The sequence below is a fragment of the Castanea sativa genome, chromosome 9 (genome assembly GCF_040712315.1).
Source record: "Castanea sativa cultivar Marrone di Chiusa Pesio chromosome 9, ASM4071231v1".
Classification (NCBI taxonomy): domain Eukaryota; kingdom Viridiplantae; phylum Streptophyta; class Magnoliopsida; order Fagales; family Fagaceae; genus Castanea; species Castanea sativa.
Window position 1 is genome coordinate 8,731,469 of NC_134021.1, and position 72,089 is coordinate 8,803,557.

At 34.0% G+C, this 72,089-nt stretch overlaps 5 protein-coding genes across 8 annotated transcripts; 3 read left to right on the top strand and 2 right to left on the bottom strand.

Moving 5' to 3' along the window:
- The first annotated feature begins 18,476 nt into the window (after positions 1-18,476).
- On the top strand, positions 18,477-25,900 carry LOC142610928 (uncharacterized). Of its 2 annotated transcripts, XM_075782919.1 has the most exons (7): positions 18,477-19,512; positions 21,185-21,329; positions 21,456-21,509; positions 21,606-21,697; positions 24,398-24,633; positions 24,846-25,016; positions 25,329-25,900. In XM_075782919.1, the coding sequence occupies exons 1-7, from the start codon at positions 18,650-18,652 to the stop codon at positions 25,424-25,426; spliced, it is 1,659 nt and encodes a 552-aa protein (XP_075639034.1). In that variant the 5' UTR covers positions 18,477-18,649; the 3' UTR covers positions 25,427-25,900. The 2 variants fall into 2 exon arrangements, with proteins under 2 accessions (XP_075639034.1, XP_075639033.1); XM_075782918.1 differs by lacking the exon at positions 24,846-25,016 and having other exon boundaries at positions 18,478-19,512.
- Positions 25,901-26,954: 1,054 nt separating this feature from the next.
- Positions 26,955-29,597, bottom strand: LOC142611181 (leucine-rich repeat receptor-like protein kinase PXC1). Its single transcript, XM_075783227.1, has 2 exons — positions 28,067-29,597; positions 26,955-27,918 (listed from the first exon to the last, which is right to left on the bottom strand). The coding sequence occupies exons 1-2, from the start codon at positions 29,433-29,435 to the stop codon at positions 27,242-27,244; spliced, it is 2,046 nt and encodes a 681-aa protein (XP_075639342.1). The 5' UTR covers positions 29,436-29,597; the 3' UTR covers positions 26,955-27,241.
- Positions 29,598-40,007: 10,410 nt separating this feature from the next.
- Positions 40,008-40,376, top strand: LOC142608710 (auxin-induced protein 15A-like). The gene has a single exon (XM_075780402.1). The coding sequence runs from the start codon at positions 40,008-40,010 to the stop codon at positions 40,374-40,376; it is 369 nt and encodes a 122-aa protein (XP_075636517.1).
- A 1,208-nt stretch (positions 40,377-41,584) lies between these two features.
- LOC142609855 (putative 3-deoxy-D-manno-octulosonic acid transferase, mitochondrial) lies at positions 41,585-49,313 on the bottom strand. 2 transcript variants are annotated; one of them, XM_075781573.1, is made up of 12 exons: positions 49,048-49,313; positions 48,821-48,914; positions 48,530-48,572; positions 47,658-47,780; positions 47,265-47,384; positions 47,116-47,194; positions 46,746-46,862; positions 46,061-46,158; positions 45,526-45,616; positions 43,238-43,357; positions 43,077-43,147; positions 41,585-42,217 (listed from the first exon to the last, which is right to left on the bottom strand). In XM_075781573.1, the coding sequence occupies exons 1-12, from the start codon at positions 49,250-49,252 to the stop codon at positions 42,044-42,046; spliced, it is 1,335 nt and encodes a 444-aa protein (XP_075637688.1). In that variant the 5' UTR covers positions 49,253-49,313; the 3' UTR covers positions 41,585-42,043. The 2 variants fall into 2 exon arrangements, with proteins under 2 accessions (XP_075637688.1, XP_075637689.1); XM_075781574.1 differs by lacking the exons at positions 41,585-42,217; positions 43,077-43,147; positions 43,238-43,357 and adding an exon at positions 44,541-44,717.
- A 13,653-nt stretch (positions 49,314-62,966) lies between these two features.
- On the top strand, positions 62,967-69,365 carry LOC142611312 (cytochrome P450 76A1-like). 2 transcript variants are annotated; one of them, XM_075783420.1, is made up of 3 exons: positions 62,967-63,441; positions 64,099-64,568; positions 68,427-69,365. In XM_075783420.1, exons 1-3 carry the CDS (start codon positions 62,991-62,993, stop codon positions 69,054-69,056), a joined length of 1,551 nt encoding a protein of 516 aa, XP_075639535.1. In that variant the 5' UTR covers positions 62,967-62,990; the 3' UTR covers positions 69,057-69,365. The 2 variants fall into 2 exon arrangements, with proteins under 2 accessions (XP_075639535.1, XP_075639536.1); XM_075783421.1 differs by having other exon boundaries at positions 62,967-63,438.
- The last annotated feature ends 2,724 nt before the right edge of the window (positions 69,366-72,089 follow it).

Genomic DNA, 72,089 nt, shown 5'->3' on the forward strand with positions numbered 1-72,089 from the left:
ATAATTATTCTTTATTATCACCAAGACACTAATCAATTTTTAGTATAAACAGAAGTTACACGTCAAATTTTTTAGTAGTCAACTGTCAAAAATTTTACTAAATCAGTTGGTTAAAATCAAAAACTTGGTTCTGTGAAATTCAACCTTGGGAAAAAAAAAATTTGTCAAATCGTTGAATTTATCGCGATAATAAAGTTCTAGGTACAACACGTGGCGTGACATAGCTAACCAGACTGACCCCGCCAACCACCTGAGGATCGCGCGTGCCGAGTGTGTAATGCTAAGCAGTTTCGTGGGGAAGGGGAAACTTTTATTTGCCCACGTGACTTCATACGGATCCTCAAGTACATCGCGTGTAAACAAAGCTGAATCAAGTATTTGAATATTTAAGAAGGTAAATGAATTGTTCGAGCTCAATTAAAGAACTAGGTGTGTGTTTCTCAAAAAAAAAAAAATAAAAATAGAGAAGTAGGTTTCACGGTTAAGCTTGTTTACTACCCTACGAGTCAAGCTTTGAGTTTATTGACAAACTAGGTTACAACTTACAAGTTCAAATTTTATTCTTTAAACATCAAACAATTTCAAACTTATATACAAGTTACTTAACTAACTTATTTATATCCTCTCAACAAAAAAAAAAACTAACTTATTTATATCCTTTCAACAAAAAAAAAAAACTAACTTATCTATACTATTATTTAGGAGGATTTTCCTATTTTGACTCCTATTTTTTTATGCCAAAAATATCATCAAATTTTCATTTTTAAAAAGTTCAAATAATATCTTTAAACATGTAGATTTACTAATTTTAAAACTCTTAAGTTTTAGATCAATTTTAAAAAAATAGTCTAAACAAACGGTTTTGCTTTAAAAAAATAGTTACATACAAGTGGTTTTTTTTTCCTTTGTTCTCCTGAAAATATCTACTCACGTTCCCACTAACTTTTTACTCTTAATAATAGGTAGTTAATTCATTCTATACGTCTCTCCATCTTTATCATTTGTTTTCTTTATTCTTCAAATTCTAAAAAACAAATCCAATCTTGCATATCTATTCTCAGGCTCCCACTAATTTCAAAGGAAGGCAATCATTCAAAACTTAATTAAGAAGGTATGGACATACTATTTGGTTTTAATAAATTTCACTATATTGCTTTGAGTTTCTCTTTCTCTAATTGCTCCACACACATACAAAAAAATGTGAAGCACATGTGATGATGCTAGTTATACACACACAAATTTATGCTTGATTAAAATGACAAGTAGAATATAGTATTTGAATTACTATAATATAACATTTTGTTAATGAACTAATAAAAATTAGATTTACCAACCTTGTATTTTGAAAAAATATATCATAATTTTTACTACAAAATGCAATATTTAGATCATCAATTTTTTTTTTTTGAGAAACAATAAATTATTAATACTAATTCCATATATAGAATTTACAAAATAACCAAGTCTATGTGAGTATGTTTTCATATATATATATATAGATCTAGTATTAGCTTGTTAACAAACAAATAATAATTATGTTTGATTTCAACTTGTTCACCTATCTAGCATAAACTTGGACTTAAATTTAACTCGTATATTTAAACAAGCATTTTTCTATGCCAAAATTATTCATCGATGGTTTTTAAAGCTCTAGACATTGAGACGGTATCACATGGGCACATGCTATTGAGCATGCCTCTCACTGTCTCATATGCTTATGAGAGATATGCTTCATGGAACGGACATGAGAATTCAAGATAATTTTTCCTAGAGAAAATACAGTTAACATCCTTAAGGTTTGGTCTAATGCCAATTAGATCCAAAACTTTTTCAAACTAACCAACTTGGTCCTTTATTACTGTAAGTAAATAGAAAAAATAAGTAACAATTTAGGATCTAAATTATGTTTAGGGACTAAATTTGTCAGTTTTAAAAAAGTCTATAACATAAATGTCATTAGCTAAAGGGTGAAGCTTGTCCCATCAAAAAAAAAAAAAAAAATGGTGAAGCTTGTGTCTAGTACTTTTTGCATTGGTTACGATATAATTTGAAACTAATGCCCCATTGCATTGGTGTTAACCAAAAAGGTATTGGACACAAGCTTTAACTTGAAACTGGACACGATATAATTTTGAACACGTATTCAAATTGTATCATGCAAAAAAGAAACTGGACACAAGTTTGCCTTGGACACCTATCCGCATATTAGGGACCCATTTGATGATATTGTCCTAATAACGTTGTTTAAACAATACAACTAAACAGGCCTAACATTTTAGATCCTTAGCTAGAACTTGTGTTTAATGTATCTCTTTTTCCTAAGCTAGAGCGTGATATTTAAACTTGGACAGGAGCGTGCTGTGTGCGTATAACAATGGTCGTTACAATAAAAAATGCACGTGGTTTGAGCTTTCGAGTAGGTGGGTTTTCTTATTTTTCTCTGTTTTCTTTAAGAGTAGGTGGCTTTTCAGGTAGCGCACAAGAGTGAAGCGCTGATGGATTTTGGCGAAGTGGTAAAGGTAAAAAGGAAAAAAAAAGGAGATTGTTATTACTGCCTCCGCCCCACGAAAATCACCGCCCATTTTATTTGATATTGCGCCGCCATTTTGTGAGAGTGGTCAATTCCAATGGGCTGTCGCTTTGGGGTGTGGTCATAAGACTATAAGAGTACGAATTGTCTCATGCTGTGTATAAATTATACGCACACAGTTTTCATGCTTTGTAGGGCTGGGCCAGCCCATCCTATTTGAAAATTCTTGGCTATTTATTAGGTTTATTTGTATTTGATTATAAACAACGGTCAAGAATTTCCAATTCAACGTGTATCTTTTTATTTCAATCAAATAGGTGATTCCATATATATATATATATATATAGGATTAGGTTTAAATTAAACCTGGTGTAATTCTGAGCAATGTTAAACCACTCAATATTTCTTAATTAGATGTAAATTTTGACAAATCCACCGTTAAATTATATTATTTTCATATATTCTTCATGCTTGTAAAATTTCAAAGTGATCAAAGATTAATAGTCATGTCATCAATCAATTGTTTAAATTTCAGTTTTTATAGTTTAAAATAATGCATAAAATATGAGTTTATGGATCGAATGACAAATCACATCTGATTAATATGAAAATCGGCATGCATGTTAAGAACATATAGAACATGTAATTCAACGGTTGGATTTTTAAAATATGAATCAATAAGAAGTTATTAAATGGTGTAACGTTTCTTAGAGTTATACTAGGTATAACTTGAACTTAACTCATATACATATATATATATATTTATTAGCATTACTCCCGTGCGTTGTACGATTTTAGTTATAAACTTTTGGAATTATTTTATTGAAAAATAACAAATTAATAATCACTTGAGTCTAGATCATATAAATTGTATATAAAGTATTGTTCTTTCGATTCAAACAATCGCACAACATATTTATATGAAAAAAATTCTTGAATTTAATAATTAAAAACTTGAGGAAACTTAACCAGAGGTTTTTCATTTGCCGGAATATTTGTAGTACATCAAAAATGTGTTATATCTAAAATGTGTTATGCACTTGAAGAGTATAGACTACGTGGTATTTTGTTTTTCAAACCTTTATTTAAAGTTACGTTTTGATACACTAATGACCTCTTTTATTTAAACGGGATTTCTTTAAAAATGAGTGTAGAGTCATGAAGATTTAATATTAAAGGAGCCTTAATGGATGAAAAGGATAAAAACAATTGTTAGAAAAAATTATTAGTTCAAGCAAATAGTTGCACGATCATATTAAGATGTGAATTCCTTTTATGGTGTAGATTTAATATTACTTGCTAATAGCAATCTTGTGAAGGTATATGTTGTTGATATTTATAACATGATGTGTTACAAAAAAAAATTCATGAATACTATTCAAATGTGTTGTGGGTGATAAATATAGGTATGGATATTGATATTTGTAAAAACCAAAATAAAAATTAATTACATTGAAATTTAAAATAAAATAAAAAAGTTGCATGCTCATAATGTTAGAAAATTTATTTTGCACACATATAATATCATTAAAAACAAAAATAAAAATGAAAAATAATAACATAAAAATTTTACTTCTCAAGAAAATTAATTTAATCTAATAACGCACATATAAACATAACACAAATACAAATCGAACCCTTATTGTAGGAGAGAATACAAAATTTGATAATTCTTAAATAATATTTATAGAGATTTATATAATAGATTTCATGGATTTAAAATTGCATTAATGACTCATAAGCAAAACCTTGAGAAAAAGAACAAAAACAAAGAAGAGAAATACATACCTGTAATAGTTTGAATGGTAGGTTTGATAAAGACTTTTACTATGGATTTCACAAACATCAAATTGCCTAAGTAATAAGAAAAAAAAAACAAATAAAGGAGAGTTAGATTTCTAAACAACATAGAAATTGTAAGAGAATGAGAATTATTAATAATGGGGAAATCGAGAAAAGAAGAAGAAGAAGAAGTTGTGCCTAAGAATATATAAAAATACACTAAAAAACACACACTATATATATATATATATATATATATATATATATATATATAAAGAGAGAGAGAGAGAGAGAGAGAGAGAGAGAGAGAGAATTTTCAATTGTAAGGAACTTAGATTTCTAATTGTTCTAGAAATTATAAGAGAATAAAAATTAACTTAGGATGTATATTTATGCAAAAAAAATTGTCATATAGTCATTGAATGTAATGTAAGTAAAAAAAACTAAAAAAATAAAAAAATAAAAAAAATAAAAAAAGAAGAAGAAGAAAGAAAGTAAGTAAAAATGAATGACAATAAGGAAATAGGATAGACATTTAAAAAAAAAAAAATTATAATCAACTTAGAAGCTTAAAGTTATCAAAATAAAAAGAAGTTAATCTCAACATACCTTTATCCAAAAAAGTGATAAAGTCATAGAAGAAAAGTTGATAATAACAAATTTATATCTATAAATTTCTGCATATGTAGTATGTTGCTTTTAATTAGGGATAATTACAGACTACCCACCTGTAGTTTAGCCCGAATTTAACTTACCCACCTGTGGTTTTATTTTTGACACTTTACCCACCTCAGATTACTTCTGTTTAGTCTCCGTAACCCACCTCTGTTAAAAAAGAGGGGTAAATAAGTCTTTTTACACCTATTTTATGTCTCTCTCCTCCCAAAACAAGAAAAAAAAAGATTAAAATATGGTAGTAGTTTCCACAATTCACAAACATAAAGAACATATACAAAGACATGAAGAAAATGCACCCAAAAAATTAATACAAATCAAATCAAGCAATTCTATCAAAATAAAATAGACTCAAATCTTTGTACCTATAAAATAAATTAAAAAATTCAGATTTCAATGGCAAATAAAAAAACCCACAAAAAATCCAAGCACCACGGTGATTCCACCCTTCATTCCAACTTTTAAATTCCCATAATAATAGGCTTGAATCATCCGTGACCCAATCCAAGACTTCCACTATCATTGATATTTTAATACCGGCGGACCAACCATAAACGATGCAAATGACATGATCTATTGAATGGAAAAAGAACGAAAAATAAAAATTGTGGGGAAAGGGGATTGAGCTGGATGTAAGAAGACATCCGACAAAGCAAAAATAGAAGAACCCAAAAAAATAAATAAAAAACAAGAAAAGAAGAAACAGAGGCAACAGACCTTGAAGAGCGAAGCATCTTGCAAGCAGAGTAGGTGTCAAAGTATATAAACACTAAAGCTAAGATGCTTCAGCTAAGTGACTGCCAAGCCTTCATATTTTCTTAAACCCTGCACATGACTGTGCCATTATTTTTATTTTTATTTTTCGTTCTTTTTTTCTATAATCAATTTTTATTTTAGTTTCAGATATGCTTATCATGGATCTGGGTAAGAAGACATGATCCAGCTCAATCCCCTTTCCCCACAATTTTTATTTTAGTGGAAACTGGATGTAAGAAGACATGATCTTCGTTGATCTGTTGAATGTGTTCATGGGTGTCGCTCACTTCATTTCTAAGAAAATGATATGCTTATCATGGATCTAGGTTTGAGCAAAGGAATGGAGCCACCACTAGCAACACCGATGATCCACCACGCCCACGATGACATTGCAACCAAGCCGCATCCACCGTAACAACCCAAAATCTCAGATCGACCACCACCAAAACCCAAATTGCAACCTACACGTCACACTCCTCAAAACCCAGACCCAAATTAGTCATGCTCCTCCTCCATAAATCAAAACCCAAACCCATATAGCCACCCTTGGCTCCTCCATTGTCGTAACTATGACCCAAAGCTACCGCCTATCTAAACCAAAGAGAGAGAGAGAGAGAGAGAGAGAGAGAGAGAGAGAGAGAGAGAGAGAGAGAGACAAAATCAAATAAGAAGTAATGGAAAGAGCAGTAAGTGATTTTTGCCTTTAATGATGAAACTCAGACTAATAAATCAAGTGGGTGCCATTGTAGCATCTAAGATCTTAGGTGGGTGAGCAAGCGTGAGAGAGAAGTGTTTGATCTGATTTCTTGTTTGATTTTTTGATGAAACTTGTTAGAGTAACGAAAAAATTAGAGGTGGGTTACAGAGACTAAATGGAAGTAACCTTAGGTGGGTAAAGTGTCAAAAATGAAACCACGGGTGGGTAAGTTAAATTCGGGCTAAACCATAGGTGGGTAATATGTAATTATCCCTTTTAATTAAGAATTTTAATAAATGATTAGATGAAGAATTTGAATTGTAATCAAATTAAGATAGAATTTTGATTGTAATCAAAGTAAGATTTTTATCAATTTAGAAATTATAGGAGAAGAAAAATTATATCTATTTTTTCTTAAATTTTTTTAAAAATTTATGCAATATGGTGAAGCCACTTGGTACAACCACGTCATCTAAGCCCAACTTTTATTATTTAGTATATATATACATATATATGTATATATGTATGTATATAGGTAAAACTTAGAGAACGTTTCATTAGAATTTAAAATTATAATATAATTTTGCGCTATGTGTCTAAATGTATATGGGGACTACATCATAATTATTCACTTAAATTTGTGTCACATGTCGACTTAAGTTTTTTAATCTTTGTACCAAATGAGTTAATGAGTGCAAAATACTAAAAATTTAATATTAATTAAATCTAAAATTAAAAAAATAACCAATCAAATATACTCAATAAAAATTGCTACACAACAAAGATCACTATATGTTCTATCTTATTAAAAATTAGAAAAAATTATTATAAGTAGTATTAAATTTATGTAAGAATTTTAATATATGACTAATTACGTTTACTTTTAAAAAAATGACTAATTATTTATATTTTTATGATAAAAATTATGTTTAATTTTAAATGTATCTATAAGTACACATATGTTACATGTTTTTTTATTATAATAATTTGGCTAATTATTTATATTTTATAAAAAAAATTGTGTTTAATTTTAAAGGAATGCATGCATTTGCACCAAGTGGCTGAGTTTTCTATAATAAAAGTTGAGTTTAGAAACCATGGTTGCACCAAGTGGTTTCACCAAATTGTAGAATTTTTTTTTAGAATTAAAAAAAAATAGATATAAATTTTTTTTGTTCTTATCTTCTACTCCTATAATTTCTAAGTTGATAAAAAATATTAATTTGATTACAATCCTAATTCTTCATTTAATCCTTTTATTATTATAATTTTTAAGTTAATAAAAATTATCAATTTGACTACAATTCAAAATCTTCAACTACTCATTTAAAAAAAAAAAAATTATATTACTATACGTAGATACAATTTGAAGTGGAAAAACGTGTATTGTTTTAAAAAAAAATTTATAAAAGACTTTTAGTTTGAATACAATTTAAATTTGTTAAATTTTAAATGATAAATTTTTACATAATTATAATATTTTAAAATTTTATCCATTAATTTGAATAAAATTTAAATCTATTAAAATTTAAATGATAAAATTTTACATAAATTATATTATTGTTAAATTTTAGATTTTTCACAAATTCACTATTTCTTTTATGGATAGCCATAAATTCACTTCGCTTACACATACTCAACATTCATGGGTGAAGAGAACTATGGTTTTCATTATTTACCAACCTTTTTTCTTTGTGGAGAAAACATTAACCGACTTGATATTTTTCTTTTTTGTTATTATTATTATTATTATTATTATTATTATTTTGTGCTCAATAACTATTTAGATACGCATTATACAATAGGACCACATCTACAATTTTGTGACTAACGTGAAAATGAGTTATGTTTAGAAAAAATTGTTGCAATTTGGTAAAGCCATTTTCCATAAGTTACTACTTTTAGTGTTTAAATAAAACACTTAAATTCTTTGGATTTCCTCTTAACATAATGTGACTTTTTTTTTCTTTGGATTTCTGTTCACACGCTACTTTTTTTTTAGATTTACTTCAGTTTTACACTTCCACAAATTAGACTAACATTAGACTTTTTGTTCATATCAACTTCTTCAATGTGAAGTGTATATATGTCAAATAATTCATAATGAATACTTACCATATGGTTCTTTTTCTCTATTCTTCTATCTACAACCTTGCATGTATGTATTTGTTTACTCTATTTTTTTCTTTAAATTGAATAGGTTTTTTGTATTTTTTGTCTTTTGGTTGACCTAATTTTAAGTTTTATCCAATTTATATGATTATGGTTTGAAAATCAATCATTAGATATGCTTAGACATGATTTTTTAAATTATTGTGTTTTATGACATGGGTTCCAATGCTAATATGTTGCTTTCATCATCTCAATTTTGATTTAGAGAACAATATTCTTTTTAACTTATTACTAAGTATGTCTTTATAATTTGATGATAAATTGGCCATGGACAGTAACGAATCCAGGAGCCAAGGAACTCTACTATATGTAATGAAGCGAGATCCAAATGCTCGGGTGAGTTCCATGAAAGAATCGATAGCTACTGCCCTCAAGCCATTAAACCACCTCATTGCCACAGGTCCTAGGCTGGATGGGAAGACCTTGCACATTAAATTCTCATTTTTGGAGTGCACTGCCATCCTTTGGTTGAAATGGCTCACATGCTCCACAGGGTCCGTTCGACCATTATATATGGTGAACGTTGGCTGGGTGAATCGCCGAGGAAGCTTCCCTCCTTCCACCTTACGTGTGAATGGCGACTTGGAAATTTGGTTTAACGCTTTACTCATAGCATCATTTCCCAAGCCTCTGCAAGATGAGTTCCTACTTCTACGACCATGAGGGTTGTCCTCCTCATTGGAGAAAGACTCGTTAGGGAGAGTTTTTGACCTGGGCTTGTAACTGCTATCCCTGGTGTCTTCAGAAGAAGGGTCAGAAAAGGAGGGAGTTTGCCTTCGCCGTTTGTGGCGCAACTTCCTCTTCAAACGGTCAATCTCTAGCTGCATGACCCTAGCATTTTCCTCATGAGAGACTCTGTTTTGAGCTCGTGAATGACTCTTACTGGTGTGGGTCGTATGCACACAGCTCTCTCGATCTCTTTCCCTTTCGAGATGCAAGAAATGATCTTGACGCTAGGATCCCATAGACTTTGCATGGTGTGAACCTGAGCCTACCATAATGTTAAACTTCCTAAAACACAAAATTTTCCACAGACGGCGCCAATTATAAGGACACAATTTGCACCCAAACCCAAAAAATAATAATGGGATAGGCCCAAAAAGCCCAATACAATGAATTTATAGAGAGTGAGCTTGAAATCTAGGTTCTAGTGATTTTATATAACAAAGATAATGGACTAGATCGCAACATCATACGGATGAGATAGTTTATATGACAAAAATTGTCCTTGGACTCAACCCGAGGAAATTGGATTCTATATTTCTCTTTCTCAAAGACAGGTTACAGATATTAATTTTAATGTCTACAATGTTTCCTTTCTTATATTTTCGATCTCCCTTCCTGAATGTCTTCTCCTCCTTTTATATCATCTTTCTTCCTCTCTCTATCTTCCACGTATGGATTGAACTACTGGTTTGGATACTTGTCCCATCAGCCCATCCTTGAAGTATTTGGAGGTAGCTGTAAGGCTGAATCTTGATACTCAGGCATCACTTCCCTATTAATACGGCTAGAGGTTTAGCTGCAGAGCATTTAAAGTGGTGGAAGCAGCTTTACCTTAGATATTTCATAGCCCTTCTTCCTATCCTGTACACCCACCATGCATATCATTACTTATAGGATCTCCTAGAACATTGCTTTTGGATGTCGAACAACCCTTTCATATCTCGGCTTTACCTAGCCGATGATGGACTCCTCCTCGGACCACCTTCCGGGATGACCTTGATCAACCTTCGCCTCTTTATCCATCAACACTGTCTCTTGGGTCGATATTCCCACATTCTCGGACCATTTAGTGTCCTCGGATTGGGCCTCTGACCCAATATATACTCTGGGCCCATTGACCCTACAATAAGTATTGTATCAAATTTGTTATAAAGTAACAATTTTACTATTAGCCTAATTTAAACGGTAATTTTTTTTTTTTGTATGGATAAAGTATCAAATGATAGCTAATATATATTAACATTAACGTAAACTTAATTAAAAAAATATAATTTAGGTAAAAAAAAATAGGATAAAGTAACACAAAAAAACTTATATATATATATTAAATAATGTCAAATTTTGCAAAAAGATAAATGACAAATTCAAATCCACGTATCATCTTATGCATTATGAAAACAAACATATTTATTGCACCCTTTTAATGAGTTATTACTTCTTTTTTCTTTTCTTTTTTAAATACTAAGTGTTAACACATACACGCACACGGGGAGAGAGGATAAAGTTTTTTTAAAGAAACTTATAATGGTGTATATCCGAAAGGGCCTAACTCTTGGATATATAATACCGACTGTAAAACTTATACACATACACACACATATACATACATGCATTTCATAATACCTTAGTTTCACACAATATGAATTTATTATATAACTTAAAAGTAAAATATTTAATTATTTTTATCATCTATTCTATTTTCTAATTTTAAGTAAATTAATAAAAAAAACTATTTACGTATGAATTTTGATTAAGTCGTGTGTGTATATATATATATAATAAAATAATAGGTGAAGCTGAAAGAAACTCAAATTAGAATTCCAAATTGGAGTTTCAATATTTTGACATGTGTCTAGATTTATGTGGGGACTACACTATAATTATCTTTCTAATTGTTCAATTCAAATTTGAAATTGGAGTCCAATTTTGCCCCATTTGACTAAATTTAGGTGGGACCACGTTATAATTATCCATTAATGCCCATTCACATTAAAAAAAAAAAAACGTTGTGCTCTTTATTTATTTATTTATTTGTTCACAGTAGGTTAACCTCCCCTTTCTAGAATTATGCATTTTACATTTAAATACTGTGCTTTTTTTTTTTTTTGGCCAAATAAAACATTCTACTCTTCCACAATAATCAGACCCGCTTATTTTCAGGTTCACCTCCCCTTCTACAATAATCAAACGCCAAAACTCAAATACCTTCCTCTCCTACTCAGCTAACTGTGCATCTTGCTAGTTACCACACCGGTTCAGGAACCTTAATATACAACTCCCCTCTTTTTCAATCAATATTATGGAATTTGAAACTAATCTCTCGGGATCAATGATGCATGCTTTCGGGTATTTTTGTATCTTATATAGGAAGGGGTTCTTCATCTATTCCAATTTTACTTTTCTTCTCAATTTTAATGGTCTTGGTTTATGCTCTGCAAAATGAATTCCAACCATTTCTAAGGTTTGATTAGTCATTTATTTCACCTGCCTATGCTTTCCTTTCTTTTTGTGAATAATTTTTATTCTTTAATTATAAGATTTTTTAGTTTTCCTATGATTGATGTTGCATGTTTATATAACCATTATCTAAGCACATTGAAGAAACCATTTTCTAAGTATATAAACATGCAACATATATAATTATTCTTTGTTTATATTTCACATATATTTTTATTCTTTAATTATATAATTATATGCATTTATAAGTATGTGTTACATGCTAATTTTTTTAAATAATTTGACCACTTATTTATATTTTTATAATAAAAATTATGTTTAATTTTAAATGCATTAATGTGTTTACATGGGTTACGTGCTAGTTTTAATTTTTAAATAATAGTTGTGGTACGAACAATTGTTATTATATTGAGCTTACAAACTAATGCATCACCAATCACAAAGAGATAATTCAATTATTCAGTATCAATCACATTCATTATCACATTTGTAATATTTTTAGCATTTTTATTAAGGAAAACGTTAACGAATACGCTAATGACATTGGTTTATGAATTATTTTTAAAAATATTTTATGGGAAAATGATAAATCAATTAATTTTCTGCCAACTTTTTATATTTTCCATGAAAATGACGTTAAAACTTTTCTAATATAGTTTATTAACAATTAACCTAAGAACTTCCATTAATTTAATCATTTTATTAAAATAAACTATCTAATTTGCTTGCATTGCGGGTTTTGTAAGTTTTATATCATAAAAATTGTAACATTTTTAGCAATTCTCTTACAAAGTTAAAATAAAATGTCCAGTTTGGTTGCAATAATAACTTGTAGGCTAATACCTATGAAAGTTACTAAGCGACTTTTTGCCAAAAGTTAAGTCCGTGGTCCACTGTTATTATTTTAATAGGAGAAATGCTAACGAATGTCCTTAAGACATTGGTTAACAATCCATTTAAAGGAAGTTTTTATGTAAAAAAAAAATAATTAATATTTTGACAAATTTTTTCATTTCTTATAAAAGTAGTGCTAAAATTTTCTTAAAATAAATTGTTAACCAATGGCCTAAGGCACTCGTTAACATGATCTTTTTAATAACTAGTCACTAACCCGTGCGATGCACGGGAAAGTTCTTAGAAATGCTAAATATTTTTTTTTTTAATGAAATTAAATGCATTTTTTGTTGGGTTGAGAGAAATTTAACTTAAATGGACCTTTTCGCTTTGGATTTTAAGGAATAACTCACACAAAAAGGAAACTACAAATTTCATTAGGATTTGAGTTGGTCAACCAATTAAGGTAGGTGTGTGTGTGTGTGTGTGTGTGTGTGTATAAATGGACCTTTTCACTTTGGATTTTAAGAAATAACTCAAACAAAAAGGAATATACAAATTTCATTAGGTTTTGAGCTGGTCAACCAAGGTAGGTGTGTGTGTGTGTGTTTGTGTGTGTGTGTGTGTGTGTATATATATATATATAGTGACCTTGTCACGTATTTCTTAATTTGCCAACAAAGCAAATTATTGCTCATTTGAAGCAATTATAAGAGAAATGCATGACTTAATGACACATTGAATAGCAAGACGCAGCTTAGTGACCATGGGCCATCTTCAAATAGTTTATGCCATTTCATTTATTCTATTATTCCAAAACATGTACAACAATTACTCTTGTAGGCCTTTTGTCAAATACCTAACAGATATAGCCAAGAAATAGAACTTGATTGATGTACAAGTGTTGAAATAGAGGAACTTGAAAAAAAAAATAGAATAATGTAATCTAGAAATTAAAAACTTATTGACATATTAGGATGAAAGATAAAAAAAAAAAGATAAAAAAAGAAAAAGAAAGAAAGCAAAGAACGAAAAAAATTATGTAATTTAATTCAAAGTAAAATTGAATCGATCATTCCCCTAATTATGTCGTGCAAACCTAATCCCTAAATCTAATATACGCTTAAGCCAAAAAATCCAATTTATATTCAATACATACAACAAAAGAATTGGGCATGAGGATATAACCTTATTGCAACTGATGAACACCACTGTTAGTCCAGCAAATCCATCTCAAAGAGATACTTAATGGTCATTGCAATCTTCTTCCACACACTTATAAGAGAAAAATGTATAACGTGCATAGTGGTAAAATACAGTGTTTTTTTTTTTAGAGAAACACGTTGCTAAAATTTGGTTAAAATCAAATAAATAAATTGTGTAGCCATAGAACGATAAAATTAGACGTGCTCCTACTTCCCAGGCCACGCATGAGCTGCCTTCATCTAAGATGTTTTGGAATATAGTAGAACCCTCATAAATTTTGAAGAGAAAGAAGTTGTAAAGATAACATTGTCTTGTGGCAAAAGAAGATATATAAATTGGTATGGACAGAAAATACCATACCAATAGCAGATCATAGACTTTATGCACAAAGCATGGACAGAAACTGCAGATAATTTTTTATGAGAAAAATATGTGTTCTTATCACCAATTGAATAAAAAGACTGCTTTGTCATCCAAGAATGTTATTTTATCAAGGATCACAGCTCTGCAAACTTTTTTTCACTGTTCAATAGGTTGATTTATAAGTTTTCTGGGTCTCATACTCTCATTGGAGATAGAGATAGATAGAGATTGGAGTGAGAGAGAAGGAAGGAGGTAGTTGAAGGTTTCACTGTGTGTTTTTTTAGGTTTTTCAGAAACTTGGAGTCGGCTTGAAGATGGGCAAAGAATCGAGTTTGAGGGAGGAGATTTTTTTTGTTGTTGTTGGTATTATTGGGTTTTAGAGAAAAAAAAATCAGATTTTTTAAAAGTGATGCTATTGTGGAAAATTATGGTGCCAGCAGAGGTTTCGGTTTTATATAGATATAGATAGATATATATATATATATATATATATATATATAGATTAAATGACATTATAACATTTATGAGAAAGTTTCTAGAAATTTGAAACATTGATAAATGATCATAGAGTCTAATTTTATATTAACTTAAAATATCAACTATATATTTATTTCAAAAAAAAAAATTCAACATTATTTTCTTCGCTTATTTTTGACCTTGATTATTGGGATGGTTGGCTGCGTGTGATTGCACTTGCACCTTGCATTCATTATAGCCACGCATACCCGTGGACTTTGGGGAGACATGTAACGGGCTCAGCAATGTGTTTTGGGCAAGTGCTGCTGCCTGATGATATGGTTGTATGCATATTCGTGTTAGCTAAGTAATGTGTCAATGACATTGGCATCAGCCTGTCCAATAATTTTTGTCTAATTGTTTCTTTTTTCTTCACACACAGCCAGCATAATCCTCTCTTTTATTTCATTCTCAGAGGATACATAACAAGAAGAAGATAAAAAAAAGTAAAAAACTAATGACAAAATGAATATTGTCAGTGTAAAACTACACATTTTTTGTAGTAATCATGTATTTTACACAACTTTACTTGGTCCGATCTGGATGAATTTTGAGCTTAGTTGACTAAAATATATCACTTATTCTATTATACAAACACTAATGTAAATGCTCTTAACCTAGTAGGTTGTAAATTATGTGTATGCTTTAAGTAACACATGCACCACCGCCCATATTAGGTAAATTGGTAATTCTCCAAGGCTTAAAGGGTTAAGGGGTTCATGGACCCAAGTTCGAGTCGTCTCGAGGCGAAGAAGAGTAGGGTAATATTGTCAACTGTCAAAAAAAAAAAGGTAACACATGCTGGTAAGCCGTGACAACCTTGCTAGGCTTGGCCATGGGCAAGTGATGAGGCAATGGGACTTTCTTGTGCAAGACATGGCTAGGTTGGTATGCTGTTTTAAGTTTAGGCCTCGGCATGTTTGGTCAACTCATCTGCTTCACTGCTTGGTGTGCATGGCCTAAGGTTGAGTTAATGGGCACATGCTTGGGTTGATACGTGTGCTTACATGGCCTTAGTTAGATGGGCTGGTAAAACAAGTGGCATTGAATGGTACAGTAATTACCAAACAGTTTCATGTAGAGACAACCTTGCTGGTGTGTTGATAACGTGAAAATGCTTTAGGAAAGCAATCAATGGTGTCCCAAAGTCAGCTTTTAAATTGGTGCAGCAATTCCAAGGAAAACTACCTTACCATTCACAATTCTTAAAGACTGATGTGCGTGTAGAGGGAGGCAAAGCATGTTTGCTTAAGTCCGATTGGCAGAGAAGTTACAAAAGTGGAAAGATAAAAAATAGAGAGGAGATAAAAAAGTAAATAAATGAAAAACATTTTTATTTGGTTGATAAGAAAAATGAAAGGTTATAAATTAGAATTTTGTATAAATTTACTCATATACTCTTATTAAAAAAATGATGCCTAATTTTTTTATTATTTATTTTAAAGGTAAACAACCAACAAAAATATAAAGGCAATCATCTAAAGAAAAATCACGCCTAGTACAAAAGTTGAGAGGAGGGTTAGTTCAGTCATTTGACTACAACTACTATTCTCCTCTCTATTTTCTCCCTAAATTGGGAAGATAGAATTTTAGTGGGTTCGAGGAGAAAACACCCAAGTCTTGCTGATTTTCCCTCCTTAAAATCCACCCAACAAAACACCAAAAATAAAAACAAAATTTTCTTCTTCCCTTTTCTCTCATCTCTAAAATCCACTCAACTAAACACACCCTTAGACTTAGAGCGTTGAGAGGGAAACAAGGTATTACGTGAGTTTTTTTTTTTTTTAATTTTAGTGATTAGTTTTGACAAATGCATATTTTGCGCTAGTGTTTTGATACAAGGGAACATCAATGTCATATGTACTTTTGGTAACATGAAAAATGTTGTTATTGTTCTCCTATAATTTTGATGTGTGCTAGGCACTTTTAATTTTACCTAAATAGATGGTTGATTCCTTAGTGTTTATGTCAGGATATTGGCTTAGGATAGGAGTGCGTTTGTATAAGTTGTTGCAAACTGCTGTTTTGGGAATAAAATGAATATTTGTAAAAAAAAAAAAAACTACGAGGAGTTGTTGTAACAAAACAATGTTTTGGGTGTTGAAAATGCACTTTTATGCTCTTAAATCATCTAACCAAATATACTCTTAAGTATGACATACCTAGCCCCATAATGAATTAAAAACTTTGGCTTATTGGTTGAGACTAAGAATGACATATTAGAAAAATCAAGTGAGAAAATTGCAAAAATAATATTTTTCTCATACATCCGTCATATGTATCATTTCTTTCATAATATGTTGTGCACATGTTAGATAAATGATATATCTTCTTCTACCAAAGGCAACTTTAAATTGGTGCAGTAATTCTAAGGACAATTATTTCCTTCATTATTATGGGTGTGTTAACAATAGGTGAGAGAGAGGCAAAGCATGGGCTCAAAGCATGTTGAGAGAGTAATGAGGCATTATGTATATGTTTTTGTAATTTTTGATTGTTAATTTTGACAAGGGAGCCTCTCTTCTTCTTTTTTTTTTTAATTTTTTATTTTAGAATATTAAGTATTTTAACACACACACACAGGAGGAGAGGGGAGGTTTTAAAGAAACAAACAGTGATATGTATCCAAAATGGTCCAACTCTTCGATACACAACACAGACTTTAAACTTCTATAATTCACACTTATTTTCTAATGTGGGATTAACCCACTGTTTTTTTTATTATTAGAATACTAAGTATTTGTACTTCTTGCCTCTTGGCAAGGCAATAAATGTTGTCATTGTTCTCCAATAATTTCGATACAGCCACACACCATTAATTCACACAAATGGACTATTGATTCCACAGTGTTTTTGTTGGGATCTTGGTTGAGATTAAGTATGGCATACCTAACTAGTGTCATAATCAACTAAAAAATTGGATTATTGGTTGAGACTAAGCATGACGTACCGAATGCTATCGTGAATTAAAGAAAAACGGTGATAAATATGCCACTATTAAAGAAATAGTGTTTCTTGCATTTGACATGAATGTTATCTATTTTGTAACATGTTTTGCACATATTAAATAAATGAGATATCTTATCCTACCAAGGGTCACATTGGTCTCGATAAGGCTTGGAACACGATAATTTTCACGTTTGCTTACATCTAATTGATTCGTAATAAAACTAATATTTCTCAACAATGATGACAGTAAAATTAATACTTCTCAAATCACAACCAACCATGACAATAATAATGAAAAATATTGTCTTTCTAATTTTTTATGTAAAAAATAAATAAAAGCAGTATCTCTTTACGATAATTCCCTTACCCAATCCCACGCACAAAAAATATTTGGCAAATTATACTATAATCTTTCACCTAGATTATTACATAATATTCTAAATGATCGAAACACATGAATGACTCTTTATAGTAAGATTTTGCATTATATATGAAATATTTTAACATTGAAAGGTCTATTTACAACCAAAGGAGAAATTGAGTTTTAAATGTTAAAGGACATGTTTAGTATATATCTTTAAACACATGTTTTCAGTTTTTAAACAATATTACACATATTTTTACATATTTTTCACCTATATATATTTTTAAAAAAATTGAAAACTATTCTTTAAACATGCTTACTAAACGAGTTCAAAATTTCATTAGAATTAACAGCAGAGTTGGTTTGGAAAAAAAAAAATATAATATAGCGACAAATTTCAGCTTCTCTCGTGATAAGGGTCCCACTCCCACGCAAGTAACCATTACGTTATGACATTTACTTAACGGGACGTCACAAAGCCGTGACGGCCCATCCCACACGAACTCACGGTCCGTCAAAACACCTCAAGTCCCCCGTTCCAATTCCTGATCCATCTCCGCTAACGTCGTCGTTGGCGAAACCAACCCCACCCTTAACCCTAACTGACGGTGCCCCCTCTAAAATGGCCTCCTCCTGTGACGACTTCTCTCTCCTCGATGACGATCACGATCACGATCACGCTCACGCTCACCACCACACTCACCAATCTAACCCTAACCCTAGCTCTCATCACCTCCACCAATCCTACGCGCCTCACCGCTTCTCCACCAGAGCGACGACTCAGGTCCACGCGCCACCGCCGCCGCCGCAGCAGCAGGCTCAGTCGATTATATCCTCCTCCATCGCCGCGAGCCCGCAGGGAATCAACGGCGGTGAGCCGCAAGAGGGAGACGAGGAGGAGGAGGAAGAGGACGATGGCGAAGATTACAATGACGCTGGTTTTTGTTCGAATCCGTTTGATAATGGCGGTGCTGAGCCGAATCGGGTTAGAGTCGATGTGCGGAGCGAGAAGAGGAAGGATCGCGATGAGCTCAGCGATGGAGCAAACAATTACGGGTATAACAAGAAATCGAAGCCCTCCGGCGGTGCTGGAAATTCCGGTGGAGAGTACCGGAAGGACAGGGAGGAGTGGAGCGACGCGGCGATCGCGTGCCTTCTCGATGCGTATACGGATAAGTTTACGCAGCTGAATCGAGGGAATCTGAGAGGGAGGGACTGGGAGGAGGTGGCGGTGACGGTGAGCGACCGGTGCGAGAAGCAGACGAAGAGTGTGGAGCAGTGTAAGAACAAGGTGGACAATTTGAAGAAGCGGTACAAGCTCGAGCGCCAGAGGATGATCAATGGCGGCATTTCGGTTAGCCATTGGCCGTGGTTTAAGCACATGGAGAACATTGTCGGGAATTCGCTGCCGGTGAAGGCTGTAGCCGGCGGTGATGACGACAAAGGCGGTGGATCTTCCGCGACCACGCCAAGGCAATCAAAGAGGTAGTTTTGTTGTTTGTAAATGTGACAGTGTTTGTCAATTTGGTTGCCTTGGCCTTTTTTGCTTATTCTGCATTTGTGATTGATTACAAAAAATTCTGCCTTTACTTGCTTAGAATGGTGGTCACAATGATGATGAACATGGAGCTATATTGAAGCCATACTTAGTGTACAAAAATATTAGTCTTACCAGCTCAGGATTTATTAGAAATAGGATAGGATTATAGAATAAATATAGTTACTGTTTTAATTTAGAACTCCATGCATAGCATATAGTATAATTACAAACAATATAAACAAAAACTAACTTGAGGAGCTTGAATTTGCTATCAAACTGTCCCTTTAAATGTTATTTGTACACTGTCGTGATCTTTTGAGATTGGGTCTTGGTGTGATGGCAAGTGCCTTCCGCCAAAAGCTATAGGTTGTGGGTTTGAGTTTGTAAATCAGCCTCTCCAAAAAAATTGGTGGTGCGGTTGCCTACTAATCACCTCTCATAGACCCTATAAAAGTGTGAGTTTTGTGTACAAGGTGCAACATTATTGTGATATTTGGAATGTTTACAATTAGCTACCAGCAATCACATGGCAATTTAGAGGTGCTTGTCTACTTTCCAGTTTTGCCTATAAAAGTGGATGAGCTTAGATGGACATAGCAATAGCACCTAGCAGCATCTTATCTTAAAGGCTGGTATCCAAAAGCTTAACTGGCTGCCTATCTTGAAAAGTATACATGGCTGGTCTTCTTGTGCTCCTAAAATTTCTAGTTTCCTTATTTGTTGTTTAACTGCAAAGTGGTTGCAATTGACATCCTGGTTGTGGTTGATGAACTTGTTGGAAATCTTTATCTGCCTGTCCAATCCTATTGTATAATTTCATATTGGTTGTAGCTTTTGTTTCTAACTAAATGTAACTTTCACAATTTCTGTTCATACTTTTGTTGACGTGGTTGGTATACACCAATGGAATTGTTTTTACATGTAATTAATTTGCGTTTTCATGTATGTTTACATTTATAGCTGCTTATAAGATAGGACTTCTTTGATCCTTGACTTCATGCGTTGAGCTTGTCACATTCTTCCTGAAACTAAAGCAGGGATAATCTAATTATTCTTGTATCACCATGGTGAGTTCTGTGCATCATGAATCCCTATATCTTCTCCTACTTGATCAGTTCATGGGAGTGATCTTAAAATGTAGTGAAGTGGAATCAAATAGAAGGGTGATTTGCTTTTACATTCAGCGTTTCATCAGTATTTTTGAGCTTAAATTTGTGTTTGGATAGATTTGAATTGCATAATTCCTTATGTGATACTGAGAGCCAATATTTGAAGTAGTCCTTCCTGTTCTGGTTGCAAGGTGATCTAAGTTCAGGTAAATATTATTTGTAGCAGTTTGGTTGTGTAGTAGGCATGGACTTCCATTGTAATTGGTTGTATCACCATCATTAGGATGGGTTTAATGTAAAGTTTCATTTGCGCATCCCAAGTTTGATTGTTTGTATAATTAATGTTCTCTATCTCCATCTTTTATCTTGAATTTTGGTTTCCTAGTTTATATATTAATTACGTCAGTTTGAATAAAGAGCTATATGTGTGCATTTGTCTTTATGAACATCATAAGGTTAACGGTACCATTTTAATACTCTATATATTATATCAAATTTGCTGTTGCAGATCTGCAATTGCAATGCCTGGTCCTGTGGGTCCAATAAACAATGTAAAATCAAAATCAATTTCAAATCCTAGATGGCGGAGAGTAGTCTTCAAAGTTAGTGGTGTTGCTCTTGCTGGCACTGGCCCTAACAATATTGACCCAAAGGTTTGTTGTTGTGTGGAAATTTTAATGGCATAAGCTTGGATATTGATTTTTTGTCAAGTAAATCGTCCCATCTTAATATGTTATCTGTGCTGTAACCTAAACTTAATTGTTATTTTTTTTTGACAGGTGGTAATGTTGATTGCAAGAGAAGTTGCAATTGCTTGCCGCCTTGGTGTAGAGGTATTAATTTTTGCATGATTATTCTTTGCAACACGGGATGTTTGCTGATGGTTTGGGTTTTGACACCTAATGTACTTATTTTTTGTAATATCCCAGGTGGCAATTGTTGTTGGAGGTCGTAACTTCTTTTGTGGAGATACATGGGTAACTGCAACAGGTTTAGAAAGATGTACTGCATACCAGATAGGGTAATGTTGCTGATAAAAGCTTTGCATTCTTGAATTATAATGTCTTTTCCTTTAATTGTGGTTATACCTGAAGTGAAGCATGTGAGGTGAAGTTTTAGGAATTTTTTTTCTTTAACTTTTATCTTTTTTGGGTGTGTGTCTTTGTGTCTAGTAACGATAATTTCTGAGAATATATGATGTGAAATCTTGTTGCATTTTTTAAAGAAAATTAATGAATTTGGTTGAATGTGCTTTGATGCCCATTTTCCACTGCTTGTTCTGTTGCTGAAAGTTACTTGTTCTATTTATAGAACTAGAATAAAGCTGTAGATGGTGTCTCAAATGACAAAGCTTTTAAAAAATGCACTCAACAAGGTATTGGATTTTTCTTTTGTGTTAGGACTGTTTTGTTAGCAATATGTGACCCTTTGTAAAGCTGAATTCTTAATTCTCTTACATCTGTTTCATGAATAGTCCATATGTACCTTTAAAAGTTCAGCGTGTAACTTTCTTATAAACTTGTTCAGCACAAAGTATGTAAAGGTATGAACTTGTTCCAGCACAAAGTATGTAAAGGAATAAACTTGTTTCAGCACAAATCTCATACTTGAGCAGTTCTCGCAAGGAGTGTTGAACGGGCGTGTAATGTTTGAGGGTTGGTTGTTGGTACGGTATGATTGAGGAAAAATGGTTGTTGTCAATGTCGTTGATTTTGCTCTCTCTTTCTCTCTCTCTGTGAGAAAGTGGGGTTTTTCTGTTGCCTCATGATAAGGTGGGATGGATAATAGTAGTATGTTAGTAAGCTCAAGGAGGATTTATATATGACCCAGTTGATATTGCCTCCCTAACACCTCCTCAACTCCACCTCCTCCCCTTATAAATGCTACATAAAGGGGTGAGGTCGTGAGTTCAAGATCCATTGCCTCCTTGACAATGAGGAATATTATATTTTTGAGTTAATGTCTTAAATGCTATGATTTTATCATGTGGCTGCCTTCTCCTTTTTCCCTTTACCCTTTACCCTATATGTTTAGTACATTCTACTCTCTCTCTCTCTCTCTCTCTCTCTCTCTCTCTCTCTCTCTTTATATATATATATATATATTTGTGTGTATTTTTCCCTCTTAAAGTCTCATGGCACGCTATATGTATATTGAAATGATTAACATTAACATTGTTTACTCTAAAGAAAAACTCTATTACCAAATTTTCAAATACTAAAATTAAAATTATATTACTAGAAGTTTAGTTTCATTAATTTTTTTTATGTTATTTTAATAATCTACCATTTTATTTTAAGAAACATTGCTGAGTCTTACACGTACATGCTTGCATTGTATGGTTCAATGTAGTATCACATGTACAACATGCATTTGTCATGCGGTACTTTATAACTAGATTTAAAATTATTATGGCAAAAATGTTCTTTGCACTTTCTAAGTTTGATGTTGCTTCGACCCGTTAGGGTGCAGCCTAGTGGTTGGAGGCTTGGGAGTTGGGATGAGTTGTAGACCTAGACATCTCGGGTTCAATTCCCACTAAGAGTTCCTCTGGATTATGTAGTACACTGTTTTTGCGGGTAGGGTCGTGTATTTGTGATTTACTCCCTAGGGGTGGATCCAAAGGACCATGTCTTGGTGAGGTTTCACGTCATCAAAAAAAGTTTGAGGTTGCTTTTTAAATTGGTCCTTTACTTTCAAAACTTACAATTTACACCATAGGCTTTACAACAATGTAAATGTGCCCCTTTGTTATGGTTTGTCAAATTTTTGTAGTTAGCTAGCCTGAAAACGTCTTCCCCCCTCCCCCTATTTTTCTGTCCAAATGATGTTGTTTTGAGTTCGTTAAGAGTAATATCCCAATGGATGTTACTAGTGCCTTAGGCTGTGCACTTCCCTCTTGAGGAAGGGGTGGCATGGTATTCCACGAGAGAGGTTTTTGTTGCAAAATCATGGCGCACTATCATGATAGTGTGGTAGGCGCATATTACCAAAATTGGGGGACACCATGGCCGCTCTACTACTCTAGTCTTTACAGCCAGAGCGAGGGGTTGTCCCTACATTTCTCTTGCCACCATTATTCATATTTATCTATAAAAAATAAAGATTCCAACGGATGTTGACAGAATGTGTACATTGATATTGTTATTATGCTCAAGGGCGTAATTATTTGTTTTCTTAGTTAAGAGACAAGTTTATATAATTATGTTAATATTTATTGACACAATTAACTTTAAGTAATATTTTATTACAGAAGTTTTTAGAAATTGAAAATACTACTTGGATTAATTACCAAAAGTTCCAAGAAATTAAAAAAAGAGTTTTCTTCTTACCAGCCCCTTCCCCCCAACCTAGGGATTTTTTTTTAAAGAGTTTTCATCATTTATTTTAATAATCTATTATGATTTTTGGTTTTGGTAAAAACTCAGTTTTTCCTGTGTTTCTCAACGTAATATTTGTTCTTTTATTTTTGCTGTCTATTTTGTTGTTCAATTTCAATCTTACTATTAAACTATTTTCTTTAATTTATATATGATTTTGTTTATAAGTTCATTGCATGGGCATATTGCTACTACAATAATAATTTTTAGTTGCAATGAGGAAATTGTCTCCCATTCATTTTTTAAACACACACACACACACACATCTTGCATGTTCTCTATTGTTTGTTTTCTGTGTAATGAAACTATGTTTTATGATTTTAACTTGTGATATGCACCAGAATGATGGCAACTGTGATGAATTCTGTATTGCTCCAGTCAGCATTAGAGAAGTTGGGTGTTCAGACGCGTGTACAAACTGCATTCACAATGTTGGAGGTTGCTGAACCATATAGTAGGCAAAGGGCCATCCGGCATCTTGAAAAAGGCAGAGTTGTAATTTTTGGTGGCATTGGTTCTGGTTTTGGAAATCCAACCTTTTCCACTGACACAGCTGCTGCTGTTCGAGCCTCAGAAAGTATGTCTCTATCTCTTCCAAAGTTATTGTATTTGATTTACTCAATTAAAATTTAAATTATACTGGTGTACATTCTCTCTCTCTCTCTCTCTCTCTCTCCCATGTTCACACACACACACACACACACACAGATATGTAAACTTACGCAGACACAACAGGCATGCACATGCACCCCTTTGTATCTCTTGTGAATGTAGTTTTCTTTTTCTCAGTCCACGCCGAGGCAGTCCTCAAGGGTACCAATGTTGATGGTGTGTATGACTGTAACTCCCGTGACAACAATTTTACCTTTGAGCACATCTCTTTCAGTGATTTGACTGCCAGAGGTGCCACCTCCATGGATGCAGTGGCACTGAACTATTGTGATGAGAACGGCATTCCTGGTTTGTGTACTTTTTTGTACTTGTTCTGGTTTAGGGTTCATTTTTACATTTGATTCATGCATTTTTTGAGTTCATTTGGTTTCTCATCACAGTGCATCATTTTGAGGCATAGAAAATTAGTCTTATCATTTTAACAAATGTCAAGTGTGCTCAATGTTATCCAACTGTTAATTTTTCTTGTGTGAGTGGGTGAGTTTCAAAAACCTGGATGTGTTGAGTTCTCAATAGTAATAGAATGAACTGGAATGTACTTTTGGGCTATCTTTGAGGATTGAATCTCATACCAAGTAAATTATATTTCTGTATGTACAGTCGTGGTCTTTAATCTTCTAGAGCCTGGAAACATCTCAAAAGCGCTATGCGGAGAGCAAGTTGGTACACTGATTGATCAAAGTGGAAGGATTAGCTAACATTTATGAAACACCGACCTGATGCATTATTAGGTCTTGTAACCTCAGATGTATGTCAAGTCAATAGACCTTAGAAGAATTGGCGGGCACCTTAATTCAGCTGCCGGCTACTATTTGTTTAGGCTTGAATGGTTCTCTTAATTTATCATTTGCCACCTAAAGTATACACGAGTGGTGTTAGGGTTCTGACATGCCAGATGCTAAGCACTGATTATTTCCAGTGGTTGCTTTGTTTGATACCTGCATCTTAGTGAGGTGCTATTTGTCCTGTATTTTTATAATTGTAAATGTTGTTAACTTAACAGCAGCATTAGTTGGAGTAGAATAGTTTAGTAACGGTGAGTGTACTGGTAGTGATTTCGAGAGCAAGATATACAGTTCAAAGTCATGAGTCACATTATAGATTGAAATTGTGTTACTGTATCATGTATTATGAAATTCTGATATATTTAATGAGCTATTAAACTGCTAAAATGCTTCATATTTTCATTTCATTGGTGTTGAAAGTGGGATACAAAAATTGGGAGGGTTAAGACAACTGCTGTTAGCATGCCTGCAATTGCAAATGACACTTTCTTGTAAAAGAAGTATGTAGTTAAGTAGTATTTGATTTCACTTAGCCTTCTCCAGTGCAAGGTATTAGGTTGTCTGTTGAAGAATATGAGTTAGAATGCTCCTCTTCATGTTGGTAAAGTGTTTCTTTGTTTTAAGAAAGGTGGAATCAAGCATAAGTGTCTTCATGAGTGTTTTGACCTTATGCTCAAACAGAATTGAAGCAAATGCCATATGTTGTCTGGAAAAGGGAAGAGATAAAATAATGAAGATGAAGCAATAAAGCCATTCTTGGTGAAACCAATAGATGCCAGCTGCCTCCAATAAGTTATAATTAGACCGTGTAACTAACAGATTATTGGAACTTATAAATGTTGACTATGGTCAAATGTTATGAATTAAAATAGGGTGGGTGTTTTTCAGCCATTTGTTGAAAGATTATTTTAGGAAAGTTCTAATATTACTTTCATGAGAAATATGAAAAATTGTAAAAAAAAAAAATTAGTTGTTTCTCATTTTCCGTGGAAAGTTGTTAAAAATATTTTATAAAATAATGTCCTTAAGATATCTGTTAATTTTTTCCATTAAAGAAAAATGTACAAAAAACTGATGTAGATAAGAGGATAGGAAGGAGGATCACAATGGAAAAGATCTTTTGAAATCAATTTAATGGTTCAAGTTACATATAGAGTTATTGCTAAGTAAACCTAGAGGAGTAATTAGGCCATTGGTCGTGCAAACAAAAACTGCTTGGACTACCACACAACTCTTGAGACTTGCACTGAAAACAATAAAACTGCTTGGACTACTATAACTCTTGAGACTTTTGAACTCAAAACAATAAAACTGCTTGAACTACCATCACTCTCGATACTCTTGCATTGAAAGCAATAAAACTGCTTTGACCACCATAACTATTGAGACTATTGCACTTAAAACAATAAAACTGCTTGAACTACCATCACTCTCGAGACTCTTGCGTTGAAAACAATTAATGATGAAACTAAATTCCATTACAGAGGACTAAATAGCACTATCTTGTTGGGTAATGGACAAGACCATCAGGTCTTTCTACCAGCAACAATGGAAACATAAAACTTACAAATATTACAAAGAAACAACAAAATAGGGTCTGATAAAATAGTCTGCTGACAGCCAGAATTTGCAGCGAGATAATGCAAGTAAAAATAGGAAGATTAGGATAGAAACAACCATGGGATCAACAACTGGCAAATACTAAGGCAATGCAAGATGAGCATCAAGTCAAGCCAGCCCATCTTCTGTGGTAGCAAGTGAAGGAGAAAGTGAATTGCGTGATTCATCATAATCCTCTCCTAAAGGAGATTGCTCCACCCTGATGTCCTCTATCATCTTTGTCACTTCCACCATTGTTGGCCTCTTTTCAGGCTGTGGCACCACACAAGTCAACCCCACATGAAGCATTGACACGAGTTCTTCCTCAATGTTCTTATACCTCAAAAGTTCTTGATCAAACACTTCAGCAGTCCACTCTTCCTTCACAACTGATCGAACCCATTTGGGAAGATCCACAGCCAGTTGTTCCTCTTCATCCATTCGAGGCCGAGTTGGTGAAGGGTATTGAGATGGAGCTTTCCCTGTTAGAACTTCCAACAATAGGACCCCAAAACTGTACACATCTGCCTTTTGAGACAGCCTCTTGATTTCTGCTTGTTCAGGAGCCCTGTACCCTCCTAATCTTGCAATGGCATGAACCGGGTTCAAAAGCAAGGAAAGCCCAAAATCAGAAATGCAAGCTACACCATTCTTGTCAAGAAGTACATTCGAAGATTTCACATTCCCATGTGGTATTTTCGATCCTTCGTACTCTTCATGAACCTTTGCAAGTCCTCGAGCCGCTCCTAGCACCAAGCTGATCCTCGTAGTCCAATCCAAAGGAATCCTCCCAGGACCCCGATTCCCTAATTACACAACAACATAAAGTCTTAGTCCCAAATTCCTTAGATCACACATTATACAAAATCAAGAACTACACTGACACACACAAATCAAGTTAAATTCAAAGTTTCAAACACTAAAACTATGACACATCAAACTAGAATTACTAACCATGAAGAAGTGAATGCAAGCTCCCATTAGGAAGATAATCATAGACAAGAAGCTTCTCTTCCTTGGCATAGTAATAAGCTCTAAACCTCACAACATTTGGATGCTTAAGCTTCCCTATCAAGTCCATATACTGCTCAAACTCCTTCCTCGCACACGGGTTTGCATCCTTGAGCCGCTTCACAGCCACGGTTGCTCCATCATCAAGCACCGCCCTATACACCGTCCCCAAGCTCCCTTTTCCAAGCATCTCTGCTGAAGCTCTAAGCAAATCCTCAAGCTCAAACTGCTTCCTCCTATCGAAAAACACCAACTTGCTTTGGTCCGTAGCGGTAGTCCCATCACTATCTGCACCCCCATTATTTGCATACACTTTCTTCTCACTCCCATAGCTACTCCCACTCCTCCTCCCCTTCCCACTCTCACTCCCGGCCATCGAGCCCGAGCTACACCCTCGATCCCTCGCACAATAATGCGCCACCACGAACGACACCACCACCAACAAAGCAACACAATTGGCTACCACAATAGCCACAATCACACCAGTACTTAACCCTTTCTTCGAAGGCAATTCTCCTTTTGCTTGACTCATTACAGGCGCTACTGGTAACGAGCTCGGGTTCGACGGCACAGTCTGAACCGAATCAGTCGCTGGATGTGTATTGGTGAACGAACAAGCAGGCAAAGGACTCGATCCACATAGCCCTTCGTTCCCAGAAAAGCTTTCTTGACCGAACTTTTTCACCAACCCATCAGGTACATTTCCATAGAATTCATTGTTGGTCAAGTTCAACTCCTTGAGGTTAACAAGAGACACAGAGAGATCAGGAATCGAGCCCGAAAGCACGTTGTTCTGTAACCGAAGCGTGAGGAGCCGAGTCAAATTCGACAACTGCTTCGGAATCGAGCCACGTATGTTGTTATCGGAGAGGTCGAGACGGAGGAGTCGATTCAGCGAAACGATCTGTGTTGGGATATCTCCAGAGAGGTCATTGGCAGAGAGGTAGAGAAGTTTGAGGTTGGTGCAGTTGGTGAGAGGCAAAACGGTGCCGTTGAGGCGGTTGTTGTGGAGGTCGAGGAGTCGAAGCTGGTCGAGATGGGCCAGAGAGTCGAGAGGTCCACGGAGGTTGAGAGATGGGAGAGAGAGAGAGATGACACGGTTGTTGTTGGTGGAGCAGTGGACACCACGCCAGGAAGAAGTGCAGGCATCGATGCCGGTCCAGTTCGAGTCGAGGTTGCCGTGAGTGTCGGTTTGGAGACGAAAACGTGTGAGGAAGTGTGTGTCATTGGGAGGAGTGAGAGAGAGGGAAGGAGAGATGAAGAAGAAGAAGACGAAGAAAGGTAAGGGAAAGTGATAAGGCTTGTTGTTCATCGTTTGAGGCTTTTGGAGTTGTCTAGGCGGGAAGAGTGGGTATGAGATATGAGAGAGTGTGCTTTTTTAAAATTATATAAGTTTGTTTAGCTACTCTCTTTGTCTCTTCTTCTCTCCCTCCTCATCTTATCTCTATTTTGTTCTATTTGTTTAAAGAAGTTCAAATTTGGGAGCTTAAGGGAGAGTTAAATGGTAGAGGCTCTAAAGGGGAACAAGAGGATACTACAAACACAACAGTTTACATAGTAACTTTAGTAATTGTTGGGGGTAATTATCAGGTGTTTTCGGAGTATTAGTGAGATTTACTATAGATGTGAGAGGAAGGAGTACCGCGTAACTATAGTTCGAGAGCGTCGAATAAATTTTCTAATTGTTGAGTTGACATGTTATTATTTATTATCACATGTATTCATCGCATACACTGTTTTATTATTCATCAATTATTATTAGCAAATTGTTGCTTTAAGCAGTTGTGAAATTTAATGTGAATTATGTTGCCGACCCTAGAGTTATTTACATGTGTTGGTTTCTCATATGGGGTTGGCATGATTAAAGGGAGGGGAGAGAGAGACAAGGTGTGTGTGCTTATGATATCTTTTTTAGCTGGACTTTTGAGAATTGAGAGAGTGAGTATGATTAAAGGTGACAATAGGCTATGGGGATGAGAGTGGGGTGTGTTGGATGAATGATTGCACTTCCCCCACTACTCTTAAAAGGGAATGAGTGGAACGTTTTTAAATCAGGGTGTTCCCCTTTCTCTTTTTCTTTACCAATTGAAAATTTTGGGTTCTTATCCCAACAAAAAAACAAAAAAAAGAAATTTAAAATTGAATATTTTGGGTACCACTAATTATACACTTTTGCATGGTAGCCTAGGAGGGCTTCCTAGGGATTATAGTGAAGATCACGCATAATTCCTTACTTAAAAAGAAGATCATGGTATGGTTATTAAATTAAAGAATTAATCACTTTGCCATGTGACTCATAAATTACTCTTAATCCTGCAATTTCGAAGTGCTCAAGAAAGTGCCTATGCAATTGAATTGATTCCAGAGTTTGACTGAAGCTGATATTGGTATAGAATTGAAAAGGACTCGATTGTCACTGTGTACTACTAATCCTTTTTATATCAGACTCTCAATTAGCTACATAATCCACTGCTTTATTACTTTTACCAACAATCAATGTCTATTGCAAGCATATTGATCCTCTTTGGTGGCTCCAGCATTGGTTTTGCCTTTCCCTGAAATCTCAGTGCCATTTATCTAAAATTGAGGTAGAATTCGTTGACAGTACCAGCTATTTAGAGATATAACATTTTTTTAACTTCTTAAGATGGGTAAGTTGTGCTTGGAATAACATCACTTTCATATAGATCTTTTACTAATATTAGCATTTTTTATGCATCAATCACAAGGGCGAAAATGGCCAAATGCCCATTTCGCACAAAAAAAAGGGCAAATGCCCCATTTTCCAAACTAATTAGGAAAATACCCCTCTTTTGAAACTCGATTTTCTCAAAATTGAGTTTAAAAAAAAAAATTTCTGAAATCCTATAGCGACGTTTTAAAGAGTCTATAGTGACGTTTTAAGGATCTATAGCGGTGTTTTGTAACTCGACTTCCATGAAATCGAGTTACATGCAAGTTTTTCTTTTTCTTTTAGCTATAACTCGACTTCATGGGGCTCGAGTTACAAAACGCCGCTATAGGTTCTTAAAAATGTCACTATAAGTTACTTAAACGTTGCTATAGGGCTTAATTCAATTTTGAGAAAATCGAGTTTCAAAAGAGGGGCATTTCCCTAATTAGTTTGGGAAAGAGAGCAACATGCTGATTTTTTTTTCGCGAAAAGGGCAAAAGCCTATTTTGGCCTAATCACAAGCTCACAACAGATCATTGTGAAAAAAGTTATTATATTCCAAGATTTATTAATATAAATTCATGCCAACATAGGTTCCTTAAAACGTTGCTATAGGGCTTAATTCGATTTTGAAAAAATCGAGTTTCAAAAGAGAAGCATTTCTTTAATTAGTTTGGGAAAGGGGGCAACATGCTGATTTTTTTTCACGAAAAGGGCAAAAGCTTATTTTGGCCCAATCACAAGTTCACAACAGATCATTGTGAAAAGAGTTATTATATTCCAAGATTTATTAATATAAATTCACTCGAACATAATTCTTTAAAAAAATTTACAGAAATTATTGAACAATAAACTTGAGTTAGTTTCCATGGGATGTGCATGTCTTTTGTATCTAAAATATCAAGGGAAACTATCATCTTACACTTGTTTACATTCACTATTTTACATCAATATCCCCAATTGATGCGGAAATATCTACATATTTATAATATCCACATTTTAACACATGAAAGTGGGTGTAAAAAAAAAAACAAGTGTAATAGTATAAAAACCCAAATGGTAAACCTATTTACTTTTGCATGCGGATTAGATTTTATGTATAAACTCACCCGATGCGCTTACTCATATATCTGATTGAGGTGCGATACTCTTTCAAAGGATGAGATTGAAACTTAAAAAGTTTATTTCTAATTTTAGTCACTAAATTTAAACCTTCAACTTTTTAAATTTTTTCACCTTTCCCTTTTTGCATTTTCACTTTTTTAACTTCTCTCTCATACATCAAGTGTTAGTTGGACGGTGCACCGAATCCAAATCCATCAATCCCCTCTAGATGATTGGGCAACCAACTGTTAGCTCTGAGAAAAGCATCAGTTTATTACCCCAGATTTCTTATAGTTTACTCACAAATCTGACAACAATATTCCCATGACGGGTAGCATTATGAACTTTTACCATATATATGGCAGAAGCTCTCTGTCAAAAGCAATATTGCTTTACAAATATGGCTTTTCTTTGAGCCTTTCAGTCACCTGAATGAATAATTATCAAAAGACATCTTATTCATATGCTATAATTTTGTTTTCCTGATCCTTACATTTAATACTCATCATCAGTCATTATAAGTTCTCAAGATATGTTTCTATCGAGTATACTATTCCTCAATAAGAGCCAAAACGAACTCAAATTTTTTGAGACCGATATTTCACATGAGTATATATATGTTGGTGGTATATATTTTTGCTAAAAAAAAAATTATTAGCTAACTATAATTATGATGTAGGACACAATTTATTATTTAATTATTGTAATTTATTAATTTTGGTATTTAATTTGTAATTTTCGTTATTTTAGGTTTAGGGGTATCATTTTCTTGTTTTTAAGGATTACAAATCTTCTGTCCTACTTGTTCTGCTCCACTCTATACTCCACCAATAAAAACTTACCACGTGTTCACTTAATTAATTAAATACTACTATTAATTAATAACGGTAGCATTAATAAGTGAATAATGATAGTATTTAATTAATTAGGTGAACACGTGGCAAGTTTTTATTGGTGGAGTATAGAGTGGAGCAGGAAAAGTGGGACAGAAGATTTTGACTCGTTTTTAAGTACTTTTAATGTTTTTAGTTCAAATTTGGTTCCTGTTAGGGTTAGGTGTTAATTTGGAGTTATTTCATAATATATTTTTTTGTCTGTCAAGTTTTACGGAGCCCTTAAATAGGCCTAAGTCTGTTTTTTTGGACAATTATTCAATCAATAAAATTCAAACTTTTATCTCTTTATTTTCTGGTGGATTCCAAAACTCTTTCCCCTCGCAGATTCAAGGAATTCTTGTGGATTCAAGGTTATTTTCAGAAGCAAACGTGTTTTGTTTCTTATTTTCTAGAAGTAGACATGTTCTACTTCTTGACGCTTCCGCATCCCACATCAAATTATTATGTTTTATATATATATATATATATATTTTTAAAAAAAAAATAGGAATAATAAATGATCATTCAAAATTCTCTATAATTCACCTCTTAATTTCTATCTTTCAGGCAGAAGCTATTAACCAAAAAGTATTGGAGTGTTTAGGTCGATGTCACATTGGTGCCACCTAAGCCATCCTTTTTTTCTTTTTTAGGCATTGAGAGATCTTTCTTCTTCTAAGAATACCATACCATTGCAAGTCAGCCGAGCAATTACTGATTCATTATCGCTCAACGTAATGAAGCACCTTCTCTAGTGTTGATTAAAAGAATCATTACACTTTGGATTCATATCAAATATGAATAAAGTGTTGCCTTTTCCCCATGTGTTCATTTCCTCTAAAGTTTGACCATGAAGAATATATGATCTACAACTATTTGATGAAATGAGTGTTAACCAAATGTTTGTTCAATCACTCCAATTTTCACAAACCTCTCATTTGCAAAGAAAGATGAAGATAATTAAAAACTTAAAAATTTGACAAGAAAGATGATAATTTCGGAGTTAAGTCCCAAATATGCAATGTTCAATCCATATTGGTAGGTGAATTTATACTTACCACCTTAGACTTTGTTATTACTAGCAAGATTAAAGCTTTCAAATTCACATTTCAATACTCTACAATCATTCATATTCACACAATCATAAGTGGTGATAATTACACTCCATGCGGAACAACTGAAATCATGTTTTTAAAAACACGGTTTTACAATTATTATGAGCTGTGTGCATTATGCAATAATAATTAGCATATACGTAACAAGGTGTGTATATGGTACTGTGTTACAAACTGTGTGCAACAATAATTTGTGTATACATAACACCAACAAGTTGTTACTTGGGCTTTGAGTCAACATTTTAAGTTAAGCCTTGCCTCTGTTGAGCTGTGGACCACTAAATTGGCATTGCTACTTGCCCAGTGGAAAAACCCATGGTTTACTTTGAATCTATGATACTCATGTGCAGCTTCCCTCCTGATAATTTTTAACCCAAAACAGTCTGGCAACTTTTTTAAGTGTTCACATAAAGAGTTATAGGGAAAGGGAAAAATAAAAAAGAGAAGAAAAGAAAAAGCATATATAATTTGATTTTCCTGTTGAATTTCCAGTAATTTCCTTTCCATATCGTGGAAGGAAAAAGTGCACAACTTTAAGTCAAAAGAAAGCAAAGTTGCACTACCAACTCCAACATGATGATCAGGAATATTATAATGTAACCAGACAAGGCTAAACAAACTGCTCCATAAAATTGACACTTAATTTTCTTTATGTAGAACTTCCAAAACCACTTTGATAACATTTATATTCAGCAAGAATACAATGTTCTGCACCTTCATGCATGGGCTAAAACGTTGATCTACTATTGGGGTCTGCCTGATGCACCGAAAAGCTATATATCTTTTACAGTGTCCTTCTAAAATTTTTTTTTTTATAGTAATTATTTTTTGGGGGATGATTGATGATTATATTGCTATTGCTGCGCTTATCTATACTGTACAAAATGTGAACCCATTACCTTTTTATACATCGATAGTTAAAAGTTGGGGGATTTGAATAATCTTAGATATTTTCGTTAAAAACCTAGAAGATGCTAATTGAGTTAAAAAACTCTTGATCTGAACCAATTACTTAAAAGAAAGGAACTCGAAATATGCATTATTTCACAACTTAACTTAACATCATATTGTCATGTCACAAAATAATGCAGTATATTGTTCAAGAGTGCCATTACACTCAACCATAGGAATATATGATTAATAATGAGGGGTTAGATTGAAAAACATAAATCAAAATATAAGAATATTAGATAGTGTTGCACTCTCTCAATTAAAAAAATAAAAAAATTATCTAATGTTTCGGATGCATACAATATTACACATAATAACATGTGGGTTTCACACAGATTTGTAAGGCTGATATATTACTATGAGTGTGATGCTGCTTGGATCTGATATACTAGATATCACCTTGAGTCTTGCTCACATAAGTATGTGCGGTTTTGGTTTTTCAAATTTAAAAAAAAAAAAAAAAACTAAAATATGGTCCTCACTTTTTCAATTCTCACTACATTCAAAAGAAGCCAAGCCGAAGTTACTTCAAAAATTCTAAACAGGTTGACCATGCAGCACTGCAAACCCTCATATAATTTTGACCTCTCCAGCTGGAGAATCCTCTATCAAAGTTTTTTTTTTTCGGTTGGTTTTGTGATAAAATCATTTGTTTAAGTTTTCTTGATTTTCAACGCCACATGGTAGGGCTCATTGGTGGTACACACCTCAATCCTTAGCCTTCATCTTCACGACTCACGAGTATAGTAATGCTGTCGCAAAAAGTGAAGGAAATGCTTCAGCTTTCTCTTTTCTTCGATTTCATTACGATGCGTTTTGCCCTTCACTAACCAAACATGCAAAAAGTGGCAAAAGCAGAAATTGAAGGCGGGATTGGCGTTCTAATTTTCAGTCACTCATTCACTTAGTTAGTCGGCAGTTGCACTACTTGATCAAGAAGAAAAAGTGGACAAAATCAAAGTGTACTACTGCATGAAATACGTTAGTAATTATGATTACAATTATAATTATTATCATTTGTCCCTTATGGTGGATCATTGGAATGTGAAACGAAGTCCAGGAATTTCATGTTTAACAGTTTAAGAAGTTTCTTGATCCAAAAAAAGAAAAAAGAAAAAAAGAAGAAGGTTGAAGTAAGTGGGTTTTAGTTAGTTAGATCAACTACTTAATTCTGTTTTCTTTGAACAGGAAAAGTTCAAATCTCGCCTACATAAAAAATGAATTAATTGGTATTTTGACTTGATTCTTAGACATCAATGACTTTTCTGCCTACGTTATGTTTTCTAGAACAAGTTCTTCTCCATGATGTATCTGTTTTACTTCTGAGTGAATTTCATAGTCTTCCTATCAAATAAGAAGATAGAAATCATTATGGAATAAATATTACAGGTTTAAATATTTTCATATCAGTTAACCCCCTCCAAAAAAAAAAAACCAAAGCAAAGGTTGAGTATGGAATTAAATCATTAGCTTAAAATGATGTTAGGAACTTCAGATCCATGTGATGGAGTTAGGAACTTAAGATCGATGTGATGAAGTACAGTAAAACTAGGTAATTTGCATTTTGGAGTTTATTTTTTTAATTTCAATCCCAAGTCATTTCAACTTTTGTGGGTTTCTGATCTGTCCAGCTTGAGACTTAAAGAGTAAAGACTAGCATCTTAAAGGGCTGAGAGGAAAAATGTGACAAATGAAGCTTTATGCACTTTATATATATCTATAGTTTCGTGTTAATACTTCGGCTCTTTGTTGTTTGATACTTTGATCACAGCGGGCAATGGCCTAATAGGGATGTTGGTTAAGACTTAAGACTCTTTTCGGTTGTTACTTACAGTTAGTAGGGAAAATAATCAAATGGGTAAAATAGTGTGATGCTTAATAATAAGTTAGGTACACGAGTTACGAACTTACGAGTACCTAAACATTACTACCTTGAAAAAAAATGAAGCACAAAACTAAGCTTTACCTCGGGGCTCAAGTGGCTTCTTGTTGTTGGGACGATAGCTTTCAGTTGAATTGCCTTTTGTAACCCAATTTTGCCACTATCTATTTCACACGACAATATCATTTTCTGAGAAAAATATTAAGAGAAGATAGGGCAAAACAAAGGTATCTAGTACCATGGTAACCTATACTCAAAACTCTCCGGAACCAAAAATTTGAGCAGGAAAATTGCTTGTGTATAAATTGCCCATTGTTTTATTCTTTTAGGTATGTATCGGTACCTCAAACATTACGGTCATCATTATGTTTCTTCTTGGTGTAGGTGAGATTCCATCCCAATCCCTTATTCAATGATAATACCATTAAGTTTCTTTTTAGTGTAGATGAAATCTAAGCCAAGTCTCTTATTCGTTTTATGATAATTGGTGTGTGGTTTTTTATTTATTTATAATTTTTTAGTATTGGTGAGATTCAATTCTAGATATCTTATTTTAATATCAGGTTAAGATATTAATAGTTTTTAGTTAAACGCCCTTTTATAGCTCAACTATTTTTTTCACTCGACAACTTAATCTTCTAAACTAAATATTAAGGGAAAGAAAAACCGACCAAAGACATAAAAACGAAAAAGTATCTAGTACAAGTACCCAACTCTTGTACCAGGCACTCACACTTGACAAATAGTTCCAGAGAAATTTTGCTAAAATAAACCAAATTAGTGTATAAGAAATCATAAGTAGGTCAACATTAACATAAAACTCCCATTAATATCACATGGCTCTTTCTGCCAAATATGTCTTCTCTAAAAAATTTTCGGTCCTTGGATGTGAAGTTACTCAAAAGTGAAGACAATATGATAACCACATTCTTTGTCTTTGAGGGAACCTCACCATTTCAGATTCCTCTCTCTCTCTCTCTCTCTCTCTCTCTCTCTCTCTCATATATATATATAAACACACCCAAAAGGAAAGTCTAATTGTTAAATAAGAAATATATTCTTTATAAAAAAAAAAAAAATTTGTAAGAAATAAGCGTCGAAGGTTTATGCCTAGTCTGGTAAAAGGCTTGATGACCTTTGTGTAATTATCTTCCAATACTAAAATAAATGTAATTTGCCAGTACTTTCTAGTTGAGAGGGAGTGAGAGTTGTGTAACTAAAAGGAAAAAATTTTACCTTTAAACTAGTTTGAAGGAATTTCCCTCCAATCCACTACAGGATAGTTGAAAAAACTATCCACTTGTACTTTTAATCATAGACATTTTTAATGAGCTAGGTAACTCTTTTTTTTTTTTTTTAAATTTATTTATGGGAAGCCATGTGACATTCAAGATGACATATTTGGTAGAAAGAGTCATGTGATATTAATGGGAGTTCATAACTCCATATGTTAACATTCACCTGCTTATTATTTCTTTTACACTAATTGAGCTTATTTTAGGAAAATTTCTCTAGTACCATTTGCCAAGTGTGAGTGCCTAGTACAAGAGAGTCGAGTATTTGTAGTAAATACTTTTTTGTTTTTTAACCTTTGGTCAATTTTTCTTGCCCTTAGTATTTGTACTAGACATTAGAGATCACATATTTGTTTTATAATTTTCCACATGGTAGATTGGAGGAAAATTAAAAATCTGAAGGAAAACCTAGTTTATAAAAAAAAAAATTACTTGCATGTGACAATTTATAAAACCATCTAAACCAGAGGAATCTTCTCCAATTCATTACGTGACAATTTATAAATATTATTTAAACAAATCATAATTTATTAAATAAATCATGCAACTAAAAGTACAAGTAAATGGTTTTACGAAGCATTGGGTTAGAGAATTTTTTGGAAGTAAACTTTTTCCTAGTTCCTACCATACTAACCTCTTTTAAGAAATCTACGTTATACAATGTGGAACTTGGGCCTGGGCCAACCAACAAAACCCACCAATTAAGGAAAAAGATGCTTTAAAAATGGGTAATATTTAAGCCCAACTTTATAATTTTCACGACAACCATTACCATGTAGAGTGCATCAAAACTGAAGCACGATTGGTTACTGAGTAATGCTGGTATCACTGAAATGGCACAATTTTGTGCTACAACTCGTCACATAATGAGTTGTGATTGATGAATGTATGTCCCCACATGGTCCACTGACATACTTACACCAATCACATGTGACGAGTTGTGATACAAAATTGTGCCAATTTTGGTATTACTAGCATTACTATTGGTCACCACCCCAATTCCTATTTCCCAACTCAGTAACGAATGACACGTGTGAAACACAGCTATTTCAAGTCCTACTTGGCACACACACGTGATGACATATGAAAGAAGGCAACAGAATTGACAGGTTCCAAACCAAAACATGTCAAGCATATGTCATAGTCACATATGTCAATTTTCAACTCTAAACTAGGTTTTTATTTATTTATTTAGTGCATAATAACTACGAGAGTATTTACAATATACAGCTTAAATAATAACCACTTTCTCATTATGCACCTGTCACCAGCCATCACTATGCACTACATTTATTTTTTTATTATTTTCGAAGTGTTTGATTGGAAAGAAATGCTAAATTTCTAGTTGTTGAGGACTTATTGCCAATGGTGTATTCATCTAAAGTATGCGAGTTTCAGTTAGCTCAATTGATAAAGTTTTTTATGGTTAAATAGAAGATCTGAGGTTCAGTTTTCACTTACACAAAAAACTAGTTAGTTTTTTAGTCTGATAATAAATAACACAATTATCAAAAGCAGACGCCATAAGTTAAAACTCTAATAAAATTTAAAATAAAAAAAATCCAAGGCAGACCCTCAAGGTTATTACATTGGAAAACATCATCGACATCAATCAAAACATTGTTCAGTTAATCTGACTTCTCACATATAAATATAATTAGCTATAAGCCAGAAAAAACTAATTGCAATAGTAATGTCACAGACAAGATGACAAGGGAAACCCCCAAAATCCCTCAATATGTATAGTTCTATGCAACGTAACCTACAATTCATGCAGTAACAAAACTTCGACAAAACCTAGTTATCTTAACTCATTCTTCTAACAGGACACATGACTGAATAACTATGTCTATATGGGATGTTGTGACATGTAAAAGCATAAACTGTATAGGACCTAACTGTAGAGGATATTTCCCTGCTTGATAAATACACCATGGGCCATTCTAAGCTCTCAAATACTTCACATGCATACCTGAGACCTCAAAAGAATGGCTTGCATGTGGCGGCAGTTTGCCAGAGGCGGAGCAAAGAAACCCCCCCGGGACGTTCCTCCAGGTCACCTGGCTGTAGAAGTGGGGGAAGCTAGCAAGAGGTTTGTTATAAGAGTGGATTACCTGAACCACCCAGTAATTCGACAGTTGCTAGACCAAGCTTATGAAGAGAATGTTCATAACAAGAGTGGCCCTCTTGCCATACCTTGCAATGAGTTTCTTTTTGAAGACATAATCCAGTCCCTAGAAGGCAGTAATAATGAGAGTCAATTCACTTGCCATGGAGCCGTGGAAAAGCTGGGATTGAGCTCATTGAGGGACTCTAGACCATTTCGTCAAGGAATTGCAAGAAAATCAACATGCTAGAGATACAGCTACAACAGTCGGGAAACGAGAAATACAGCAGGGACTGCCTCTTGCTGAACCAGGCTCTGTACATTTAAAGACTGACAAGCAGCAGCATTGTTAATCAATTGCAGCTCAACAGGTTCATAACATATTACCAAATTATATTGAAATAAAGGATTACAATTTTATGCCTTTCACTTTTTTTTTTGATAGGTAACATATTTATGCCTTTTACATTCAACGAATGTTATTCAGAAGAAAAAAAAAACATTCAATGAAGGTTAAAATTTTTCATGAGAAATAAACAGCTATTGTGATGCACACAGGAAGACTGGAAGCTACACATATTAGTTACATAGCCATGAGCCATACAACAAAGCAACAACTCAAATCTTTTTCTAATCAATTAGATCACCTGTCAAGTAAAAAAACGAGCAAGAAAACATGTAGGATAAAAAGCTGATAGAGTGCAACAACATTTGCCTATGTTCCCATAAACTTGTTTCTGAGCAGTGAAAATATAGTGTAAACTGAAATATTTCCCAGCTAACCAAAAATTATGAAAGATGTAAGATCTACAACATAGTTTATAGATTAATCTATACCATGAATTTATATAGGAACCTAAGTGAAAACATGTAACTGGTCACTTGAACTTGCAATAAATGTATAGATCTGTAATATAATCCAAATCTAGAAACAGGTAACTCTAATAGATGCTTTTTTTCAATTAATTTTAGTATTTGTATTGAATTAGACATACTGAAAATTCTTAACTCTCAAATTAAAAAAAAAAAAAAAATTGTTAGTGGTCCCAAACATAAAAATGGAGGTACTGCATGATCTGTTCTCTTACCAGAACATAAAGAGAAGAAAATTGATTGGCATGTACCAACAGAACTAAAATAGCATTTCTGGAACTGAAATATATATACCAAAAGCGGAATCTATTACCTTCTTCATTATCCAATGTCTTTTAAGCTCCCAAGCTTGCAGTTCTAAAGAACAGGCAAATCAAAAGGTTCACTACAGCCAAACCCTTTGACACCAACACCATAATGGATGTGAAAGAGGATTATATCACACCTTGAAGCTTCCAACCACAAATTTCAAAGTAGCAAAACTTCTCAAATTACTTTAAAAAGGGAAGAAAATAATTCCCTTATAGTTGTATAATTTTCAAATACAGCCTTTTGAAATAGGTAGAGACACATGAAGAAACAAAATGCCAGTGCAAAAATACATAAATTTCATAGAAACAGATGCAAAAGAATATGTACTGTACAAGCTATAAAAAAGAGATGAGCTGTAATTTGTATTGCATAATTATCTTTCTATTTCACTCAAATCCAGGCTAGATGCAACTTTGGTACAGGGTAACACTTGATTACAACACCACTTAAATTTCTCTTTCACCTTCTCATATGGACAAAAATTGATGTCCAAATTGAATTTACCCAATGACATAGCGGACCACCAATATAACACCCGCCGAATGAGATTGCATAGATCAGTGTGACTTGAAAGATACAGCTAGAAAGGTTGTGCCTAGTGTAATAATGAAGAGCCATGATAGGTTGCAGACGCACTAATTAGCATAAAATTGGTAAGTACTTCATTGTTGTAGAATGGAACAGTCTTCACCTTCACATTACTTTTGTTGCATGACAGTCTTGATTAAGTTTCTAACAGAGAGCCTGATTTAAAACATGGACATTTAGCAGACTCCAAACATTGGCAACAATACCAGTGGACAAAGCACGAAATGCTTGTTTTGCAGCCATGCGGCGTGCTTCTAGAACTTTGGCATCACTGAAGAGCTCCTTGAGCGCTTTCTCGAGCTCTAATTTTCCAGAAACCTGAATGGGCAGTTACAGTAAAAGATCCCAAATAAAATTTAATAAAATTCACAAATGAAAAACTTAAGGAACAGTTGATTTGCCGGGAATATAATGGTTCAGATGCCCTTATGGCTAGTTTAGATGAAGGGGGAGGAAGGGGGAGTAGAGTAGAGTTGGCCAGAAATTGTCAATTTCTGGCCAACTCTACTACTCCCCCTCTGTCCAAACGACAATTTCTGGCCAACTCCACTACTCCCCTTCTGTCCAAACTGGCCATTAATAAGATCTAACAGCTTTCTAGTAAGGAGACTATTTGACTGAGCTATCTCAAATTCTGACTTCAGCATATAGTAGCCCTTATAGATTCAGATTGAAGTTCAGCACCAATACAGTTCAAAGTATCTTCTTGAATTATTTCATAGCTTTTTCAAAGAATTAACTGAAGCAGGAAATACATGTGTTTCAATGTTAATAGATCCTCTACGGCCCACTAATTAACTCAGGAACCATCCATGCGGATCACTTCCTTACATTAAAATCCCCCAATCTGGCAAACAAAAGTCATCTACAAATATCTAAGTCAACTGAAAAGTTGTAGCCCTGTATGCTACAAACAGAAGATGGAACAAATCAAGATAACACATAACCTTAAGTCTATGAAGATTAGTACAGACTCAAAAATTGATTGAATACTCACAAGACACCTCATATCTCTTTATTTGTTCCAGATTTTCAGAGCAGAATTATTATTTAACATTGTCAAAACATTATAATCATTTTGGAGATTGCAATACAAAAAGAGTTTGAAAAAATGATCTTAAATAATATATATTAAATTTGAAATATAAAACATTAACAAGGAGAGAGTTCAGCAAACCTGCAGAACTGACAAAGGATTTAATCGTTGCATTTCTAGTACCATGTGTGAGAAATGCCCAACATGACGACCTGATATAAACAAAAAAAGGAGAGCTTCTAAAATAGTACCTTAAAACATGACAATTTAACCCAAGAATGTATGAGAGAACAAAAGTTTACCTGTCAAAACAGCACAGCCAGCTGCAGCAGCTTCAACTATGTTATGGCCAGACAAATCAGAGAAGAAGGAACCTCCAACTACAGCTATTGGAGTTAACCTATACAGGTATCTCAACTCACCTACAAAACAGAGTCAAAGAGGACATAACAATATTGTCATTGTGGACCAAATATCCTTTACATGAAGCATAAAAGCCTACCCATGCAAGGTTTGATATATGCACGGAATGGTACCTCATAAGATACTAAGTTCAGTATCATGTTATTGACTTCTATGCAAGCCTCAATTGCAGTCACGACTGCCAAGTTCATGAACATCAACAGGCTCAACAAAATGTCCACATTGGCTATTCTTTAAATCCACATATGAAAAATTGGGGGGAGGGGGGGGGGGGTGGAGAAGAGAGACCCAGGATGACAAAATTCAACCCAGGTCTGTCAAAAGCAAAACCAGGCACCAGTTGAAATAAATATATGAGAATGGAGCAGTCTAAGCTTTCATTGTTCACCTGCGGTGCAGTGTAAGCCTCAAGAGCAATGGCAGGCATGGGGTACAAAAATGTTTTGATTTATTAAAGAACACAGAACACCAAATACAGTGAAAGCAAATTATATGAAAAATATAAAAGAAAGATCTTCATTCCAAAGCATCTCCCATTATACCTAGTATGCAATATAGGATTTGAAATGAAACCTATCCTTCCAGGTGCACAGCATGTGCCCCGTGATTGACCCACACTTTTTAAGTGTGAGTTTAGGGGAATTGCTGATGAGAGAAAGTAAATTTGGGGCATTATTCTTGAACATATCCTTTGAAGCAAACATGTAATCCTTGAGAGGTTTGTGACTTACATTTTGGATGATGTGTCTACTGGAGAAACAAAGGAAACGCAACAGCAAAACCAGACAAAAGTTGGCTCAACTAATAAACCCTCATCATTAATTTGGGGTTTACATGAATAAATCCTAGTTCATCAGCTGCTTCAATAAAATGAACCATTTCACTCCGGGTACAATTCATTCTAATGCTCCTTTTGTTTCCACATTAATATATTTCCTAAAAAAAGTTTTCCAGTGTTTATTGCAACTGAAAATGTTAAGTAAACAAAAAAAAGGTTTTCTATGGTCAACAATTAGTTACACCAAAACGGCGGAAAAATGGTTTCAAAAATGTAAACCAATTTCCAGATGAGCCTTGACTTTATCCCTACCACTCTTACCCCTTCAACTCCTTTATGGTTGATGGTCACTACCATCTCCCCCCCCCCCCCTTCCCCAACTACCAATTGCCCATTGGTTGGTTGCCGGCCGTTGCCACCACCAGCTGCCACTCTCCGGCCACCACTGCCTATCACTGACAACTAGCTGCCAGCCTTCACGGCCATCGAACTCTGGCTGTAACTCAACCTACCTGCTGCTACCACTCGCCCACCATCATCAATCACCTGCCATTGCTGCCACCGCCACTTTCCTCTCACAACTGTCATCATCGTTGGGAATTTTCAGTGTAATCAAAAGTTAGAAAATTATTTTCCAAGTTACAAACAAACAACGGAAAGCAATTCATTTTCTCTGAGACCATTTTTCATTGAGAACATCACCAGTGGGAAAACATTTTACACTAAAATAAACAAAGCCTTGGTTGAAAGTCGACAACCCATGCTTATTAACTCCCTCATTTAACCCCCAACTAGAGTTCCCCTCAGCTAGGCCCCAAACCACTCACCAAAGTATTAAGTACTGTTCTGTCCTTTTTTGTCTTCCCATTCATCTGTCTTAACGTTCTTATTTGAAGAAACCTTATTTACATCATGTACCATGTGGGAAGTCTCAGTTTTTTGAGATCTTTGTTTGCATATTGTACTTTGATTGGAGGAGGGTGTCATTTAGTTCCATTTTTTGAATTTTTTGGACCTAATGAGTGTCCGTTTGTAATTCTTTAAGGGAAATTGCATTTGAGCTTACCTTCTTTCTAATAAATTATTCTCTTATCCAAAAAATCAAGTACTCACCAATCATGCAACTCTCTAAAAGCATCTTACTTCATCTAGGATGCTTCAAATCTATGAGCTATATACTAATAATTAATCTTACACATGGTTAGGTCTGGATAATGGAGAAATTGTTGTAGACTTCAAAAATATCTTGACTAAAATGGTGTCTTAAGGTAAAGCAACATGGATGAGATGCTTTCAATTCTCGGAGCACTTTTCACAGAAGTAAACATGCATTGTAGGGAAAAAGAAAAAGACAGCAAAAGAAGTAGAGAGGAGAAAGAAAATACAAACCTAATGTGTCCACAACGTATATGTTAGTTCCTGGCTTAAGGTTCTCCTGTCGAGACCTCAAAGCTACATTTTGCCCTGCTTTCCGCAATTCCTGCACCATTTAAGGCAAAGGCATCACACATACAGAGAAGGGTATATTAAGGTGTAGCCTCAGATGTGATAGATCCAATGCATAAGTTATTCTATTTTGAAAAAGATAAAATCTAACCATACGGACCATAAATTCAAGAAGTATACACATGTTCCTAATACTATGAAAACTTTTAAAATAGATTTCCAAATTGCATTCCATTATGTATCTACACATTGGTAATCAATTGCACTTGCTTACTTTACAACCCAGATTGTTAATGTCTTTCAAATACTGTTTAATGATTACTGTACTACCATGAACTCAAGTAGTATCTGGGTTTAGAAATTTCATCCATCTCTTATAACAAGATTGTTGGGAACTTATTATGAATGACCATCAGGAGCAATTATAAAGAGGGGAACTACAATCATATTGTTAACTGGCTTTGCATCAAAACCGTACTTGAGCAATTTCTAGTCCATGTTGTGGATCGCGAGGCACAAGTATAGTGACTATATCTGGATGCATTTCCGTGAGCACTCTATGAACTCCTAGCATTACTGCAGAGAGAACCAATGGCACTTCAACTTTTATTTTCAACAAGTAAAGAAAACTAAAAAAACAATAAAAGTTAAAGGAAACTGAAGACCACTATAATACATCTATATGTTATGCCCCAGAGATATTAAATTGAATCTGTTAAAGTTGAACATTGGTAACTAAACAAAAAGAAGTCAAAAGTCACGAACAATTAGTTACTTCATTTTGGATGGATTTGTTTTACTTTCCCAAAAAATGGACCTACAAAATATGAAAAGAAAAAAAAATGAATGCAGCAATTTGAAAAATTGGCAGGTAATACAAATTGAGTAGATAGAACACGTTGACATTTTTGCAATGAGAAAAAATTATATCCTTAGTGACATCAAACTACCCTGATATGTCAGTTGTACCAGTTGCATTACAATCATGGAGTCCTAGACTTATAAGTTAAATCAAACTTTTATAAACCAACACAGCTATTAATGTGGTATATTAACACCACAAAATGGAGGTGAGGTCTTTACATAAATTTGACTGAAAAAGGACAAATGAATTTAGGTCACTGTACTATGTTAGTATTGGAAGCAAATGACTGGGAACTGACTTTCTTCTTCACCCCTATGTATGGAAGAAGCCATCCAAACCTGCCTGTGGGCAAGCTGTAACCTCAGATCCTGTGTACTTCTTAACTCTCCCTCTGAAGCATCAAATTCTTCTACCACTGAATGGAAAGAATACATCACCAAATTAAGATAGACTATATTCATCTTCTTCAACTACTTTCAAAAATTATTTATTGGAAAATTGCAAAAGATAAATTAAGGGATTCAAATGGTAGCAACTGAATTATCAGAAGCACTTCAAAAGAAGTATAGTCCAATAATAATCCATAAACAAAATTAGGGGAAGACCACTTTTAAAAATCAACATTTAAAAATACTACATGGATTTCAACTCATAATTGATGAGCATACCATATTTTAGGTCACCGGAAAATTTTATGATATAAGGAGAGGCTTGAAGTAGTTGGAAGTGGATCGCTTGCATAGTGCTCTGTGTCATACAACAAGATCAGCAACAACAGAATACAAATTACTGTCATTAAAAACATAGGAATACATACCAAGGGGACAATCAAAGAAAACTTTGACAGCATCAATGAAATCAGTGGAAGAAGCACTGGTCCCGAAAATTTTTTAAAGGATTTTGAAGACATTCGAGCATTCAACAATGCCAGCACTATCTGTAAAGCACATAGATGGGAATAAGTTAAGAGAATCACAAGGTAACTGAGAATGCCTACTTTAATTACAGAGATGCATCCATGAGTGTCTACATATATCATGAAAGGCATATGATCTCAAAAATGACTTTGTAAGATATGCAATTATGCACACATATAGAATAACGTTGCTCAAGAAAAACATGATGTCTTTAAACAAATAAAGGGTGGTCCTAGATCTAATTGAAGTAAATAAACATATATTACATGTGTGAATATGAAGGACTAACTTACACCATTTTCTGAGGCACCCATAATAAGATTTGGCCATAGTTCACTCTCTATTAGGATGATTGCATTTGGCTTCCAATAGTCAAGGAAAGCACCCACTGCAGAAGGAGTATCAAGTGGGGCAAACTGATTCAACCGGAAATTTTGAGCACATTAAAACAAATGTTACATCAATTTTTGGTTAAGCTAAAGCAAACAAGTAATGCATTAAAGCTTAAGACATAGACATCAAATGCAGTCACAAACAAAATTTTCAAACCATGTTGCCGTTAAAGCCCTAACTTAAATAGGCAGCAGTAACGGGGAGCCGGACACTGAAACCTAGCTAGAAAAGCTCCCTGTGCAGCCACAGCTACCAAGTTATTTTGATAGAATGGCTGAGAAACTCCTAGCTTAAAAGGCATTGGTGTTAATATTGTTCCCATTCAACCTTGAAATTTCTATAGATCCTTTTATTTCATTTGGAAGATAGAATTTATTTTATTTTATTTTATTTATAAAAGGCCTACTAACAGAAAAATTAAGGCTGAAGCAGCATCACCATTAAGTTCTAATTATTTCAATAATAACATTGTGTGAAGTCAACAGTTTTCTGGGTTTTGACCATCATGGCAGTTGAAAATATCAAGAACGTAAACATCATAGTGAAACATGCAGTTCTAAGCAACCCGATGCTTTATGGCCAACAAGAACACGACACGTTATGCTACTTCTTACTTAAGCAAAGCAATGAAATGCCACCAATTCGTCAAGTCACATAAGAACAGAAGTGTACTACAGAATAGTCTGCAGAAATATCAAAATGAATCTGCACAAATTCAAATTTTCATAGTGAAGAGAACAAAGTAAATGTCGACTAATATCCCGAAGAGTACCTGATATATGACACCACTTGGAAGCCGTTTACTTATTACTTCGCTGTACCAGAATTCACAAATATGAGTACACAAATATCAGCTGCGCTTAAAATATTGAACTCGCCATTTCCTAACGGCTTAAGCATTTGGAACAATAGCTAATTTATCACTTCAAATATGCAAATCAAGAACAATCCCTAGGAACTCTATTTGGATACTATAAGCTTTAATTAGATGGCACTCTACCAAATCAAATTCACAATAATAAGCTACAATTAATAAATTTAAAAAAAAACCATAATTTCTTACAATGCAGACACTGTTGTAGTAGTCATCAAAACGTTCACATCAGGCCTCTGCTTTATGCACTCTTTGATTATCGGAATCGCCGTCATTCCTTCACCTACAATTTCAAATTTGTAGTATGTAATTTGATAAACCTCTAATTTTGACAGAACCTAATACAATTTTTCAACAACTCATTGAGCATTTGAATTAGCAGCAGCATATAGAGAGTTTGAGAAGTTGCAGGGAACCTAGAGAGACGGCGTGGAACCAGAGGAGTGGGCCGGTGGGCCGAGAGAGAGAAGGAAGGCCCAATCGCTCGGTCCAGCGGAGAGAGTGTTCGCGGCCACGAAGTCTGCGCCACCGTAGGTGAAGATTCACCGCCGCCTCTGCACCGTAGCTCACTGCTCTGTATATTCTGTACGCTAACTTTCCTGCTGCCTCCGTTGCCGCCATTTCTCTATTCTCAAATCTCAAATTCAATTTTTTTTTTTTAATCCCAAAATTGCGTTTTGATCTGAATGAGTGTGACGGAGTGTGTGTGTGTGTCTGGGTGTGGAAAGAAAAGGGTGGGCTCGGTGGGCCAAGGGGGAAGTTGCGTGAATGGGGCCTACTAGCCAAATCAACTTTAATTTACAATTTACACTCACCTTCGTTATACGATTTTATTTATGTTTTGGTGAAGTAAAACATTTTTGTGCATAATATTACAAATTGGAAATAACCATTGGGGTCTCATTCTCAATCTTGATTGTTATGAGAGAGAGAGGGTGGGTGGGTAGGGACTAGGAGTGACTTTGAAGTATATTAGTTGGGTAAAATAGTAAAATACAATGAACATGGTTAAGGTTTAGGCTAATACTAATTAGATTTAAAACTTTTCAAAACTAATCAATTTGGGACTAACAGCTTAGGGTTCAAATTTGTCAATTTTTAAAAGTTTTGGACTTAATTGGTATTAATCCAAATCTCAAGGGAGTCAACTGTATTTTACCTTATTAGTTATTTTTTATTTTTTATATAAATGAAACGATAGTAGACTTTATTATTTATTGAATATCATGTTATACAATTGGAAAAGAAAGCAGGGGCATTCTTCTATTTAAACAATGACTTCCTTATTCTCTTTTGCAGCATTAACAAGAGTTGAGGCAGCACGATTACATCTTAGAGCATCCATAGCAGATGTGGCAAAAAAAATGTCATTTTACAATACTAAAACCCTACTTTATTATTTTACCACATCATTTTACAACATCCCATTTATTAGATGTTTTATATTTCAATTCTATACATTAAAATAACATTTACAACACATTAAAATAATATATTAAATTCCTCCCCATTATCATCATCAACCCACCCACCACCATAACAAAAGAGAACCACCACAAATCTTCTGACACCACCACCGCTAGTACTAGCCCACCACCGCTGCACTACACACTTGACACCACCACCACCACTGGCAACCCACAATTTACCATTAACATTGAACACCAAAAAAAAAAAAAAAAACGCAACCCACGGTCTCCACCAAGCAAAACCTAACCCACAGCAAACAAAACACATACCCACGGCGAGCAAACCCAGACCTATGGTGGCAAACCCACGGCGAGCAAACCGAAAACCACCAACCTCAAACATAACCACTGAAACCCAGATCGCAAACCAAAAATCACCAACCCAAATTGGCCAGCCACCACCACTGAAACCCAAATCGCAACCCACTGACCAAAATCTCAACCCACTACACCTAAATCACAAGACCCACCATCGATCTGCCCATCAAACCTACCCATTGCCCAACCCACTAATCAAACCACAGCCAAAAAACGTGAACGGAAAAAAAAAAAAAAAAAAGAACCCGAAGCGGAATAGAGAAGACAGATGGTCGGCGGCGTCAAGTGGTGGGCTTTGGTGATCGGCTTGCTATGGAAGACGAAGAGAGAAGACAGAGAGAGAAAACGGAATGGAATAGAATAAGAGGATTTATTTTTGCCATGGCTTGTCCATACCGTGGCAAATTGCCAAGGTACTGTTCAATGTTGCAAAAATTTGCAACATTTAGCACATTTGATAAAAGGGATTTTTTGTATTTGGTGTGCCAAATGTGCAAAATATTTGGCATTTGGCACATTTAGCACATCTGTTACGGATGCTCTTATAGGAACAAAAATAAAGGATATACTAACAAATTGTTTACGAATAAGTCCTCTAAAATCCAAGCCACTTCTAATGAGCAAACTCTATCTGAATTTAAGAGTTCCATCAACTCAGCAAAATTGCATTCCACAATAACATTTGAGAAGCTGATACTTTGACAGAAAAGCAGACTAACATGAACCATTGAAGCTGTTGTCCATAAAGCATAATTTTGGTATCCTAGGAGAGATGTTCTTGCAATCTATTAGCAAACTATTTGAGTATGACCAAATATGGTATTCAAAAAAACTATTTGTTCGTTTGATTTAGAATATAGCTTTGTTGTAACTCGTTGCTTAGGCAACTTTTTTCTACTTGTTTCTGTGACAGGGTTCCCTAACTTGTCTTTTGTAGGTGGTCTAGGGGTCCCTCCCTTAGCCACTTTACACCCAAACCCATTAATAAACAAATATATCTGGTGGAAACACTAAGAGCATCATTATTGGTGGAGGCATATAGCTATATTTTTGCCTCCTCAAACTACAAAATATGGTGCTACATTAGAGCATTAGCAGTGGGCCTGCTATATGCCAAATGTAAGGTACATTTGGCATTCAGGCCCAAAAACTGCTTAGCAATGGGAAGGCCAAATTGGAAAAGGCCAAATTTTTTTTGACATATAGCTACAGTACCATCTTAAATGCAAGATGGTACTGTAGCTAAATGGGATAAAAAAAACAATTTTTTAATACTCTCTCATCCTTTTTAACCCAGTAATTTCTCTCTCCTCTCTCATTATTTTTCTTCTTTTCTCTCTCTTCGTTCTCTCTTTCTCATCTGCTCTCTGCTCTCTTTAGACCCAAGACTCTCTTCAATGCCCCTCTCTCTCCGATAAGTTAGATGTTTCTCTCTCTCCGATGACCCTTTCTCTCCGATAGTGATTCCGACGAGGCATCGGTGCTCCGATTCCTTTATCGATTCACTCAACCGACGAGGCATCGGTGCTCCGATGACCCTCTTTAAACCGACATTCTTGCATGTGTAGATGACCCTCTCTCTTCAAACCGACAAAAACAACTTCCTTCAAGCTTCCCAGCGGCGAATCCGCTTCCTTCAAGCTTCAACAAAATCAAGCTACCCAGCGGTGAATTGAGCAATCCGGTTTTCATAAATTTTTGTTGTGTTTGTGGGTGAAGATTATGGGGCTTCGCAGTGGTTAGCGATGGAGACCGCGGTGGGTTAGTGTTGGGTCGCGTGGGTTGTGTGGGTCAGGTAGGTTGTGATTTGTGTGGGAGTGGGTTTTGGGTCAATGGGTGGTGGTGGGTTGATTTCAATAGGTGTGATTTTGGTGGGCAATGGCGTGGTTAGTGGATGCAGCAGCGTGGGTTTGGTGGTGCAACGACTTGGGTAGTAGGTGTAGCAGCGAGGGTCTGGTTTTTGATTGTGGGTAGCTGGTTTTTTTTTTTTTTTTGTGTGTGGTGTTGACGGTAGATTATGGGTTGTTGGTGGTGGTGGTGGTGTCAGGTGTGTGTAGTGCAGCGGTGGTGGTGATGGTGGTTCTTGAACACAGAGAGAGAGAGAAAGAATAAAAACTATGCTGTATTGTAAATGATGGTGATTGTGGGGTATATTATTTTATTATGTAGAAATATTATTTTAATTAGTAGAATAGGAAAATAAAAGTTGGGATGTTGGGAGTATTGTAAAATTGTATTGTATAATTGATAAAGTAGTTTTTTGAAATGGTAAAATAGGATGTGATAGAACTCCCAACTGTGGATGCTCTTAGTGGTGCTATAGCTAAAAAATTTAGCTATATGCTACAGTAAAACAGGTCCTAGTACCTGTTTACTGTAGCAAGTAGCTACTTGTTTTAATATAATTTTTTTAATTCTATTGCTTCTTTTTTTTATCCTTTTTTTCTTTCAGATTCAGTTCTCTCTCTCTCTATCTCTCTCTCTCTCTCTCCCGTTACTCCCCCTTTTCAGACCAAAGCTCCTCTCTCTCCCATCTTTCTCTCATCTCAGATCATATCATGTCGTGGGTCACACCATGGATCACGCCGTGGGTCATGCCGTGGATCACGCCCTTGAATCCATCTCTATTCTCTCTTTACTTAGATCGGAATTTGGGTGTTTTGGTTGTGATTGAGTTTTTTTGTGTGTGTTCATATGGTTTTGGTGGCTATGGTGTTCGTTTTTTTTTCTTGTGAGTTTGGTGGCTGTGGTGGCGGTGACGGTGGTTGTGGTGGTGGTTTGGTGGATGTGGTGGTGGTATGGTATTTGATTTTTTTCCTTTAGGTTTGGTGGCTGTGGTGGTGATGATGGTGGTTGTGAGGGTGGTTTGGTGGTTGTGTTTTTTTTTTTTTTTTTTTTTTTTTTTTTCTTCTGTGGGTTTGGTGGCTGTGGTGGTGGCGGTTTGGTTTTTTATTTTGTCTGTGGGTTTGGTTGTGATTGTGGGTTGTGGTTGAAATGGTTGTTTGGTGGTTGTGTTGGTGGCGGTTTGGTAGTTGTGGTTGTGGTTGCCATGGGCTATGTTGGTGGTTGTGGCTGTATTGGGCTTGGTTGTAACAGTGGGTTGTGGTTGTGGCTGTGGTGGTAATTTGATTTTTTTTTTTGATTGTCTTGGGCTGTGGTTGCCACATGGAGGTTGTTGCTGGTGCAGTGGTAGTGGAGGTAGTTGTGGCTGATTGAAAGGTTGTTGTGATGGATATTTTTTATTTTATTTTAATGAGTTGTTTATATTATTTTAACCAAATAACTAAAAATATTGATGTTGGGTGTATTGTAAAGTAAATAGGTAAAATAGATAATGTGGCTTTTCTAGGTGCTAAATAGCCAAATTTTTGCCTCCATGTGGATGCTCTAACAAATAAACTCAAATGCAAGGTTGAGACAATAAAGTTAAAGGAGGCTACATAAGGGCTTGTTAACACGGGTTTGGTGGGAAAGCTTTTATCAGACGAAGTCATCAACAAAAACGTGATCAAAACCATCATATTAAAAGCATGAAAAACTTCTAAAAGTGTATAGATTGTGGACCTCAAGGAGAACATATTTTCGTTTAAGTTTGCTTGTGAAGGAGACAAGAAGAGAATCTTAGATTTGGGACCTTGGAACATTAAAGGATTTCCGCTTATCCTCAAGATGTGGAATCAAAATTTGTCTATTGAAGACCTGGATTTTTTAAGTATTCCTATATGGATCCAGGTTCATAATCTCCCCATTGAGTACATGTCCAAGTAGAATGCAGAGGAGATTGGAGCTTTGGTCAGAGAAGTAATAGAGGTGGACTTCATTGAAAATGGGGGAATATGTATGAGCAAATTCCTAAGCGTAAAAGTGGAGTTGAAAGTGGAAGATCCTCTTTGGAGTGGTTTTTTTCTTGATAGAAAGCCACAATCGGATATGTGGATCCAATTTAAATATGAGAGACTTGCAGATATATGCTTTAAATGTGGTAGATTGGGGCATTTGAAAGCTAGATGTTCTTGGGCAGAGTAATTTGTGAAACAATTAAAACTCAAGGAGCCATTTGGATTTGGGCCTTGGATGAAGATAGAAACAATGAATAAAAGAACCACACTGTGGGTGGAGTTTTTGGTGTGGTTTCAAAGATGAAAATAGAAATTTTTAGTAGAGTTTCAAAGATGAAAATAAGCTGGAGTGTTGTCTTAAGAGCAGGGATTCTATATGTACTCCAAAAAGTGCTGGGAGGTTGGGTATAAAAAAAACTGAAGACATGACCAAAGCTCTAGTGGAAAAGATGACTTGGGAAATAGCAAGTAATGTTGACAAACCATGGGTTCGGATTTTTAAAAAGAAATATGTAAAGTATAGAAACTTTATGAAAATGCCGTCACCTAAAGGGTCATTATGGGCTTCCCAAAGCATTTGTGAATGTAGAGATGTAGTAAAGAAAGGGATGTGCCACAAGATAGGGAATGGTTTGAATACTTGGATTTGGGAAGACCCTTGGATTCCAAATGAGCCAAATCTAATCCCTCTAAGAAAAAATGGAGCTAGTCTTGAAGCTCATTTGGTGGCAGAGTTGATTGATCAAAATACTAGACAGTGGGATAGAGGAAAGCTTTATGAGTTATTTGAGCCAAATGCAGCAACCAAGATCCAAACCATCCACCTAACCCAACTATCACAACAAGACCAAGTTTTTTGGTGTCTTAACCCCTCAGGTGAATTCACATAGCATATATTGCCTTAAGGGTTATCAATTATCCACCTCACCCTCTGCTACAAAATAAAGATGGGAAAGAATTGTGGAAGCTAAAAATTCATGCCAGGCTCAAAAATTTGCTATGGAAGATGGCTTCGGAAATTCTACCTACAACCTCAGTCCTAAATTCCAGGGTCTCTCTATCTTCGATAGATTATTATTTATGCAATAATGCCATTGAGTCTTTAGAGCATATTTTTCTACAATGTGATTGGGTTGCCCAAATTTGGTTTGTAGGTCCTTGGCCATTAAATATGAGACATTTATAATGTGTCTATAACTGATTGGATGAAGATGATAATCAACCCAAAGCATGGCCTGGGTTTAGAGGGCGAAGAAGTTAAAGATTTCTAATTATATGCAGCAATTTTACGTGATCAGATTTGGATGACGAGAAATAAAGTTAGGCTGGAAGGAATCAAAACAAGCCCGGATGAGGTGGCAAGGTAGTGAATAAATCTTATGAAGAGCACATGAATGCTTGGAGAAATCAACCAAAAAAACCTCCAAAAGACTTATCCTGGACTCCCTCACCTTTAAATTGGATAAAACTAAATTTTAATGCTGCAATTAGGGAAGATAAATCATCAGTGGCAGTGGTGGCAAGAGACCAAAAAGGAAATTTAGTTGTAGCACGAATAGAGCAGTTGGATCAGATAAAGCCTTTGTTAGGAGAAGCCAAAATAGCTTGGTTAGCTATCAAAAAGGCGACCAATGAAGGATTCAAAAGAATTATCCTTGAAGGAGGTGCACTGAATGACATTGAGCCATTGAAGAACAAAGTAGCTGTTTCTCACTGTATAATTAAAGCAGCTCTAGAGGATATTTGGTTTCTAGTCAAATATTTTGTTAATGTATCATTTTCTTTTATATATAGAGAGGGCAGCGTTATTGCCTGCCTTCTAGCCCAATGGGTTGCTCTTTTGAACTAGAGTGGGCTAGTTCCCATCTCTAACTTGTCGTTGTTATGAGCTAAGGTTTTAGATAGAGATGATCATAGGTCTTCCCTTAATTGTATATCTTTTGTTTTTTTTTATAAATGAAATATTTATTTAGCAAAAAAAAAAAAAAAACTATTTGTTCATGCCTTAAAGCCTTTCTATCCTTATGGTCTTTCTATTGTTTACGTAGTAATCCCCAACATTTGAAAGGCTAACCATTGTATCAATCATAACCCTTCTCTTATGGTGGGAAGGTCGAAAACTACACAAACTCTCTATTAATGGTTAGGCCAAGATTTTACTTTGGGGAGGATAAAATTTATATTCACAATATGTATGTGTGTGTTACATAATATAAAAGGCAATTCATATTGTGGGGGTTCAAAAGCTCAAACACACGGTAATGGAATACAATGTCTAAGTTTCTTTAAAAAAACCTTCTCCCCTCTCCCCGTGTGTGTGTGTTAAAAATACTTAGTATTCTCAAAGAAAAAACAGTGGGTTAATCCCACATTGAAAAATGAGTGTGAGTTAAAGAGGTTTAAAGTCTGTGCTATGTATCCAAGAGTTAGATCCTTTTAGATTTACACCACTGTAAGTTTCTTTAAAAAACCTTCTCTCCTTTCCCCATGTGTATGTGTTAAAAATGCTTAGTATTCTCCACAAAAAAAAAAAAAGAGTCTAAGTAATTGACTTGCACAATTTATTTATAATAAATATAAGATAGAAATTCCACAATGGGAGGCCTAAACAACTGGATTAAGAAGACATGATGGAAGATAAATTATTCTAAGAGACATAAACTATTTTCCTAAGGTACAGGGAGCAAACAAAAAAGTTAAAGTAAAACTTGGCTCTACTCAACTCTTGTAACTTCCTCTGTCTTGTTCTTATCCAGGCTTTTTCCTTAAGATTTTCCAACCCCTTCTCTGTTGCACCCTCCTCCCCTTTTATAGGCATATTTCCTTCCTTTATCTTCCCAACTGGCTTGTTTTCAGTTGGATTTTCGGGATACATGTCACATTACCCCTTTGTTCTGCCCCCCTTTCATCATGAAATAGGACTTTTGGGGGTGTCTGCACTGTTCAGGCTAACCAATACACATTTAATATGGAAGAGATTAGGTAGAGAATCTCTCATTAATGCGGAGGTGACTTCTCTGTGATTTTTATCATTTCAGAATGTTTCTCGAGACGAATTTGATGGAGGTGGTATCTTGGATTAAAAAAGGGAATCAATTGCCCACAATCCCTCTTGTGTCCATTGAAAGACCATTCATGCTTGTTACCTTGGATAAGAGTTTCGGTATTGGTGGCTATCCCATATCTCCTCGGGATCTGTTCTGGGGAGTTACTCTTTACTCTTCATGTGCTCTCGCTTCTACCCACATTATTGGGTTTGGCCCATCTCTTAAAGTATGACCTTCTGGGCCTTTGGGCCTCAGCCCGGAATCATTTCACCCCCCCTCCCACATATTTTGCATTAAGTGATATTTTAATGAAATAATACCCAAAAAATAATAGCATTTATATTCATTCTACATTATTTAGCTGCAGTGGTAGTGCCACATTGCCTCTAGGGGTTCAAATGAACCCCCTTACTTGGACAAATATATATAATTTTTGTTTTGACCACCTTAAATTTTTTTTTTACCCCAAGCTTAACAAGCAACAACAGATCAATTAAACACCAACCTTTATTTTGGCATTTTTAAATAAAAAGAAAAAAAAAATCCAACAACAAACCAATTTGGTATAAATCTGAAAAAAGAAAAGAAAAGCAAGCCCAACAAAAAAATAAAAAAGCAATTTGTTGATCTTAAATTTTAGAAATATACAATTAAGTGGGCAATAAAGTATAAATACTAAGAGACAATTTAGCGTGAGGTAGTAGAAGTGGGGCATGGGACAGTAGGGAGTGAAGAAATTTTTTATTATTATTTTAGTTTAATGATTGTATTGTTGTGTTGAATTCTTAATAGAGTAATGCAAAAGATACAACAATTTTTTTTCTTAAATTCTTAAAAAATTACATAAGACCAATAAGTTGTCAAAATTGAGTTGTATTGTTAAATAACAAAATTGAAAATATTTTCTCCAAAAAAAATTGAAAAGAGCAAAACCAAAACCAAAAGCTAATAAATAATAAATTAAATTATTCTAAACAATAATAATTAAAGTTTGCTTAACAACAATAATTAATAACTTCATTATATAGTAAGAGACAATATATGTTTCCAATATTTAATCTTAGCAACAATAATTAAAATCTTCATTATACTAAGAAACAATACGCCCAATGGATCAATTTTTGATAAAGAAGTTACGTGTACGACAAGATTCATGTCCTACTTAAATTTATATTCTAAAAAAATTTATGTTGACTTAAAAATTTTTCTTCGAATCATGAGTTGAGAAAAGATCTCATATGATCATCCTAATGATCAAGAGAAAATAAGAGAATATTATTTACTAATGGGCGATCATCAACTTTTTCAACACAAATTTAAATAACCTCCTAAAAAATATTTGTAGAGCCACGTCTATTTAGCTACAAAGGATTTTTTTACATAAAGTCTCCCCCCCCCCCGGTGGGGGGCCCGCCCCCCTCTCTTTTTTTTTGTAAAAACTCCACTTATGAATGAAAAGATTATTAATAGTTACTTAGACGTCAAGTACATCTTACATAATTTTATATGTTATTATCCCAAAACTTATTGCTTATTACACAAGATTTTATGAAGTTAATAAATTATTACATAAAGAATTTCAGGTTTTATTATTATTATTTTTTTAAATATCACTTTTGAAAGAAAACCAATTTTTATTTTCCATTCGTTAAAATTCTAGTTTCATTATTTTACCCAAACTTAGTGTTTTTTTAATAGATTATGAATATTAAAAAACATTGGTAAAATATGAAAGATTTTTTCTTTTTCTAAATGGATTTTGACTTATAACAGAAATCCCTATTATTATTATAATTATAATTATAATTATTGTAAGATGACGGAAACATTATCATTAAATAAAGAAAGTGCATGAATTAGGGTAGCATATGAGATCCACATAGCGAAGAGGAGAAAATACATCAATCCTAGACAAAGCTAGGGGGCTTTTATAGTTTTATATAACTATGAGATGAATTATTTTCTAAATAAACCTTCTCCTCACTCAAACTTCAAAGCCACTTTGTTCCCTAATGTTTGAAACTAGTAGCACCTAATTGATTTTTGGCCTCAAAAAGACTCCCTGCTCCACCCTTGCTCTATACTCTATACCAAGTCATGATCACTAGCAAAGCCAAAACGCAGCTGGAGAGGGTCATAAAGTTAAAAGAAAGTGCATGTATAATTTTTTTTTTTTTTTAACTTATGATGTTTGTTTTTGATAATTACTTTTTATTAATATGTGCAAAAATATGTACGCTAAAGTTACAAAATAACTTAGCAATCTTCAAAGGAAAAGATAGTAAAAGTGACATTAGTCGTGGTCATGGGCGGAGCTGTTATTGGATTGCCCCCCCTAATTTTTTTTATAAAAATATTATTATATTAATAGGTACTAAGTTTAACAATTTTTTTCAATAAAATTACACTTTGCCCCCCTTAATAATGCCATTAATTCTTTTGAGAGTAATCTTATAGCCAAAAACGTTTTTACAATGTTTATACAAACTATTAAGGTAGCAAATTCTTATTAGTTCGTACACTTGCATAACTTTTTATATATCAATAACCACTTATCACATTAGCAATTTGTAAAATTTTTGTAATTTTAGCATTTTTCACCTTTTAAAGGACATAAAAAATTAATAGATTAAATCTAAAACAAAATATAAAAACTCAAAAAAATTAGCTCAACAACAAAAATTACCAATATAATAAAACTAAAAAAATTAAGTCCAATCAATATATTTTACCCAGAACAAACTACTTGGCCATTTAAAATTTTTTTAACAAAAATCCTTAGTAGTAAAAAAATAGACTCAAGGGTCGGAGCCACCGCACACAGCTAGCAGCAAAATCGCCCCCCTAACTCCAAGTCCTGGCTCCGTCCCTAGTCGTGGTCCTGTGGATTTAAACTAGATTATATATAAAGAAGGAAGTCTTAATTGTGGAGTATAATTGCACTAAGAAGAAATGAAGCTTGAGAGCAAAGAAGTTAATTAGGAAGCAAGCTGCTTCTTTATTTTAGCCCCGTTGAATAGGAGGGCAAAGAATTTTTGAAAATGTTTTTTTTCAAATACATTTTTTTTTTCTATTTTAGAGAGGGAAATGAACTTTAAAATTTTAGGAAAAGTCGTAAAAGCCAGGTCACATACAGTTCAAGAACCGAGTCCCATATATCATAACTAGGGGCTTAGGTCAACACTTATATAATAACATGAATTGTTATGAGTGTGTAATATATATATATATATATATATATTTTAAAGATAATAAGGGGTTCGATTGACCCGGGACCTTAGTTCATTTTTTAATTGATTATTTTGAAAAAGTTTTGATGTTACTTTCATGAAAAATATAAAAAGTTACAAAAAAAATCAATTGTTTTTTTAAAATTTTTCTATAAAAGTTTATAAAAATATTTTCTAAATCAATATCTTTTGGACATTCGTTAACTTTTCCCAATAATAAATATGTCTTCCACACCTTTTATGCAGAGATTGAACGAAGAAGAAAAAAAATAAAAATTTATTAATTGTATTCCCACATCTTTGTCATTGAGAAAAATTGTTAGTTTAATTGTTATAGGTTTTTTCCCTCTCGCTTACACCAAGCAAGATCACTCTGAGCAATGAATATTGCATTGACTTCTTACGAAGGTTCAATAATCTATATATATATATATATAACTGAAACCTTTGAAACTCCTACAACATTATCATTTTAATTTATAAAAAAAATTTAATTTTTAAAAATAAATAGTGAGAGTCCTAATAAGAGTCTCTCTCTCTTTTTTCCTCATCATTTTAATTTATAAAAAAAATTTAAAAATTAAAAATTTTTTAAACTAAATAGTGAGAGTGTCCTAATAGGAGTCTCTCTCTCTCTCTCTCTCTCTCTCTCTCTCTCTCTCTCTTTTCCTCATTATTTTAATTTATAAAAAATTTTAATTTTTTAAACTAAATGGTGAGAGAGTCCTAATAGGAGTTTCTCTCTTTTTTCCTTAATTCTAAAGTTTATTTTATTTTTTACATGAGTCTTTTAAAAAAAAAAAAAAAACCTAAAGTGAGTCTTTTTTTATATTAAAAAATCTAATGTGAGGTCTAATTAAAAAAATTATAATTATTTTTTTAACCTTAATTCTAACGTAAGTCTCTCAAAAAGTACAAAAAATTTTGGTTTTATATTATACATAGATAATAATAATGATGTGGCAAGCTCTAAGAAAATGAGAATGCAATTTGTAGATCTACTATCAAAATAACATAGATTAGATTGATGGTAGATAGTAGATTTAATTGCAGTTGAGTATTATGTGAAGTTATCACCATAGAATAGCCCACGTCGGAATGTGTTATGTGGAACCAATGATATGAAAGAAAAAGGATTTTTCTAAATCATTAACAAAAAATTTCTTATTTTAATTAATTTTCAAGTTATACATTTTTTAAAGTTAAGTCATAAACCTTTAAGTAAAATAAGTACTTTTAATTTTTATTTAATTATCCCGTGCATCGCGCGGGTTAGCGACTAGTAGTGTAATAATTAGTATTTCCAAGCTTAATTAGTTCCATTTGATGAGGCTCACTTAAAGCACAATCCCCGTGTAATCAGGGTCAATCAAACAGGGATCAGTTATCAATGAATACAATTATAAAATATGGGAAAAGTTAATGGATTAGGACAAAAGAAAAAAACAACTGATTTTTTTTGGTGCTCTGAGATAAAATTTTACTTTAGCCTAATATAGATGTATGTTTGTGAAACTCTCTCTTAAAGACTTGAATATTGATCCTTACCCTCAATTCTACAAGAACTTGTACCTATGGAGTGACTATCACACGCATATATGGTGGTAGCAACTGATATTGTTGATAATTTTTTTTTTATTTAATATTTGTCAAGAAAGTGGAATTAAAGTTTCAAAAATGGTTTATATAAAATATCTTAAGGACACTCAATAATACAACCATTAAAAATATCAGTGGTCCTCAATTTTTATTTATTTATTTTTTAATTTTGAAGGACAGTGGTCCTCAAATTTGATTAAGGACCACCGGGAGGGTGAGTTCCTTAATTAGTCAAATTCGTAATTCGTATTTTTAAGTAATTACTATTTTATTATGTTGTTCCGTGGACTTACTAATAATACAAATTTAATATTACGAAATATGCATGTGGACCAATGACTAAAAGAAAAATGCGTTTAGATTAAGACCCATTAATATCTTTATCAAAGATTGCTTCGTTTGTTTGTTCCATGTGACAAGTTGAAATAGCAAATGAAGCAATCTTTGATTAAGATATTAATGGGTCTTAATCTAAATGCATTTTTCTTTTAGTCATTGGTCCACATATTTCATAATATTAAATAAATTTGTATTATTAGTACCCAAGTCCACGGAACAACATAATAAAATAGTATTAAAAAAAAAAAAGAAGAAATGAAAATCTCATCGCGCGCGATTGGTTTTATTTTTATTTTTTTCTCCCTTGATCTGATCGCTTTTTCTCAAATTCTTTGAGGTTTCCTACATAAAGTAATATATAGAGATTCCTAATAAAGAAGGACTAGTTGTTCTTTCACACTAATTGTTCCCAAAGATTTGTCACGTACTCAAGTAGATCGAACTGCTATAAAAAAAACCACCAACCTAGCTAGTTTCAACCCAGTACATCCACCAACCAAACTAAAAAAAAAAAAAAAATGGAGCAATTAGCTCTGGGATTAGTCATAGCTCTAGTGCTATGGATTGCATCGATAGTGCTAATAAGAGAGCGGAGACGCCGCAGATTAGAGGAGATAGGTCAGCTTCCACCAGGGCCTAAATGTTGGCCAGTGGTTGGAAACATTTTCCAACTGGGTTGGTCACCCCACGAGTCATTTACAAAGCTGGCTCGTGAGCACGGTCCTATCATGACACTTTGGCTAGGGTCAATGAGCACGGTGGTGATCTCATCCGACGAAGTGGCTCGCGAGATGTTCAAGAATCACGACGTGGTTCTTGCCGGCAGGAAGATTTACGAGGCCATGAAAGGGGACTTTGGTAATGAGGGCTCTCTCGTTACGGCTCAATATGGACCTCACTGGCGCATGTTGCGCCGCCTTTGCACCACCGAGTTTTTCGTGGCACGCCGCCTTGAAGCCATGCGAGGTGGTAACTAATTAATCACTTGATCTGATATATAGAGTGTTATTCATCTGTTTATATTTTCTAACCATTATGCTAGTTTTTCATATGATCATGTATTTTTTTTTTAGGTTGGCTACTCGTAAATGTAATTTGAGTAGTCTGCACACGGGTTGCCTAGCTCAGTGGTTTAAGGGGCATACTAGGATGAGTTGTAAACCCAAATGCCTAGGTTCAATATATCCCTAGCTAGGCATTTATCCCAACTCAATCAATGCATGAGTTTGTGCGGGTGGCTCATTTTCTATCACATTTTTATTGATTATAGTTGATAGTTCTTATTTCTTTTAGTATTTTCTATTTCCAAAAAAATTAGCAGGCACAATTTTTGTAACATAACTTTTGCTATAACTTTGATGTAGTTTATTGTAAGTAGTTAAAAAAAAATGTTGAATTTATGTGAAGATGATAAACACGCTCACAATTGGCCACATAAAAAAACTATAATAATTCTTTTTTCCATGTAATTTCGGTGTACCTATTTAATTCCGTTTCAAAGAACTTAACTAGAGCATGAACCATGAATGTTTCCTTTTGGGTTTTGATTCTTTTGAACTGTATAATTTAATGTTTATGTGTGTGTGTATATATATATATATATATATTTTTTATACCTTCCAACAGGTGTACGTGGGAGGTGCATCGATCACATGGTACACTTCATGGAAGAAGCTAGTGCATCTGGTACCACAGCCATCGACGTTGGGAGGTTCTTCTTCTTGATGGGTTTCAATCTTATAGGAAATCTTATATTTTCAAAAGATTTGTTGGATCCCAAATCGGAGAGAGGGGCAAAGTTTTTCTACCATGCAGGCAAGGTGACGGAGTATGCTGGGAAGCCTAACTTGGCTGATTACTTTCCAATTCTAAGGTGGTTTGATCCACAAGGTTTAAGGAGGAAGACCCAATTCCATGTCAAAAGCGCCTTTGAGATCGCCAAAGTGTTTGTCAAAGAGAGGATGGAAGGCATGGAATGTGGAATTACTGAAGAGAAGAGGAATAAGGACTACCTAGATGTGCTTTTGGAGTTTCATGGTAATGGTGTGGAAGAGCCCTCAAGTTTTTCTTCAAGAACCATCAACGTCATAGTCTTCGTAAGCCTTCTTATTATTATTATTTTTTCTAATTTCAATTTAACAGTTAAAAGAAATTTATATTATTTCTAACTTAAGATATCATTTTCATAATCTTTTGTAAGATCTAATTTCCATGTAACAGCCACAAATATTGCGTACGTATCTAGGCTGGCTTTGGGGCGGGTTGGAAATGTTTACTAATTCTAATGAAATTGCTCCAACACTTTAATGAGATAAAAATAAAATATAAAGAAAGATTATAACTACGAGAGTACTAAGAGAGAAATAGATACGAGTGTAAATTTTACATTATAATAAATATAAATAAGTGAAATATAAATTTTAAAAAAATACATTTGGTATGAGGCAGGACGGGGTAAGCTACAACAAGGGAGCAAAACCCATCCCTATATCTGCCAACGCCACATCACCTCTTTGAGGCAGGGAAAATCTGCATAAGACGAAATAGATTAAGACCGGTCATGACGTGCAAGGTGCAAGTCATTTTGGCCATCCCTAAAGATGAGAATATATGTAGACTTTTTAGGGCATGTGGCGATCGAGGGTCTTCATACTCGGATGCTATGTCGCAAATCCAACTAAGGGCTTTTGTTTGTTTGTTTAGTTATTGATAATCAAGTAAAATTTTATTAGTGGTCTGTTTGGAAGTTTAAAGAGGGAGGAGAGTAGTGGGGAGGAGAGTAGAGGGGAATTGTTATCCTCTACCTTGTTTGGATGATTTTAAAATTAGTAAGGGGGAAGAGAGTAATTAGTCCTTCCTCTTGTTTGGATGTTTTAAAAATTAGGATGGAAATGAGAGGAAATGATTTAAATAGACAAAATTACCCCTATTTGAAAATGGACTTGCAACATAGAGCCCATTGAGAATGCCTTGTCCATCTAATTAATAAAGCAAAATCTTTTTTTTTATTTTATCAGTTCCTTCACTGTTTGGATGCCAAGAAAAAAGAAAAAAGAAAACTTCGTATGCGTCCATCTAACATCACTCCTTTTTTTTTCTTCAAACAACCCAGATACAAACCTTGACTCATCCCCACCTTCTTCAAACAACCTAGATAAGCAGGTGTACCACAAAATGTGTGAAACAACCCATCTTATCGGATCTGATCGGACACGGCATTGAGTCCGAAATCCGAAACTTTCAGATCTCTATTATCGTCGAGCAAGAGATTCTCGGGTTTAAGGTCGCGGTGATAAACCCCACGCGAGTGGCAAAAAGCGACAGTCGAGATCAATTGTTGGAAGTACTTGTGACATCGTTGAGTGGGAAACAGAGAAAATCAACTTCAGATCGATGAGATTTTTTTTTTTCTGGCTTTATCTATTTTCTCAGCAACCAAACGGGGGATGGGTGTACTAGATTTGTGAATTTCACTCTGTTTGATATAGTTAATATCTAGCTGTCAGAGATGAAGAGTGAAGTAAAACGGGGGATTGTTTTGGTTCCTATTCTTGGATTCTGAAAATTGATCCGAAACCCTAGCTGCCGATTCGGTGTTGGAGAGAGATTAGGGGCTTTTGGACTCAATGTGTGCTAAGATCGTCGAAGAGATTAAGAAGCTTGAAGAAAAGTGAGCTTTTTTTTTTTTTAAATTTAATTTTAGATTTTGGTTTTATTGAATTTCGTCGTAATTTTCTTTTTCAGTGAGAGAATTAGGGAATGGAAAATAAAATTTTGAATTTATTTTGGATTTAATGATAAAAATTCGACCTTGACGAAAATTGAGCTTGTGTTTGATTGAATTTAATTTTAGATTCTGTTTATTTTGAATTATATATATATATATAATCAGTTTGTAATTTTGTTAATTTAAAAAGGGTAAATTGAGGAATTCATTTGGTCAATAATTTATCTACTTTACTCTCCCTCCAAATCTCTCCAATTTGGAGGAATTAAAAATGAGGGGTTAGAGGTAGTTGAAACTCCTCCAAACCCCTCCAAATTCCCCCCCTCCTTCCTTAAAAAACTTCTAAACAAGGTAATTGAATTACTCTCCCTCCCTCTACTCTACTCTACTCCTCCTCCTTTTTTAAACTTCCAAACAGGCCATAAAACACAAGCTGAAAACCAGCATAATTACAAAATTCACATAGCCCCAAAAGACTTGAGATGCAACCACAAGTCCCAAGAAGAGACTAACAACAGATAGCAATATATCAAAACATGAGAAAAAAAAAACACTTCATAACTAGAAGCAACCAATAGCATATTATAGGCTTTTGCTTGTTTGTTTTCTTGTATGTATAGTTGTTGCGGTTATGCCATCGAGTAGTGGCGATTCCAGGATTTTTTTTTCTAGGGGGTCAATAGTGTCAAAGCTAGAAATTTGTTGTGAGAGGAGTACAAATTAAAATGGTTATTTTTTTTGTATACACAACTTTCATATTATATAAAATAATCTAAAATAGTATTCTAAATACAATTTAGTATACAAACTGTATTGTACAATAGTCTAAAAATTTATTAATATTTTAAAGATTGATAAGACAACAACCATTGAATGCATAAATAAATATAAATAAATAACTAATTAAAATTATCAAATTAAAAATAATTTATTATATTTATATGCACTAACAATTAAAAAAATGATAAAGAAGAATAGTAACACATATAAGATTTAGTCTGGGAGTAAATGTGAAACTAAGAAAAAAAATAGTAATTAATATAAGTTTTTGCTTTTGAAGTGTATGACTTTTTAACCATACACATGATCCTTCTCTTGGAATTGGAGTAAACACTAAAAAACTTCTTGGACTTGAAAATCTATAAAGCACTTATCAACCTACTTGATTAGTCAAAAAGAAAACATAAAAGGGAGAAAGAGAGATAGAGAAAATGAGTAAAAATCATAGATGTAGATACAAATAGGTTTGTTGTAGAGGTGGTGTAATTTTTTTTAATTGCTAAGGGTTCGTTCGGTTGGAGGAATAAAAAAGTGGGAGGATGGAAAATTGTGGGAGGATGGAAAATATTTAGTTTTCCCTCTTGTGTGTTCGGTTGGAGGGGTGGAAAAGTGGGAGGGTAGAATACTCTTTTGTTCGGTTGGAGAGAAAAATGGAAGGATGGAAAATGTAATTTATATAAATTGACTATTATACCCTTATTACATAATATATAAGAAATAGATTTATTTGTACTCATTACATAATATAAAATTTACCACATTATATATATAAATTTATATTATTATTTTTATTATTATAATGTAAAAATTAGATTAGGTCATGTTGAAAAAAAAAGAGAGAACGTTCAGCCTTCAGGTAACGTTGAAAAGAAAAGGAAAAAAGAAAAAGAAAAAAAGAGAACGTTTAGCCTTCAGGTAACGTTGAAAAAAAAAAGTATTGTAATTTTTTGCTGATGAAAAAGAAAAGTGCAAAGAAAAATAATTTCATTCTGCCATCAATAGTAAAGTAAGCCAAAGTTAGATAAAGTTTATTTATTTAAAAACGAATGAGCAATTTTAAAAGTAGTGTTACCGCACAACACCTTCACAACAAAATTTAGGTGACAAGTTGTTAAAGGTATGTAAAAAAGTGATGTCAATTGTGGGTCAAAATAAAATCAGTTACAACTTGCCACCTAACCTTTATTTTAAAATTATTATGAAAATATTATGAAAGTAACACTAAGTTGAGCATATTCAAGCTTATTTCAGTTAGATTTAAACAAAATTTATGCTCAGAATGTTCAAAATTTTATTTTAGGGTGTCAAAATAAAAATTTTTGTAAATTTCTTTTTCTTTGTTAACCCCCCCCCCCCCCCGGCAAAAAAAAAAAAAGAAAAGAAAAGAAAAAGACACTCATACAAGCAGACATGCACAAAATACTCATTAAAATTACTACGTTCTCAGGAGATGTTCACTACGGGGACAGACACAACGACCAGCACTCTAGAGTGGGCAATGGCAGAGCTCTTCCACAACCCTGAAACCTTGAAAAAAGTCCAAGCTGAGCTGAGAAGCACCATAGATCCAGATAAGAAGCTCCAAGAGAATGACATTGAAAACCTCCCATACCTCAAAGCTGTCATAAAGGAAACACTAAGGCTACATCCACCTCTCCCTTTCCTAGTACCACACATGGCCATGGACTCTTGCAAGATGCTAGGCTATAATATTCCAAAAGAAACACAAATCCTAGTCAATGTTTGGGCAATTGGACGAGACCCCAAGACGTGGGATGATCCTTTGGTTTTCAAGCCAGAGAGGTTCATGGAACCAAATATGGTGGATTACAAGGGGCACCATTTTGAGTTCATACCCTTTGGATCTGGGAGACGAATGTGTCCAGCTATGCCACTTGCCTCTCGTGTGCTTCCACTGGCTCTAGGGTCTCTCTTGCACTCATTTGATTGGGTCTTGGCAGATGGGCTTAAGCCTGAGGAGATGGACATGACCGAAAGGATGGGAATAACACTCAAGAAAGCTGTCCCATTGAAGGCTATACCAATTCCATACCAATGTGACCGTGTTCAAAAGTAGATTATGTGTTAAACGAGAAATTATTATTTACATTGGAGGACTACTGATGTGGTCCCCCTTGACCGATAAGATGATGTCATTTATGCAAATATATGTGTGAGCTCCCTAATTAGTACAAAAAATAAAAAATAAAATTACCAGATGATGTCACATTTGCATAAATAACAGTATTTTATTAGTTGGGAGGTCAGGGAAGACTACGTCAGCCGTTCTCCTGATGGACCTAATAATTTCTTGTGTTAAATAGGTTTTTGGGCTGAAAAATCGCAACAAGCTAGCTACTTGCATTTTTCTTATATTGGTTGTTTGTGTTGCAATGTGAATGGTGAAAAACTGAAAAATCATAACTATATATATGATGAAAGTTGTATTTTCGTCTACGTACACTTGTATGATTTTATCATGTTAATGTAGGAAAAATTGGTTTTGCATCTCATACAAAACTCACAGCGAAAGTAACACAATGATCTACTTCATTCATGAGAGATAACATGTAATCTTGAATTCTAGAATAAAGAACAGAAACCGTACCTTGATATAGTAAAATTCAAAAACAAGACTTGAGAAAATCTTCAATCTTCATCCCAATTCCACATGGTGCCCAAGATGGGTGGTTTTTCAATCAGTTCTTAAGTATGTTGATTTTCCAAAAGAAAAGTGTTCTCAAAGATCACGTACATTTTAATTGTCTTGGCAGTTATTTTATTTAATAACTCTTATGAAATAAACAACTGAGACTCTAATTGAGTTAGTCTTTTGGGCTAGCCCAATTGGACTTTAATGTGTAGCTTGGGATGAGACCAAAGGGACAAATAAGACTAAATAGTACGGTTTTATGAAACCATGTGCTATGGCTTGAATCTGTAGTCAATCCTATTTCCAATAGGAATAGTTGACAGTTGAATCCAATTTTTCCCATTATTTTCGTATCCGTAATAGTGCGAAAAGAAGGAAGGCCTGACGCCAAGCTCTAATGGGTCTCGGGCTTATCTGTCAATTTTTGACAAGCCCAAAGTTACCATTAATTATATAACAGGTACCACTATGAAAATATAATTGCACTCTAGCCCTTATTAATAAATTATATCCCAAGACTCTAATATGATATCATTTGAGCCCTAAATGAAATATCAATAGTGAACAAAGTCATAATAAATTGTCACTTTGTAAACAACTATTTTATTCCTTGAGTCTCCAGTTTAATCTTTTAGTTATTCATATTTATGAAATCTAATTTCATTAAATATAAGATGTAGTAACTCCTTACTAAAGTAGCTGGCCCTGAATAACCAATTCCCATTAAACTTATCTTAAGGGGATATTTGGTGTCTTTATGAAAGACATTATGGATTCCATGTTAAAAATGTGTTCTCTCAACACTACGTGCGGTTACCCAATATATTGAGATTTTGACTGTTAAATTAAATCTCACTTTCGATATATCAAAGTAACTTACATTTCATGATTGGGTTTACTATCCTCTCAGGATTGAGAGTCTATGAAATCAGAAGTTGTGAGATTAATTATTCAGGTGACAGTTGTTAATTGAATAGTTAATCTTACAACAGTTCAGTTCAATATGTCTTACATACTTAAAACGCATCAACACATCAACTAGAACTCTCTATTTCCATGATCAAGACAAACCATCTTAGTTGGTGTGTTATAGTCTTCGTAGATGAAAAACCTAATTTCATCACCGACTACGAATTACTTTTTGAGTTTATAAGGAACTTGTGATTTATATCTTCTGTAACTAAATTACATACAATGACAAATAAAAAATAGTCCCAATTATCAGATCTAACACAATTCAAGAACTTAAAGTAAATTCCCACATAGACATCAATACAAAGCAAAATTCAAGCTTTATCACAATGACCCATCAAATCTAAGTCAATCAGAATGACACAAAAGTAACAAATTTAAGATTTAAAACAGAATCCATTGCCACAAAAAAAAAAGTGATCCAAAGGGCCATAACACAACCAAAGTATTTTAATACACTACTGCAAGTGATTAAATCAAACCATTATTAAAATTAGCTAAGTAAAACACATGTTGAGGAAAACGTAGGAATTTACAAGCCAACCCACTCAACAAAGGTTTCAAGTAAATTCCACAAAATTCCAACATACTCGTCATACTTTCAAATTCACTATATAACAAGTCAACCTTTTTGTAAAAATCGTTTGGTCCATGAAAAGTTATCTAATTAACTTGAATTTAAATAGGGATAAGCTCTTACATGTGTAGTATGTACCATAAAAAGTTCAGCACAAAATAATTTTTCTATAATTGATTAAAAATCACTTATTGCAGCTTACTCAAATTTCCCCTTAACAGATTTAGATTCCCAAAAGAAAATTGCTATAGTTTTAAAACTAGCCCAAATGCTTTGAGACTTTATTCACATTAGAACTACATGTTAAAGAATATTAAAAACATGGAAACCCTTTATCTCATATAAACAAATACCACAACAACAAATCAAGAAACCAAAACTCATAAATCATAGAGAAATAATCAAGGAAAATTACCTTGGAATCATGTTGGGAGAAGACAAAAGTTTTGTAGGGCAAGTTGATAGCGGAATATCCCATTGCAAGAAACCAAAAGGCCAAGAGAAAGAAGAGACACTACAAGGCACTTAAACTTTCATGGTTAACATTTCATTACAAATTTGTTTTGAAACAAGTTTATAGCACCCAAACCATCAAAGTATCACATACTCATCTCTAGAGCAAAATAATTTAAACAAAATTTTAGATTTCACAAACTTTATATACATATACATATACATACACATACATACATACATAAATACATACATATATATATATATATATATATATATATATATATATATATATATCACATAGTCCAACTTCAAATTAAATAATCAACAACAAACAATTAAACCCAACTTCATAACTCATTGAGGTAATATATCAAACACTTTATGTGCAAAAAGCAAAACCTCAAAGCACTTAAACTTTCATGGTTAACACTTCATTACCCATTTGTTTTAAA

Coding starts and splice junctions, on each gene's coding strand:
- LOC142610928 (XM_075782919.1), top strand. CDS start 18,650: ATGGCCTCCTCCTGTGACGACTTCTCTCTCCTCGATGACGATCACGAT. Junction 19,513..21,184: donor ACGCCAAGGCAATCAAAGAG/GTAGTTTTGTTG, acceptor TTGCTGTTGCAG/ATCTGCAATTGCAATGCCTG. Junction 24,634..24,845: donor TGCTGTTCGAGCCTCAGAAA/GTATGTCTCTAT, acceptor TCTTTTTCTCAG/TCCACGCCGAGGCAGTCCTC.
- LOC142611181 (XM_075783227.1), bottom strand. CDS start 29,435: ATGAACAACAAGCCTTATCACTTTCCCTTACCTTTCTTCGTCTTCTTC. Junction 27,919..28,066: donor CTTGCATTCACTTCTTCATG/GTTAGTAATTCT, acceptor TTGTGTAATTAG/GGAATCGGGGTCCTGGGAGG.
- LOC142608710 (XM_075780402.1), top strand. CDS start 40,008: ATGGCTTGCATGTGGCGGCAGTTTGCCAGAGGCGGAGCAAAGAAACCC.
- LOC142609855 (XM_075781573.1), bottom strand. CDS start 49,252: ATGGCGGCAACGGAGGCAGCAGGAAAGTTAGCGTACAGAATATACAGA. Junction 47,781..48,529: donor CAAGTGGTGTCATATATCAG/GTACTCTTCGGG, acceptor CGGTTGAATCAG/TTTGCCCCACTTGATACTCC. Junction 42,218..43,076: donor ATCCTTTGTCAGTTCTGCAG/GTTTGCTGAACT, acceptor CTGCCCATTCAG/GTTTCTGGAAAATTAGAGCT.
- LOC142611312 (XM_075783420.1), top strand. CDS start 62,991: ATGGAGCAATTAGCTCTGGGATTAGTCATAGCTCTAGTGCTATGGATT. Junction 63,442..64,098: donor CCTTGAAGCCATGCGAGGTG/GTAACTAATTAA, acceptor ACCTTCCAACAG/GTGTACGTGGGAGGTGCATC. Junction 64,569..68,426: donor CCATCAACGTCATAGTCTTC/GTAAGCCTTCTT, acceptor CTACGTTCTCAG/GAGATGTTCACTACGGGGAC.